General features: G+C 47.1%; 1 protein-coding gene across 1 annotated transcript; it reads left to right on the top strand.

The window, feature by feature from the left end:
* The first annotated feature begins 18,592 nt into the window (after nt 1-18,592).
* Nucleotides 18,593-71,500, top strand: LOC109318976 (corticotropin-releasing factor receptor 1). The gene is made up of 10 exons (XM_019548489.1): nt 18,593-18,706; nt 40,676-40,782; nt 41,373-41,493; nt 43,977-44,130; nt 45,319-45,379; nt 48,103-48,175; nt 57,136-57,221; nt 63,353-63,488; nt 63,954-63,995; nt 68,898-71,500. The coding sequence occupies exons 1-10, from the start codon at nt 18,683-18,685 to the stop codon at nt 69,036-69,038; spliced, it is 945 nt and encodes a 314-aa protein (XP_019404034.1). The 5' UTR covers nt 18,593-18,682; the 3' UTR covers nt 69,039-71,500.
* The last annotated feature ends 589 nt before the right edge of the window (nt 71,501-72,089 follow it).

Here is a 72,089-nt window from a genome sequence, read left to right as displayed (position 1 = left end):
CTGTAATCAAGAAATGAGTGAAATCTAAGAAGGAGCATTTTCTGAGGGCTGTCCTGAGTCTAAAAAAGTTGAGAAGCAGCACTTAATCCCATGTTTATGATACTGTGCTCTGTCAGTACAGGGAAACACTGACTGGCGCATGCCCGGGGACTGGTACACAAGAAATCTCTGAAGCTGGGGACACTAAGACAGCCACTCTTGCAAGAGCTGAGGGAATGGTTTTCCCTCAACATGACAGGAAATCAAGGGTGTCAATTGGAGGACTCAGGTGTTTGTTACCCATGCCAGGAGCATGGGTAACAAACAGGAGGAGCTAGCCCTCCTACTCTCCAGTAGGCATTACAATCTAGTAGGGATTATGGAGACCTGATGGGACTCCTCACACGATTGGAACGTAGCCATAAAGGGCTACACCCTGCACAGAAGGGACCAAGTAGGGAAGAAAGGTGGAGGTGTAGCTACTATGTGAGGGAGCAGTACACCTTGCAGACTGACATCAGCTACAAGAAAGAGCAGCTTGAAACACTCTGAGTCAAACTACAGTGGGGGTTGGGAGGGGGAAGTGAGAGAGACCTAACTGTAGGTATGTAATACAAGACACCAAACCAGGGGGAGGAACTCGATCTAGAGTTCTCTTGAGAACTGGCAGAGGCCACGCATTCACAGGACATGGTCATCATCACAGCGACTTCAATTTACCCAGACATGTCTTGGGAGGAACACTTGGCTGAGTCGGATCAGCCACTTTTTTTTCTGACCCATACTAAAAAGCTCTTCCCGACTCAGGAAGTGTATGGGCCAACCAGAAGTAATGCTGTCCTAGACTTGGTCTTGGCCAAAGGGGACGATCTGGTGAGTGACTTGAATATAGAAGGTAGCCTGGCTGACAGCAACCACAGAACTATCACATTCACTGTTTGTCACAAGGCAGGCAAATCAGCTAGCAGGGTTGAAGTTTTGGAGTTCAAAAAAGTGAATTTCAACAGGCTCAAGGCAATAGTAGGGGAGATGCTGCGGGACCAGGGACCAAAGGTTAAAGGAGTGGATGAAGAGTGTTTGTTCCTCAAGACATGATCCTCAAAGTACAGAAGTCCATTCCCATGTGGAGGAAATGTAGCAGAAAGACTGGGAAGCCCTCTTGGCTTAATAGGGATATTATGGTTCTCTTGAAAAAGAAGAAAGAGGCATACAAACAATGGAAGATTGAGACAGTCGCCAAGGAGAACTATACAACAATGACCCACACTTGTAGGGAGCAGTTTAGAAAGGCTAAGGCAGTGACTGAATTTAAACTAGCAACAGAAATCAAGGACAAGATGTCCTTCTTAGGTATGTAGTGAACAGGAGGAAAACAAATGGAAGTGTGGGACCATTGCTTAACAACTCAGGACAGCTGGTTACCAACACTCAGAAGAAAGCTGAACTCCTGAGTGACTAGTTTGCTTCAGTATTTCACCAGACTAAGGGGGAAATCATACTAGATAAGCTTCAGAATGGGAATGGTAGGAATGACTACCTTCCTATTGTACATGTTGAGCTGGTGTGTGATTAGTTAGAAAAGTTAGACATATATAAGTCAGCAGGACTGGATGAACTTCACCTGAGAGTGCTGAAGGAGCTGGCCAAAGTCATCACAAGGCCTCTGGCGAAACTCTGCCAAAACTCTTGGCACTCAGGGGAGGCCCCTGAAGACTGCAAGAGGGCTAATGTTATGCCCATCTTCAAGAAGGTGAGGAAAGAGGACCCAGGCAACTATAGGCCAATCATTCTAACTTCTATCCCAGGGAAAATCCTGGAAAAATTCATCAAGGAATCTTTGTGTGTGATAGGCTTGCAGAAGGTAGGATTCCGAATGACAGCCAGCATGGCTTTGTCACGGGCAGGTCTTGTCTTAGCAATCTCATCTCCTTCTACAACCAGGTAACTTGCTACCTAGATAAAAGAAGAGCTTGACATTTTATACCTAGACATCCAAAAGGCCTTTGATCTACTATTCCATGATGTTCTCATGGGAAAATTGGAGGATTGAGGGCTTAACTGTGAGACAGGTGGGTAGGAAGCTGGCTGCAGGATATGAACCAGAGAGGTCTAACGAATGGATCTCTGTCATCCTGGCGAGAAGTAGCCAATGGTGTCCCTCAGGGGTCTGTGCTTGGTCCGGTGTCTTTCAACATCTTTATCAATGATTTGGATGTGGGGGTTAAAAGCTCACTGGGCAAGTTTGCAGATGACACCAAGTTATGGGGAAACATGCTCACGCTTGAAGATAGGCTGCAAATACAGGCAGACCTAGACAGGCTGACAAGTTGGGCAGATCAGAATCAAATGAAGTTCAACATTGAGAAGTGTAAAGTGCTAGATCCATCTGGGGATGCACAATCCCCAACATACAGGCTCAGTGGCACCAAACTGACCAGCACCATGACTGAAAGGGACCTGGGGATAATAATAGACCATAGTATGAACATGAGCTGGCAGCATGATGGTGTAGCCAGCAGGGCAAGCAATACTCTGGCATGCATCAATCAATGCATCTCAAGCAAAACCAAGGAAGTGATTCTTCCACCTTACTCAGCATTGGTAAGATCACAGCTGGAGTACTGTATCCAGTTCTGGGCACTGCACTTCAACAACAATGTGGAAAAGCTTGAGAGAGTCCAGAGAAGAGTCACCCACATGATTGGAGCCTTGCACGGCAAGCCATATGAGGAAAGGCTGAGGGACTTGGGTCTCTTCAGCCTAAAAAACAAAAGGCTGACAGGGGACCTTGTAGCAGCTTACTGCTATATCAGGGGAATATGTCAAGGGCTCAGCAAACAACTGTTCACCAGGGCACCCTTGGGGAAAACTAGGAGTAATGGCCACAAACTCCTGGAAGACTGTTTCAGACTTAACACTAGGAAAAACTCCTTTACAGTTAGGGTGTCCAAACTGTGGAATAAGCTCCCTCCAATAACCTACCCTGGAAATCTTCAAGAAGAAACTGGACGGTCACCTCACTGGGGTCACCTGACCCCAGTTGTCTTTCCTGCCTAGTACAGGGGCACTGGACCTGATGATCTTGCAAGGTCCCGTCCAGCCCCTAACAATCTATAAAGCTATGAATACTACAATTGATTCTGCTTTATAGAATCCCTGGTTAATAGAATCATCTGCTTATTTGACTCAATATAGGAAAACCAAAACCACCTGTATATTATCATATGTAAAAATCGCTCATATTAGAATCACAATTTTCATTTTTTGGTATCATTTTACCAAAGAAGCCCGGGAATTTTGCAGTTTTGTGAGAAGCCCTCTGCAGGCAGGCAGAATTCCAGCCTGCAGGGGGCTGGGAGGGAGCGGGAGGAGGGCAGTCAGGCAGGGGGCACCATGTGCATGTATTGTGCCCCAGGCAGCCTGGAGAGCTGCTCCTGCAGGTAAGTAGGTGGGTGGGACTGGGAAATTGAGCCACTGTAGGGAGGGAGTTGGGCAGGGCTGGGGCCCCAATGGGGAGGGGAGCGAGGCTGCAAGTGCTTATGGCGGGGGTGGAAAAATTGGAGGCCAGGCTCCCTGGCAATGCGCCCCGTGCATGTGGGGTACCTTTGAGAGGTGCAACCCTGCCCCACTGCCCACACCTGCCCCCAACACCACCTTGTGCACAGATCTTAGAGGCATGGGTCCTCCCCTGCCCCTCCAGGAGTGCACTCCACACTGGGGAGCTGGCTCCACGCCTGAGCCCATAGCAGGCAGCAGCAGGTGGGGAGCCAGGCTCCACTCCACTGCAGCAACCACCAACTCCTGTCAGAGGAAGGAGGCTGTGGACCTGGATCCCTGGCCCCATAGCCCTGGCAGCTGGCGGGGGGATGTGGATGGGGGTGAGGGGCACCAGCAGGGCAGAGAGGGCTGGGGCAGGAGATGGGCCAGGGGCTGTGGGGGAGGAGCGAGTATCTACGTTCCCTAAAAAACGGGTCTCTTTTAATGGAATCAGCTGGTTAATAGAATCAAATCACCATTTCCCAAAGTGATTCCAATAAGAGGAATCCACTGTAGTGTATTTTACTGGCATAAAGGTGCACTAATAAAGCTGCATTTTACACCACCATATTAAAACCATCTCCATGAACGAAACAACCTACATGGGGACGAAAACAAAGGAGATAAGTTTTAACATTTGCCCCAAAATGCCTTCAAGCTGGAATAGGAAGGAGGACTTCCTTTAACAAAAGAAATTCACCTGGACCTGCTCAGGTGAAGTATCAGTGCAAGTGTCATTGAACCCCTCACATGGACATATTTATAGTGGAGTAAAAGTGACATACACTGGGGGGTTTATTCCACTTCCCTTCCAAGTATAGCTGGTAACTGCCCTTCTTGTATCAAAGTGTGTCTACACTAGAAGGGGTTGTAACGATATCCTGATTATACTGATACTGTAAAAGCAATACAAGCTGCTAGTGTGGACAAGACTTGAGCTATGAAAGTGTAAAAAACGCTTTGCTAGGCTCAAACAAGACAGGCACCAAGAAAAATGAAAAACACTGAAAAATGCAAGGTTCTTCACCTTGGGAGGGAAAACCTGCAGCATCCTTATAGGCTCGGCAATGCTACACTAGCTAGCACTGTGGATGAAAAGAACTTGGGGGTCATAGTTGACCACAAGATGAACATGAGCCTTCAATGTGATGCTGCAGCTAGTAAAGCGAGCAAAACGCTGGCTTGCATGCATAGATGCTTCTCAAGCAAATCCCGGGACGTCATTCTTCCCTTGTACTTGGCCTTGGTGAGGCCGCAGCTGGAGTACTGCGTCCAGTTTTGGGCTCCACAATTCAAAAAGGATGTGGAGAAGCTTGACAGAGTCCAGAGAAGAGCCACGCACATGATCAGAGGTCAGGACAATAGACTTTACGATGACAGGCTGAGAGCTATGGGACTCTTCAGCCTGGAAAAGCGCAGGCTCAGGGGTGATCAGGGGTGTTCACCGGGATCTGGATGAACAATTGTTCACCAGAGAGCCCCAAGGGATGACAAGGTCAAACGGTTATAAACTCCTGCAAGACCGTTTCAGGCTTGACATAAGGAAGAATTTCTTTACTGTCCAAGCCCCCAAGGTCTGGAATAGCCTGCCATCAGAGGTTGTTCAAACACCTACATAGAACACCTTCAAGAGGAAATTGGATGCTTATCTTGCTGGGATCCTATGACCCCAGCTGACTTCCTGGCCTTTGGGCGGGGGCTGGAAGCAATGAACTTCCAAGGTCCCTTCCAGCCCTAATGTCCATGGAATCTATGAAGAGGAGTTTCCTTGTATGGAGGAATTTACCTACCAAGTTAGGAAGCTGAAATTGTAGGTGAATTAGCATTCCTAAGGACTGTCTCTGAATAGTACTGGTTTACAGAGTTCTATTATATGATATTGCCTTCAAAGACTGCTAAGGGTTTAAGATGAGACAGAGGAGTAAGAATTGCCTACAGTGGTTTTCAACCTGTGGTCCTCAGACCCCTTGAGGTCGGCCGGCTATGTCAAATGGGTCTGTGAAAGATGACTATGAACAATCGAAAGTATGTGAATACCCACGCTTACAGTTTAGAGGGGTCCACACCTCCATTCAACATTTCCAAAGGGGTCTGCATCTCCATTCAAAAAATTTTAAGGTTCCACAAATAAAAAGAGGTTGAAAACCACTGGTCTAGTATCGTGAAAAGCACAGAACAAGGGTCAGCACTTATGTCTGGCTATGGTGATAGATGTATCCATGATCTGGGTCTTGAAAAGGAAGTGCTGAGTGACTGGATGGGGGTGATAACAGTAAACTCATGAGTCTGCTCTGTCCTTCCCCGTCCCATGAAAAACAGCAGCTAACAGATTTAGAGCAAATGAAAGAAAATATTTCATGCAGCCAAATGGTCAGTCTCCCTGCCTCTGGAGAGTGCCAAGTCCGATACCAGCACTGAATTAGGGTAAATATATGGACAGTACAAACACTTGCAGTTTGGCATGTTCCTTTTTGGGCTCATCCTCACAGGAATATAAAGCCTGAGTTCATTAAAGGAGTTCAATGTCTGCCTTTGATGTGTCAGGGGCAGCCATGGGTAGAGTGAGTATGGACAGTTAGTCTGAACTGGTGTAGGAAATCATTCCTACTCCACCTTGAGCTATAATAGATTCATAGATTCCAGATTCATAGATTCCAGGGTTAGAGGGGACCTCAGTGGGCCATCTAGTTCAACCTCCTGCCCTAGCAGGCAAGAAAAGGGTCACCAAACCTGGGATCATGTGACCCCAGCCAGGTGCCTGTCCAGTCTCCTCTTGAAGACCCCCAAGGATGGGGCAAGCACCACCTCCCTTGGAAGCCCATTCCAGATCCTGACAACCCTGACCATGAAGAACTTTTTTCTAATGTCCAGTGTAAACCTACTCTCCAATAGCTTATGGCCGTTGTTCCTTGTTGTTCCAGGGGGTCCCTGATAAACAAATCATCGCCTACTTCGTGTTGTTCCCCCCTGATGAATTTGTATGCCACCACAAGGTCCCTCTCAATCGTCTCTTGGAGAGGCTGAAAAGGTTACGGTCCCCTAGCCTTTCCTCGTAGGGTCTTCCCTGCAGGCCTCCAGTCAGACGAGTGGCTCTTCTTTGGACCCTCTCCAGGTTGTCCGTATCCCACTTGAACTGCGGCATCCAGAACTGGACACAGTACGCCAGCTGTGGCCCAACCAGTGCCGCGTAGAGAGGGAGAATCACCTCCCTGGACCTGTTTGTGAAGCACCTAGGGATGTACAACAAGGTGTGATTGGCTCTGCCCACTACTTCATCACATTGACAACTCGTGTTCATCCTGGAGTCAACAGAGACCAAGATCTCTTTCTGCCTCAGTGGTGCTGAGAAGGTTGCCCCCAGGCTATAGGTATGATGGCAGTTTTTCCTCCCTAGGTGCAGTACCTTGCACTTGTCCTTATTGAATTGCATGCTGTTGTTCTCTTCCCCAACCTGTTGAGGTCAGCTTGGATCTGGATCCTCCTTTCCAGGGTGTTAGCTTCACTCCATATTTTAGTGTCATCCACAAATTTGGACAGGGTGCTTCCCACCCCCTCATCCAGATCACTGATGAAGATGTTTAATACCAGTGGCCCCATAACTGAGCCCTGAGGGACTCCACTGCACACATCTTTCCAGGTTGACACTAACCCATCCATCACCACCCTCTGAGTGCGACCTCTGAGCCAGTTTGCTACCCAGTCTACCATGTAATCATCCAAGGCAAATCTCCTCAGTTTATTAATAAGGATGGTATGGGATACTGTGTCAAAAGCCTTCTTAAAGTCCAGATACATAACATCTATTTTGACTCCTGCATCTAAACATCTGATGGCCTTGTCATAAAAAGAAACTAGGTTAGTCAGGCAGGACCTGCCTGCTATAAACCCATGTTGGTTGCCCCTCCGTATCACATTAGCCAGCGGGCTCCCACAGATGTGTTCCTTGATAATTTTTTCCTAGGATTTTCCCTGGGATAGACCAGTCAGCCTTACCTCTATAGTTCCCTGGATCCTCCTTCCTTCCCTTCTTACAGATTGGGATGACATTGACCCTCTTCCAATCCTCCGGGACCTGACCCGAGCACCACGAGTGCTCATATGTACTTGCTAGTGATTCAGCTATTACACTCACTAATTCCTTCATTACCCTTGGGTGAAATCCCTCCAGTCCCAGTGATTTAAACACATCTGGTCCCTCCAAGTGTCCTTTTACCATATTGGCACTGACTGTTGGTCAGCTGATGTTCCCCTTGTTGATGTCTGTGATGCATATTGAGGGTTCATCTAGATTCCTATTTAAGAAGACAGAGGCAAAAAAAACTCATTGAAGAGCTCTACCTTGTCCCTGCTATCCATCACTAAGCCCCCCTGCCCATCCTGTAGGGGTTCTATGCTACCCTGCACCCTCTTTTTGCTCCCAACATATCTAAAGAAGGACTTTTTATTGTCCTTAATCCCTGTCACTAGCCTGAGTTGTAGAGCTGCCTTGGCCTTCCTGACTGACTCCCTGCAGGTGCAGGCCAAGGAAGTGTACTCCTCCTTGCTAGCTACTCCCCTCCCCCCCTTCCACTTCCTTTATGCTACTTTTTTTGCCCTTAAGGTATCCTGGATGACCCTGGTTAGCCTAAGGGGCTTCCTGACCCCTTTGCCCCCTTTTCTCTGCCATGGAATTGTCTCACTCTGAGTCCAAAGAATGGTATCCTTAAGGAATGACCAACCCCAAAGCATCCAGGCACTTGGTTCCTAGTACCCTGCTAACCAATCCCCTGAGCCTATTACAGTCGGCCTTTTTAAAGTTTAGCACCTGCGTCCTGCTCGCTTTAGTGCCCGCCCTTCTCTGGATAGTGAATTTTATCATTTGGTGATTGCTGTTCCCCAAGTTGCCTTGAATCTGCAGGTCCCCCACCAGGTCATCCCCTGTGGCCAACACCAAGTTGCGCAAGGCATTACCCCTGATAGGACTCCTTACCTCCTGTGTTAGGTGGAGGTCCTGAATGCAGGTTAAGAACCTGCATGAGTGGTTAGATCTAGCTGACTGTTCCTCCCAGCATGTCTGGGTAGTTAAAGTCCCCCATGACTACCATGTACCTAGACTGCACAGCCTCTGAGACCTGCCTGGAAAATCTCCTATCTAGCTCATCTCCCTGGTGCAGAGGCCTGTAGTAGACCCCCACCACCAGGTCCCTTTCCCCCTGACCACTTTGGATCCTAACCCACAGAGTATCTGCTTGTCCATCCTCTAATCACAATTTGATTAGGGAAGATGCGTACTGTTCTTTGACATAAAGAGCAACACCTGCTCCTTTTTTCCCTTCTCTCTCTCTCTCTCTCCTGTACAACCTATAGCCCTCTATTCCTACTACGTGGTCATGAATAGAGTCTCACCAGGTTTCCATTAGACCCACTAGGTAAAAGTTATTGCTTGCAAGCAAGGGTTCTAGCTCCTCTTTCTTGTTTCCCATGCTCCTAGCATTTTTATTTATACAATTAATTCCCCTGGTGTCTATCCCTAGATCACCCCTATACTCCTGTCTAATAGGTTCTTTGATACTTACCTGGGCTGATCTAGTGGGTCTCTCATGATTTAGTGTTCCGTCGATCCCTCCATCCTTGTCCTCCCCTTCCCCCAACGAACCTAGTTTAAAGCCCACCAGAGGAGATCAGTCAACCTGAAAGAGAACACACACTTACCTTTGGGGGAGAGATGTAGTCCATCCTGCCCGATAATGTCAGGCAAGACATGCCCCATGGATGAAGCTAGCAGCTATGGCGGGTAAGGGTATACTGACTGGTTACATCAGTCACCTTGTCAGATCTCCTACCAGCAAAGCATGGCAGCCTACAGAGCTGAGGAGGATTCAGCAATTCTCCTGGCCCTCGTTCCCACTGAGGTCACTGGCAATGTTCCCACTGCAGAAAGGTTTGGTTTCTTTGCATTCCCCAGAAAGTACCATCTTCTCATTGTGTATTGTTCACAGCATGATGACGGTGGTCAAAAAGGGGCATTTTTATGGGATACCTAGTAAATTTGCTGAGGTTTACAGTCTGCTGACCCCACTCTGTGACTGTTGTCACCTGGGGAATCTTAGAAAACAGTCCTCCCCACAGCACCAGTCAAAGGGACCAGTAAAACCCTCATGCAACATTTGAGTCCTATTAAACCTAGTAGTGGCCTTCTGTAATCCGTCTGCACAGGCAAGAGCACAGAAGCCAAACTCATCATTTCATTCTATTCTATACAGACATTTATATCTTCTTCCACTTATGAACATCTTCCAGCCACATACTAAAAAAGTTCACTAGCATATCACAGGGTGAGTTGTTTTCTCTCCCAACCTCTCAGCTTGGGGAGCATGAATTGTGCATGGAGAGGAGGGTTTGCTTATAATGTTATGAAGGTCGCCAGTCCTTAGCTCACCCACTTGCACTAGCATACTATAGCCATCCAGTGGATGGGTGCAATTTCCCCATACTAAAATCCCATTATCTTTAAGGAGAGGTTTTTTTGGCAAGACTGGAGGAGTCATTTCAGAGATTGCCCTCCTGTCACTCCTGAGGTGATGCTGATCTTTTGAAGGCCGAGACCAAGAGGCATGAAAATGCTGGACTGGTATATAATATTTACCCCATGTAATCACATTTTAGCCATCCTCTGGGCTGCATAAAGGAAGAACAAAAAAAAATTAACAGGCTGTCATCTCCTTGAGCAAACCTTCTTCCTTGCTAGATACCTGGATTATTTACATCTCACAGATACACACACTGCAGAGTCCTTTGCTCCTATTAAAATACCAGATCTTTGAGCGACTCAAGAGACAAGGAGAAGAAAAAAACCTGAACAGGTTTTCGGCGTGCCCTCCGACATGCAAGATATTCAGCCCCATACTTTAATACGTTCAGTGAGATCTTTTCCCAAGTCACTGTGATGTGACGGAAGTGGTAAGATTTCCACCACTTACCTAGAGAGCGGAGGGCAAGCCTGAATTTCTCTGTGCTTGCTCTCTGAGTATTATTCACGTTGCTGTGAGGAGGTATAGGCTGAACCCATTATCTCTTTCTTCCAAGGCAACCACCCTATTCTCCACTTAAGACCTGGTCCAGCTGTAGGTGCCCTTGTTTCACTACACACAATTATAAGCTGATTGAGTTAAGCCCATGCAAAATGCAAAGTGGATGCTCTTAGGTATCCAGGTTGTAGCCTTGTTGGTCTAGCAGCAAAAGGAATCAAAACTCAGGGTACAGGGGATATCTTTTATTTGACCAACTAGATGTTTGCAAAACAAAAATATTTTTTGCAACCTTTTGGGCACAAGCCTGAAAGCTTTCAGGCACAAGGTTTCAGGTACAAGCACCAGAACCCTGAGACCCTGCTGCTACCTTTGTTAGAGGTAATTTGCATCATCACAGAGCCCAGAGACACCTTGCCACCTAAGAAATGGCTGCCCATAAGAGCATTTCATCTTTTTACTCCTCTTTGAAATATGAAACACCATAACCAAGAGGAAATATGACTACATCCTGTTTACCACCGAACAACTTCAAGGTAAGCAGACTATTCCAACTTTTCTCTGAGCCTAATCTGCATATAAAATGAACTGTTCCAAACAGAAGATTTTACCACACCTTCAACTCTCCTATGAAATATGAACTTTCATTTCTACCCAAGAGAACTTTTACAAACTTTTCTCCTATGCCTGAAAAAGGGTGCTTGTGCCCAAAAGCTTGCAATGAAATTTTTTTTTTTTTTTTGCAAAAATCTAGTTGGTCTAATAAAAGATATCCCCCTACTATGAGTTCTGAGTCCATGTGGATGCTCTTGCTTTCATTTAAATTGGGCATGCTTTGGCTTAGCTTAAACTATTTAGGAAAGGTTTACAGTAAAGTGAAATAACTTATCCACGTGTGAAAATGTACCGCCAGTTATACCAAATCAATTAGATGAAAAAAAATAGCTATATTGATGTAACTTCCAAAATAAGAGCACCTTTTTCCATGTAGTTTATATTGCTCAGTAGTGTAAGGATAGTTGGGTGAGCAGCGTATGAGGGAAATGAGGCACCAGAATGGACTGGGCACTTTACACCCCCATTCCCCTCTCCACCTGCACTTTCTGGCTTTGGACTCTACAACAAGCAGCAGCAGGGGTGTATGTCAGTGAGTGCAGGGCTCTGGAAAATGTAGTTCTACAGAGAAGCAGTAGAGTTCCCTGCCACTGGGAGGAGATAGCACCCCATTTTTGCCACCAAAACTTAAAAGTTTTTTGCCCATTCCACATGGCATCTGCAGCAAAAAAAATGAACTGACATCTCTTAGCAGCAGCAAACTTCAACTGCCACTCCTGTGTGCTGCTTGCTTCCAAAGCCTTCAGAGCTAAAAAGTACAGGGGGAACGGGAGGGAGGACTGCCCCAGGCATGGTCTGCCCCAGTTACACCTCTGAGAGTGCTTTCAAAGTGACATATACTGAAGCAGGAAAAAGACATTAGAAACTCACAACCTGCAGGTTCCTGCAAGTTGTAGCTCAAGCTGTAGTGGGGATGATTTGAAGGGTGACAGGAGGAAGCTCCATGTGCTTCAAGTATTTTGCTCTGAGCACACAGGGCACCTCATGCCTGTAAGCAGCAGCACTGGGCATACAGGTCTTGGGATACAGCACCCCTTACTGCACAGTACTCTAAGCATGAAACACATGAGGGGGGGAACCGATAAGAACCAGAGTAAAGAGCAAGTGATTTAAATCAGCCACAAAGTGAAGAAAGGAAACATGGTGGGACTTGGACCTCCTGCACATTTGGATGTCCATGCAAAGAACCTGGCAGCAGCATGGAAGCAATGGAAGGAAGAACTGACTGTACACAGTTTACCATGGTGGGCAAAGATGGGAAAATAAAGGTAAACCTTTTCCATTACCTCATCAGGACAAAGGAAAGAGAAGTGAGTGCACCGGTTTTACTTGCAGGACCCAATACAGTAGAGCGACTGATGAAGACTTTTTTCATAAGTACTGTGACTCCAGAAAAAATAAGAGCATGGAAAGGTTTGGGGGGGGGTTTTGTTTGCTTGTTTGCTTGTGTAACCTGAAACCAGAATCCAGAAAAAGGAATAGATAGTTATGTTACTGAGCTGCAAACACTGCCATCCACATGCAATCTTGAGAACATAACAGACTCCCTTACAAGAGATGGAATTATTTGTGCGACATCTGATCCAAAGCAGAGGAAGAGATTGTTGAGAGAGGCTCATCTGACTCTGAATAAGTCTGTTCAAATTTTATGAGCAGCTGAACTATCTAAAGAATTAAAACAGTTGCTGATGTGGAACAAATGCACAGGATCAATGTAAAGGAAAAACGTCAGGTCAACTGAAAATGTAGTCCCCAGGCTCCAGTGTCAGTACTGCAGGAAACTATGCAAGACAGAAAAGGTTTCCAGATTCTAGGCAAGATGCCTGGGCTTTGGGAAAAACCGTTTTGTGTTCCAGTGCTGTGACAACCCCAAGAGAAATCAAACTGCAATACATGCAGTAGAGGAGGACACCGACATTTTTTTATAAGGAAGATGAAGTCTTCTCCATCATTTTAGCAGACCCAAATACTCTGAACATACAAGAGAAAGCTGTTAAACAGCTATCTGCCATATTTGCAACATAGTGGAGCAGGAACCAGTCAGATTGCAGCTTGATTGTGGCACCAGCTGCAATGTAATTAATGCAGAACTACACAGCAATGATATCAAATTGGAGAGATGTGAGCAGATACTGATGATGTACAATAAAACAGCTATACAACCAGTGGGTAAATACAGATTATCAATACAAACTCTAGAAAACAGTACCACCTGAAGTTCATAGTGATTGACACTGAAGAAAGCTGTCCACTGTTAGGCAGCCAAGCAGTGCAAGCCATGGACTTACTGCAAGAGCAGAATATCCTCCACATGATAGGAGGGCAGAAACACAGTGTGATCCTTGGTAGATGTTTTACAGGAGTACAAAGATGTATTTCAGGAAAACAGGCACCTAGAGGGAAAGCTCAAATTTGGACTTGACCTGCAAGCACAGCCTATACTACTGCTGAAATGAAGAGTACTAGCCGTGGTGGAACCACTCAAAGAGGAACTAACAAGCCTAACAAGAACGGACATTGTAAAACTATTGGAAATTAGTACCGACTGGATCAGCAGCCTGGCAGTAGTAAGAAAACTATCTTGGAAACTGAGGATCTGTATAGATCCAGAACCTCTGAACAGGGTATTGAACAGACGCCATTATCTGTTGCACTCTTTCAAGGACATACTGCCTATGTATGAACTGTCAAGGACAAAGTATTCATGATTTGTGATGTAAAAAGTAGGTTTTGGCATATTGAGTTAAGTGAATCCTCAAGCCATCTGACAATTTTTGCAGCCCCCTGTGGCAGACACCACTGGGTATGAATGTCTGTGGACATTTGTCCCACTCCAGAGGTGTTCCAGCATAGACTGAATCAGGCACTGTAGGGACTTCCAGGAATCAGGATTGTAGCAGATAGCAAGGAAGAGGCTCTCCATGACCATGTTGCTAAGCTGAGAGAGCTCCTAAACAGGTAGAGGCAGAATGTTAAGTTAAACACAGACAAGCTAAAGCTGAGGAGGACTGAGGTCCTCTACGCTGAATACATCCAACTTCAGCAGGACTCTGATCTACCCTGTGAAACCATTAAGGAGATGCCCAGACCACTGGATCTGAAGGGAGTGCAGATTTATAGGCCTGGCTAGCTATCCAGATTCTGTGCACACTTGTCAGAGGCTTGCATACCTTTGAGATAACTAATGCACATGGGCTAGGAACATACATTCAAAAAGCCTGAGCCTGAATCGATTCAATCTTTGCAGGTTAGTCTAATCTGGCTAGGCTAAACCAGTTTGTAACCACACAGACATCCCCTCTGGACTGAAAAAAATTAAGGCACATGCCTGCAGTGGCTCAAGCTAGAAGCCGGGGGGCACGACAGCAGCCCTCTCTTCCCTTCCACAATGCTGAGCTGAGGGGGGCGTGGCCAGGCCCCCACAGGGCACTCTGATTAGGGTTCCCCACTTTGTTATCAGCATTTAACATCCCATCAGAAAACAAAGCCCCTCTCATTATTTCAAGCTCTTCTTAAGCAACTTTTTCCAAGGAAGGGAACATTTCAAGGAGGGACATTGCCAGCTGCCTGTTGATTACCTCCAAAAAGGACACAGTCCCTCTGCCTTTTCCCCATCTGTCACAGCATGGACTGTAGCCAGCATGTGGTATACTAGCTAATGCTGAGAGGTGTCTGTGAAAGGCAGAGGAGAGGGGGGAATCCCTGCTTAGCAGGAAGTGGTGAGGGGCCAGGGGGAAGCCAGGCAGATGCCTGCAGTCTACCGGAGCTCCAGCCAGGGAGCAGACAGCAGGGGCCAGCTCTTCTGTGGAGCAGACAGCCCAGCCCACACAGCATGCCAGGATGCTGGGGGTGTCTGGTTTATCTTAAACCAGCAAGGGGTCTGAGACAGACATTGCATAAATCAGTTTGACCCAAATCAGTTAAGTCTGATGCTACATTCAACCAGGTTTATCTCAAACCAGTTTCAGCCATTTTCAGACTGGTTTTATATATACTGAGCATCTCTTCTATTACAAGTTTAAACCAGTTTTTAATCTCCTAAACTGGTTTGTGTGTAATGTCTGTCCCTAGCCCTGAAGGCAGCATGGGGCTGGGCAGAAGCCCAGGAGCAGGTATTTGAAAAGATAAAGGAACTCATAAGTGAGGCAGCAGTCCTGAAGTATTACAGTCTAGCACAGCAACTACAGCTATAATGTGGTGCCTCAGAAGGAGGCCTTGTAGCAGCATTAATACAGAACCAACAACCCACAGCATTTGCCATTGAGGCCCTGACCAATACAGAAAGAGGGTATGCTTAAATATAAAAGGAATTCCTGGCAGTCATCTTTGGAATGGAGGGATTCCACCTGTTCACCTTTGGACATAAGTTGGTTGTGCAGTCTAATCACAAGCTGTTGGAAAGCATTATGAAGAAGCCACTCCTCAGCACACCGAGGAACTCCAACGCATGCTCTTAAGACTGCAGTGCTATGATGTGAGCATCAGTTACTGTCCAGAAAAGGCAGGGCTAGTGGCAGATACTCTGAGCAGGGCCAGCCTTCCAGAGTACATCACATTTGGCTTTGTGAAACACTAGACTGAATCTGTCAGTGCACTGCAGTATGTATTTGGGAGAGCACAGAATTGGATGAACAGCTAGATACTGTGATGTGAGTTGTACTACAGGAGTAACCAAATCGCTAGGAGCAGGTGCCCCAGGAAATCATTCCTTACTGGCAGGTTAGGGATGAGCTATACTTAAGATGTAATCTGGTGTGAAGATAATAATCCCTGCCAATTTGAGGCAGGATTTCATTAAAAGAAGGCTAGATATCAGGAGGTGCTACTTCACTGTCAGGGCGGCTAGGATCTGGAACCAACTTCCAAGCGAAGTGGTGCTGGCTCCTACCCTGGGGGTCTTTAAGAGGAGGCTGGATGATCACCTTGCCGGGGTCGTTTGACCCCAGTACTCTTTTCTGCCATGGCAGGGGTTCGGACTTGATGATCTGCTCAGGTCCCTTCCGACCCTACAAACTATGAAACTATGAATGCATGCTTTGTATCTGGTAATAGAGGCATACCTATGGCATGCTCAGGAGTATGTCTACTGGTCACACACCTACTACTGTACAGACTCACAGCCTGATGAAGGGTTTGAAAACTTGCTAATTTTTTTTTTTGTTCCAACTACTTAAGTTAGTCTAATAAAATGTCAGATTCACCCAAAGAGCAGGTTCAGGCTTGATATCAGGAGGTATTACTTGACAGTTAGGGCTGCCATGCTCTGGAATGGGCTCCCAAGGGAGGTGGTGCTCTCCCCTACCTTGGAGATCTTCAAGAGGAGGTTGGATAGTTATCTGGCTAGGGTATTATGATCCCAGCACTCATTCCTGCCCAGAAATGATGATCTGTTCAGGTCCCTTCCAACCTTAGAAACTATGAAACCCTATCTACTGGTCAGGCATGAATTCCCAAATGAGGACATATGTGGAGCTTCCTGGTGTCTTCCTCCAAATCATCCCCACTTCAGCTTGTGTTACAAATTGCAGAGCTTGCATGTTGTTAAAGAAACCAAATGCAATGAGTCCAGATAGGGTGTGAATCACTTGCTAAACTAGTGCAAAGCCACACAGAAGAAACCCCTCAGAACCTTTTTGGTGTAACTGTGCAGAACCTTAGTATGACCATGTTACACTGAGTTCTGCTAGTGCTGGAAGAGGTGTTTTCAGAAAACAGGCTGGGAGAGAATTCGAAACTGTGGGTGGATTTGAAAAGAATGCATTAATGCATTTAGCATCTGATGCATCTAATTTCCACGCTAAACAGCCTGGTAAAATCTGGAAGCAAAGGACAGCCACTGAGCAGATAACCCTGATAGGCAAATGAGGCTAAGCCATAACTATACACTTTTCTCTCCTTTTTTTTTGCTTAAACTAAACCCTTTGTGGCAGGAGATATTTTTCTCCTTTCTCTCCTCAGCAGAAAGGAGGAAGCATCAAGGACAGAAACTAGCACTTTCAGTGGAGTGTTGTCCACACACTTTTGGTACAGCAGTGTTCAGAAACTGTGTTACAGACTACCGGGACATGTCAAGACAGACTGTGCAGTCCAGAAACAGAGACAACCAGTAAGCATTCCTATAACACCCTTAGCTTTCCACTATGAATCGTGACTACCACAGAACACTGGAAAGCAAGTTTTGCTTGGTAATGTCTTACTGGACCAAATGTCTAACTGAGAATGATGGTAAACATGATTTTGGGCACAGGAAAGAAACAGATACAGCCTCAGGTGGAACAAACACTCTTGTTTAATTCCATTATAAAAATGAAAATGGTGACTTTAAATGGGAAGAGGATAATAAACCTATGGATTTCTAATAAGTAGGGACTACTGAAATTGCAGCCCAAGTGCACTTCCCTAATCTTGCAGGTTCCCAGGCTCGCCCCCTCCCCACACCCATGCCTGATTGGCAGAGGGGCCTCACCATTTACTTCTGAGCAGCAGAGAGGCAAAAACCACAGTTTTAAATGTAGGGCAGTTTTTGCCTCCCAGCCAGTCAGCAGCAGAAGCCAAAATCCACACCATATTTAAAACTAGAGTTTTTGCCTTCCCACTGATCAGGAGTGAGCGGTGAGTGGTGGGGCCTCTCCTTCAATTGGGGGTGGGAGCAGACAGGGGAAACTTAAAATTAAAGGAGCCACTGTGCTGTGCACTTCTGCCATTATTCTGGTAGGTATCTACTAATAAGTTATTGGAAATACGCAGAGACAGAGGACACACAGTTCAACAAGATGAACCAAATCTTGAAAAAGGATAAGGTCCCTATTGCATGTGGAATACAGAGAGATTGAAATAGAAGAAAGGGAAGAACAAGAAACACCAAGTATTTCTGCTGCTCTTACATCAGCAAAAAAATCAGGCCCCACTCCATTGATGTCCTGCGTAGAACTGAAATAACTGAGCTCAAAATCTTACTGATGATTCCATGGTACTTGCAGTTTTCAATAACTGAAAGGCAGGGGAAAAGAAAGAAAGCACTTGTTTCAGCACTAATGTCTTCAGTAAGTATAAATGCTTTGCAATAAACTAAATCTCTTTCAAGTTCTATTGAACACGCATTTTCTAACTGTAGAACATTAATGATCAAATTATGTTGCCATTAAACAGGAATGCTGCTTCATATCTATTCCTGAGATGTAAATAAGATATTTTGCTGTTGTACATGTTGTATTCCATGCACGTGCGCGCGTTATCTATATAAAAACTGCAATCTGGCCTGAATGATGCCTACACTAACACAGTATATTTCAATTTTCCATATTATCTGTTACGTTTATAGGGGGAATTTCTTATAGAACACCCTAATTTAAACAAGTTATTGGTCAGCTCACTCCAGCAAAGTGCCATGAGATTGACCCCAGGGTCTCTATTAATGTTGTCTCCTTTTTTCCTTCTCTCCCCCTCAGGACTCCAGTGCAATGCCTCAATAGATTTGATTGGTACATGCTGGCCCCAGAGTGCTGTGGGGCAGCTGGTGGCTCGCCCCTGCCCTGAATACTTCTATGGAGTGCGGTACAACACTACAAGTAAGGCAGAGGGGACTGACCAGGGGAAAGGTGGGGAGCAGCCACACCAGTGGCATTGACATTGCAAATGAGTTTGGAATCAGTTGCACAAAGGCAGGAGATAGGGGGGTGGAATGGTCACAAATCACTGATGGAAAAAGAAAAGCCCAACTCCTGGCACTGAGGAGCTGGTATCGCCTATGAAGTGAGCACCCACGACGGTGTGTGAATGTATAAGAGGGGTCACCCACCATGCCCCTGGACTAAGCCAAGTGATAGCTAGTAAGGGAGATGTTTCAGGCCATAAGCTGACAAAGAAATAGCTTTTCTCACTGCATAGCCCAGTCATTCACATCCAAGGACTGAGCAGAGTGATATCCTGTCTCTGATAGTTACATCAAAGGAAGGGTTGAAAACCCACGGTAACAGATTAAACTGCCCCTTCCACTAAGTCTCATCCTGATCTTTCGTAATCAGGAACCAACTTAAGTTCCAAGCATGCATTTTAATTTCCTTTCCAAATTATTTTTAGAAATACCTGTGATTACCCTGGATATTCCTGTCACTCCTATAAACATCGCATTCCTTTTTATAATTCATGCTGATGTGTTGGCCTTAGTGGCATCCTGCAGCCAGGAGTTGCACAGATGGATTGTGGATCATGTGAAAGGGCATTTGTCTCCTTTCAATTACACTGGTCATTTTGTTGCTCTCATATTATGGGGCAGGAAGCACCAAAGCTGATTTCCCTTTTGTAGACTGTTTATCGCTTTTCTTTGTGCTCAGGGTCTCTATCTTCCAACAGTTGCCTATCAGCACTGCCCAGCCCTTGAACTACCCTTGGCTTCCAGTAGTTTTAACTTCACAGACCATTCTTGATGAACATACTACTGCTGCTACTAATAGTACCTTATAGCACTTATGTAGCACTATTGCCAAAATGCTTTCCTGGGGAGGTCACCGCCACTATCTCCATTTTACAGGTGGGGAAACTAAGTCACTTCTGTTACTTCACCCCTGTCTGGACCCCTACTCCCCAACATGTCACTCAGTAAGCTATAGAGCAGTGGTCCCCAACCTTTTTCAGTAGGAGATCACTTTGGGAATTTAAAAGCAAACAAATATCCACCCCCTCCCACCACCCAGCAGGTAAGTTTGTAGGGAGGGAAAAGGGGGTGCAGATTGAGGTAGAGGGAGAAAAAAATATTTGAGGGTGCACCCCCCCCCCAGCAGGTAGTTTGTGAAGGAATGGGTGAGGTGCAGGAAAAGGGCCATGGTGGTGGGGCAGGGCAGATCAAGGTCCCAGCCCTAGCCCCACTCCCTCTCTCACCACTGGGGTCTCAATATGCCACCTTCCCAGCTGTGGTGAGGAAGAGAGTTGGGCTGGAACAAGGGTAGGCCCTGCAGCTGGGGAGGGATGGAGCCGCAAGCGGTTCATCTGGGGGTGCGGGGAAGTGAGGGGGCACACACCCCAGCAGGACACGGGGAGCGCATGCACCGGATCTGCAAGTGGGGCGGGCTGCAGCTGTGGGCTGGGGCCAGGCTCTTACTGGTGGGGGGGCTGGACCACCAAGAAGAGCCTGGCCCATGGTGGCGGCACTGGGAGCGGGGCTATGGGTGGGGGGCTGTAGTTTCCCCCAACCCTCCAACCCAGCCTAAATGCAGCGCAGCCTCCCAGCCCACACAGGCAGCCATCCTGCCCCATGCAGATCCCAGCCATGCAGCCCCCATGCCCTCAAGTGGGAGGAGGGGCGGGGGAGAGGAAGGCTGTGCCAGGGTGTTCCCGGCTACACTGCAACCAGGGCGGGCAGTGGTGGCACTGGGCTGGGGGTCTACAGTGAATTTTCAAGTGGTGCAGGCCCATGACCCCCTTCCTAGCACTGCCACTGCCACAGGCTGGCCTCTTGGTGGCTCAGCATCCCTGCCAGGAAGAGCCTGGCTCCACCCCGCCCCACATGCAGATCTGGGGGCAGGTGCCCCTCCCCCCCAGTTTGTGCACAGGGCAAGGCGGCTGCCGCTGTGCCCCAGACTTTGTGCCCTGAGCTTTATACTCAGAGCTCCAAACTGCAGTGGAGCTCAGGGTGCAAAGCCCGGCATGCAGCAGCAGCCACTTTGCCTCACACATGGATCAGGAGGGCATGTTGCCCCCTGGGCCTCCATCAGGGTGTGTGCAGCGGCAGGATCCCTGCTTTCCCCTGTGTGCCTGGATGAGCCACCTGGGGTCCAACCCTGCTCCGGGCTCGCCTAGCTGGGACCCCACTCACCTGGTGGCAGGGGGCATGCAGGGCGATTGTCCCACTCACCCAGCCTGGCCCCAGCAGCAGGGGGCACAGCTCAGCCCAGCAGGGGGCACAGTGATACCCAGCCACTCCCCACATGCGTCCTGCTGCTCCCAATCATCAGACTGAGATTGACTGTCAGGGGCTCCCCAATCATCCAGTCGATCGCAGTTTCATAGATGTAGGGTTGGAAGGGACCTGAGTAGATCATCAAGTCCGATCCCCTACCTGGGGAGGAGTGAATATTGGGCTCATATGACCCTGGCTAGGTAATCGTCAAGCCTCCTCTTAGAGACCCCCAATGGTAGGAGCCAGCACCACTTCCCTTGGAAGTTGGTTCCAGATCCTAGCTGCCCTGACCGTGAAGTAGCGCCTTCTAATGTCCGGCCTGAACCTACTCTCAAACAACTTATGGCCGTTGTTCCTCCTTACTCTGGGAGGTGCTTGGGGGAACAGGGTCTCTCCCATTCCCTGCTGCTCCCCTCTGGTAAGTTTATAGACGGCCACCAGGTCCCCTCTCAGCCTTCTCTTGTGAAGGCTAAACAGGTTCAGGTCCTGTAGCCTCTCCTCGTAGGGTCTACCCCTGTGCTGTCCCTGGATCATCCAAGTGGCCCTCCTCTAGACCCTCTCGATGCTGTCCACATCCCTCCTGAAATGCGATGCCCAGAACTGGACGCAGTACTCCAACTGCGGCCTGACCAGTGTTACATAGAGGGGGAGGATCACCTCCTTGGCCCTGCTCCTGATGCATCTGTGATGACAAGGTACAGTTAGCCTTACTGACCGCATCCTCACATTGGCGGCCCATGTTCATTTTGGAACCGATAATGACTCCAAGATCCTTTCTGTCACTGTGCTTACAAGAAGGGAGTTCCCGAGTATATAGGTATGCTGCTGATTCTTACTGCCCAAGCGCAGTACCCTACACTTGTCAGTATTGAATCCCATCCTGACTTTGGAAAAGCTAACTTTGACAAGCTAAGGAGGCTTGTCAGAGAGGCCCAAAAAGGCCACAACCCGAAGGAGAGGGGAGTTCAGAATGAGTGGTTGCTCCTCAAGGGAGCAATCCTGGATGCGCAACCAAAGTCCATCCCATCTTGGAGGAAAGGCAGCAAAAGAGCACAGCAGCCCCCTTAACTCTCCAGGGAACTGGCAGACCTCCAGCATCTTAAAATGAAGACCTACAAAAGGATGGAGGACTGGAACCACCACCAAGGAGGAATACCCTGCTCTGGTCTGGACCTGCAGAGAGCAAACCAGGAAAGTTAAGGCTAACTCCAGTTAGCTACAACTATGAAGGACAATAAAAAGTCCTTTTTTAGATATGTGGGGAGCCGGAGGAAAAGCAAGGGCAACATTGGACCCCTGCAAAACCAGATGGGACAACTGACAACTGATGCCCAGGAAAAAGCAAACTTGCTAAATGGGTACTTTGCATCAGTTTTTCACCAGTCCCATGGGATGGCCCTGCCCACTGTGGGTCAGAAAGGCCGGGGTAAGGGAGATTCCTTGCCCTCCAACAAAGCTGACCTCGTGAAGGAACACCTTGACAGGCTGGATACCTTCAAGTCAGCTGGCCCTGATGGCTTACACCCAAGGGTACTTAAGGAGCTGGCAAGCATCATAGCTCAGCCCCTGACACAGATCTTTGAGAGCTCTTGGCACTCTGCCCAAAGATTGGAGGAGGGCCAACATGGGGCCTATCTTCAAGGAAGGGAAGAAAGTAGATCTGGCAAACTACAGGCCCATTAGCCTGACCTCTAACCTGGGGAAGGTCTTGGAAAAGATTATCAAAGAGGCCGTCCTTAACAGACTAGCTGACAGCAGTATCCTTAGGGATACCCAGCATGGGTTTGTTGTGGGTAGGTCTGGCTTGACCAATCTCATTTCCTTTTATGACCAGGTGACTTATCACCTGGACAAGGGGGAAGAGATTGATGTCATATATCTTGATTTTAAAAAAAGCCTTCGATCTGGTATCCCATTATCACCTCTTGGCTAAACTGACTAGCCGCAGCCTCGACCTCACCACAATCCACTGGCTGGGGAATTGGCTCTGTGGTAGGACCCAGAGGGTGGTGGTTGACAGGAGCCAATCATCTTGGTGCGTAGTCACCAGTGGGGTCCCTCAAAGCTCTCTTCTAGGGCCTATACTATTTAACATCTTCCTCAATGACGTGGACATTGGTGTCAGAAGCAGACTGGCCAAGTTTGCCAATGACACCAAACTCTGGGGTAAAGCATCCACACCTGAGGACAGGAGGGTGATCCAGGCAGATCTCGACAGGCTCATGAAATGTGTGGTTGTGAACCTGATGATGTTCAACACCGAAAAATGCAAGGTTCTCCACCTTGGGAGGAAAAACCTGCACCATGCTTCTAACTTCTCTATGTCCTTTTTAAAATGTGGAGCACCAAACTGCACATTGTACTCTAGATGAGGCCTAACTAGTGCCAAGTAAAGGCACTATCACTTCCCATGTCTTGTACCTCATACTCCTACTGATGCAACTCAAAATCACATTTACCTTTTGTACAGTTATGCCACATTGCAGACTCAGATTAAGCCTGATCCACCGAGACTACCAGATCCTTTTCCACAGTCCTGCCATCCAGCCAGGTGTCATACTTTTTATAGCTGTGTTTTTTATTATGCTTTGCAAGACGCAGCACCTTGCATTTGTCAGCATTGAACTTCATCCTGTTAGCTCCATGAAATCATAGAACATTAGGGTTGGAAGGGACCTCAGGAGGTCATCTAGTCCAACCCCCAGCTCAAAGCAGGACCATCTCCAACTAGATCAGCCCAGCCAAAGCTTTGTCTAGCTAGGTCTTGGAAAACCTCCAAGGACAGAGATTCCACCACCTCTCTGGATAACCTGTTCCAGTGTTTTACTACCCTCCTAGTGGAAAAATTCTTCCTAATATCTAACCTAAACTTCCATTACTGCAACTTGAGACTGTTGCACTTTGTCCTGTCATCTGCCACCACTGACAACAGTCTAGCTCCCTCCTCTTTCAAACCTCCCTTCAGGTAGTTGGAAGCTGCTATTAAATCCCCCCTCAGTCTTCTCTTTTCTAAACTAAATAAGCCCAGTTCTCTCAGTCTGTCTTCATAAGTCATGTGCCCCAATCCCCTCACCATTTTCACTGCCTAACACTGGACTCTCTCCAATTTGTCCACATCCTTTCTATAGTGGGGGCCCCAAAATTGACCACAGTACTCCACATGTGGCCTCACCAGCGCAGAATAGAAGGGAAGAATCTCTTGCCATTCTGATATGGATCCATTTTTAATTACTTTTTGCTTGTGGCAAAAGCTTGTGGTAGCAAGTGATACAAGTGTTATTTGCAATAGCTCAAAACTACCCAGGTTTTAAGAGCCTCTGTTTTTCTCACTGCTGATCCCAGGCACCTGTTCCCTAAAGTGAGAGGACCCTGAAGAAATTATTTTCTTTTTATTCTTTTTCATGTCATTTAAATTAAAATTGCTTGAAAAGGAGTGATGAAGTTCTTCTGAGTACTAGAGATTTAGGGGAGACAAGCCCCGCATTGAGTGTGGTTAGTAGTAAAGGGTAGCACGTGGAGAAGAATATAATTTTTTTCTTTAAAAATATGATGATAATTGTCAACCAAAAAAAATCCATCAGAAAAATGAATTACCCCTTGTTCTGCCCAGGGAAAAGGAAAATGGACTTTTTTTTCATTTTATGCTTTTTAAAGTTCTTAGGCTGCTGATTTTCATGACTGTATATAAGGTATTATATTTAATGATGTTAAAGAGACTTCATTTGTGATGTAGGTTTGTTGTCATAGGGACTTTCCAATAAAGCTCCTTCTCAAGACCTCTTAGATTCGTTTGTTTGATCTAAAGGGTGATTTCATTGCTTGCAAGGTTTGTTTGCTCAATGAAATAGAATAGTTTTCTTTTCTTCCACTTTGATGTTTTCTTTGTCTGGGAAAGATTTTTACAGTGCTTTGATGATTTTATAACCTTATCCCTCAGCCATCATCTTCAATTTGTCAGGAGGGAAGATGGACAGAGATGCAGAAAAAAAGGAATGTGCAAATAAAAATAAAAAATTCTGGTCACATTTTCATATCCCTTTCATATTACCATCTCTTTTCACTTGCATGAGCTGTGCTTATATTAGGTGAGAAAGAGGGAGCAGCTGGAAAATTTCAGTGCTAAGTATTGTGAGGACTTATCAGACATTCATAACCAGAGCATCTGAGTACTCCACAATCTCTGAAATCACTCTTTATGCATTGTACAGGCAGGACAGTAAGATTAGGCTATGTCTGCACTGCAGTTGAAGGTGTGATGGCAGCCTGGTCAGTTGTAGCCACACTAACTTTAATCATGTTATCTTTGGTGCTAGTAGTGTGACTGGGTAGGAGGTGAGGCGGGGACAGTGGATGGGAGAGGTAAATAAGACAGCAGTCCTGCATACTAGTTTAGAGGGACTGCCAGAATAGTATCACCTGCAGGAGTCTTTTCCAACGCAGGCATAACCCTATGCCCAACAGTGTGTCTGGAGTGAGTGGTGAATGGACTGCCCTCCCCCCCAGGAAGCTTTGCCATGGGAGATGCAGCCCCATGTCCAGCAAATCTAAGCTTGCACTGGAGCAAACAGGGTACCAGAGGGAACTCACAGGAAGCCCATAGCCAGGGCTGCTGCAGCTGGTGTCCATCAAGCCTGTTCTCCAGCTGCAGCAGCCTGAGCTTATGCTACTACAGCTCCAGTCATAACAGTAGCAGCTGCTACCAGAGTGCAAAGAGCTGGGGAAGTAAGACTATACTTCCCTTCCTCAGTGGTCTGCATAATGCCTCCCCCACCAGCCCTGGGTGCTTAAGGAGCTTGCTATGCCTCTGTTGGATACCAGTAGCAAAGAACCACAGCTACATCCAGGGGCTCTGGAAGGCTTGCTAGATTACAGAAAACCTTGTGAAATCCTTACACGATGGCACTTCTCATTCCTGCTTCAACATGTGTTCCATGATGTTCAAGAGGGTTTGTCTCACACTAGGCATGATGGAAGACTGTTTAATATTACAAGGTTCAGACCTAAGACAAAGGTGAAGAAGATCATCATAAGGTACCAATTGTTTGCAGCCCTTGCAGATGATGCAGTACCAGTGTCAACGCCCTGCAGCAGTGGTTGTCAACTGGGGTACGGGTACCCCTAGGGGTACTTTAAAAGGCTGAAGAAGCTTCAGGGGGGCTCCTGCCACTGCACACACCCTGGCAGAGGTCTGGGGGGCACATAACCCCCAATCTCTTTGCAAGGCAGAGGCGGCTGCCACTGCACATTGGGCTTCGCACACCAACTGCCCGAGGAGTGGTGCAACGCCATGTGCTTCCTGCTGTTGGGCAGGCAGAGGGTGCAGTGCAGCCCAGCAGCAGCAAGCACATGGTGTAGCACCGCTCTTGGGATAGCTGCAGCAATGCACAAAGCCCTGCGCACAGATTGGGGAGGCAGATGCCCCCTGGACATCTATTGGGTGTGCACAGTAGTGGGAACTTCTGCCCCCCACACTTCAGGATGAACCACCTGGGCTCTGACTGTCCCATGACCCAGCCTGGCTGGGGCCCCATTCACTCCAGCCCCTCCCCCTGTCTGTGCCCCACTCCCTCCTTTGCCATGGGGGCCTTGATCTGCCCCCCCCCATGGCCCTTTCCCCTCCCACACAGACGTACCTGCTGGGGGGGGGCAGTGGGGGCACATGCATGCACATGCTCAGCCCCCCCTCCAAATAATTTTAATATAAAGGGGTACATGAGCTTAAACTTTGAGACAGAAGGGGTACACTTTTTAAAAAATGTTGAAAACCCCTGCCCTACAGCAGCTCATTACCAAGTTCTGTAACTCATGCAAAATCTTTTGGCTAGCATTAAGCTTGAAGAAAACTGTTGTTATAACCAAGGCTCTTCAGAACCATTTCCAGATATCACCTTAGAAAGTACTCATGTTGTTGACCAATTTTTCTACGTTAGCTGTACTGTTACCAGCAATGTAAATCTTAATGCTGAGCTTGCTAATAGAATCAGCAAAGCAGCCACAAACTTTGGTCTTTTGCAAGACAGCGCCTGGAACAATAACAAACTGTCAACTAAAGTGAAAATCCATATTTATGAGACATGCGTTTTATCCATTCTTCGATATGCCTTAGAAACATGAACGACCTACGCCAAGCATACCAAAAGACTAAACAGCTTTCATATTAGACGCCTGCGTAAAATGCTTCAAGTAAGGTGGCAAGACAGGGTGACAAATGTAAAAGTGTTAAATCAGGCTGGTATGTCAGCCATGGGGATGTTAATTAGGAAGAAAAGACTCAGGTGGCTTAGTCATGCCAGGCGAATGCCAGATCGCAAGATCCCAAAGAATGTGATTGCAAAGGGTCTGGAAAGAGGCACGCCACTGTGCAGATTTCGGGATGTTTGCAAAGACGACTTAGCATCCTTTGGAATCTGTGGATGGTTAGGAAAGGAGTGCAGAATTTTACTCTGGTTGGTGGAGTCAGTCTGCAGATGGAGGAAGGCACTGCAAGGCCACCTGCATCAAGTTTTTTGATGACTGGCATCAGAAGAGGAAAGAATCTGCTGCTCTGGTTCAGAGCATTACTTGTGTTTTGGTGTGCCCTACCTGTGGGCAGGACTGTCACTTGCTCATCGGACTTAGCAGATGTCAAAGAACTCACTGGCTCATACACCATGACCTGTGAAGAATAACAGTGCTTAACTGAGTTGTGTTTGCCTCTTCTGTAATCACACTTTCCACTAGAGTGCCAGTGTACTCACAGAAAGGCCAAGTGGCCTATTCAAGGTCTATGGGGCATCAGTGAGATGGCAGAGAGTGAAACTCAGGCACCCTGAGCCCATGGGTGGCATGCTAATCACTGGACCATATTGCCAAACACCTGACCTCCACATGAGCATTGGGCAGTTATACATTCCACCCAAACTCTTAGCATCCTGAATCTTCAGAGCAGAACTCTGAATAGCACCTCTGCTCAGGCAAAGCCACAGAATCTCCTTACCCTAGAGTTCCTGACAGCATCCAGACATATTAAGAAATATGATCTGCTTTACACACACACACACACACACACACACACACACACAGAAACATCAACATTTTTTCATATGTTTTTTTTGAACCAGTTGATAATGTCCTTTTTCCATGAACAGTCAAAGTTCTCTGGGATACTAGTAGATCATTTCTTTTTGTGAGTGCTTAAGCTAGGAATTGCAGCTTCCTTTGCATTGTATGCACCGCTGACAATGCAACAGAACTCCATCTCCTATTGAAGAGGACTAACAATGGACTACATTGAACCATGAACTTCAACAACCACCTACCACAGCTATGAACAGTTGCCTTTAAGGGGGCAACTGAATTTTAACCAGTGAACTACTTCAGCTGCAGTGAAATGCTCTACTACAGAGCTATACCCCCTTGGTTTTGGGTGTGGGGAATGCTAATTTTTTTTTTTTAATAGGACAATGAATGTATTGGTTCAGACCCTTCTCTTAATTTCCTAACTAGATGCAACACTGCTGAGTTAATTTAGCTCTTACTGTTGCTATTAATAATACTGCTTGGTCACTTTTGAAGCCCACTTATTGACCAACATCCCTCTGTGCTAGGTGCTGTACAAACACAGCTTTAAAATGGTCTCTGCCATGTGTTTATGTGCAGTGTGTTTATAATCCAAGCCTTTTGTGTGCCTTCTTTTTGCCTTGTTGAGGATGCTGAAGCATTCTGAGTTCCATTCTGGGTGTGCCCCTGGGAAGCAGAGCCCTTTGTAGGGCTGTGAGTGCCAGTTCTAACTACCAATGCCCACATCCATGTTCCTTGCTCTCTCTCTCCTGTTCACTTGCCTCTCCACATAGTACCTGCTCAATAGCTTTGTCCTCCATCATGTCCCTACACCCAGTCCCCTCAGAACGAGTTTGTTCTTCTGTCAGGGCTTTGCAAGCAAATATATTAAACTAATTGGGTTCATGGAGAGAACCAGTTTTTGCAAGACCTGAGCTCAACTTTCAACTTAGCTGCTCTGTGACCCTGAGCAAGAGACTTTGCCCTGAATCATTTTACAGATGCCTGAATAGGTACATGTGTGTGTGCTTATAAGAAAAACTTCAGTCCACCCAGAAGAATCAGAGTTCATCAGCTGTGTCATAGACCCAATACTGCTGAATGTTAATGGAGAGTCTCCTTTAGCTCAAAGGACAATTCTGTTATCCTTTGTGCAATTAAATGGCAGTTTTCTAGCTGTCTGCCTGGTTTTTGTTTTTGGCTCTAGCTTAATGGTGCAGATGCATAAACACATGCATGTAGATTCAGCATGAACAGTAGACTGTGCTAGCCAGATACATAGGTAGCTTTGTGCACGTCCACCCAAAAAATGATGGTACAGGAAGAAGGGTCCTCCTATACTTTAGCCCTTACAGCTTTATGCTGAGAGCACCTACTCCTGGAAGCTGGAAACCTGTATTCTAGGCCCTCTTCCCTCACCCAGGGTGGGGTTGAATACACCAGCACGGCAGCCTGTTCACCACACCACAAGTCATGCATTCTCAAGCACTGCTCTTGAAGTTGAGCCATTGCCCTCTGTATTTAAAATTCCTGAAATAAAATGGATGGATGGTAGTGGAGTGGAGAGATTTCTGCCTCATTGGGATCAAAAATCCAGCTTAGAACCCGCCTCCTTTCCAGAGCAGCAGCCATCTCACGCACCCTCTGACTTGCCCCCTTCTTTTTATACGTCCATATATCTTCCTCTCTTGGCTGCCTCAGGGGCCAGCTTAAAGCGGAGGACTAGAGAAGGTACTGGATAATGTGTAGTGGTTAGAGCACCATGTTGGGAAGTCAGAGAAATACAGATTCACACCCCTACTGTGTGGGGCCACCTAGAGTGCAGATTTCTGGCTTTGTGGGTGAGTACCCTACCAACTTACTGATTGGGGCTAAAATCTGGGAGGGCCCCACCTTCCTCCATGCTTCCTACACATAGATGTTTGTTCTCTCGCTCTCACTCACCTTGTTGTCAGTTTCCAGGACTCTTTGCTATTCCCACACAGTTGTGTTAGTACAACTCTAATCCAAGCACCTAGGGTGCTGACAGAGTGCAGCCCTTGCTCTAATTTATGGTACATTATATAAAGTGCCATGAGTTACAGCGCTTTCCCCCCCCCGGACTAAACAACATTTGCTTGTTGTTTCAGAGGGGGAGGGGCCAGGGGAAATCAAGCCTGCCTGCAGTGGAGGAACTGCTCCTTTCCCCCCCAGCTCTGCCCACCACCTAGCTCTGGTGCTGTCTGCAGGAAGGGAAGGGAGAGGGGGTGGAGATCAGGAGGTGGGGGAGACTCAAATCCATCCTCCCCATCCAGCTCAGGCTGGGCAAACCCCAGTATACAACTTGCTCTCCCTCCCTTATCTCCCTCCTTTACTGCAGACAGCCCCAGGGGTAGGCTGGGCTGCATCAGCCCAGTCCAGATCACGTGTAACAGATTAACTCTAGGGAACACAAGTTCTCTAAGGCGCTTCAAAGTGAAGTACCTTCATCTGATCCCTTGTTTTGATGAGGGTTAATTTGGCACACAATCAACCGCTTTTAAATCACCCTGCAGCCATGTACATGTGTCATGCCATGGCTGTATAGAGCTTTCAGGGCACCAGTTGCACCACAAATGTAATTTCTGTCTGTGTCCCTAGTTTCACCCGTCCTGGAGATCTTCTGACCTGAAGAGGAAGATTAATACCATGAGTATGACCCAGTATTCAATGGGGCAGCACAGCATGTGGGTCATGAGGACAAGGAGCACAGGCTAGCTGGGTATTATGACTGCTACATTTGAGAACACTGGGGGATAATATTTTAAACTCTGTGGTTTCATCACTAGTCTTAGAACTTGCAAGCCTGGATGTCACATTGGAGCACGTGGATCTGCCTATCCTGTGTGAGGAGTGTAGGGATCAGGATCTGATGAAGATGGAGGAGGAATTTTCTGCATCCATGATTATGTGATGGCCCAAAAAGAATGAGGATGCCAGATGCACACAGAAGCTGAAACTATATGCATAGTTTGGAAAATGCTGTCTCCCATGCTGTCTCTGCACCATTATGAATTCCCATGAGCATGCTGAGATTTCATGGCCCATTAGCTTTCAACCAATGTTCATTAACACTGCTGGCCTTTCTGAGACAGCTGCCATATTTGGACTGACTTGAAACTGCAGGGGCATGGGGAGTGGCAAGTGCAATAATTCCCCCTCCTTTTGGCTTTCTCCTCAGTATTTCACATTCAATCAAAAGTTAATTCTTCAGAGACATTTAAGGGTCAGAAATTGATCCCAGGCAGGACCATGCAAAAGAAAATCCCACAAAATCAGTAGAACACCAATAGATCAACAGTAATCCCTGCAAATTCTCCAGAGCTGTCATTGTAATGCTTGGTCTCTTATACATGTTCACAGGCCTCTAATCTCTTATGTGGCCATCCTGCTGGAAACACTATTAAAATATGCATTAAAAAATAGGTGATACAAGATCTCAACAGCCTGCCTGCTTGTAACTAGAAGTTTCTCGCAGCATGTGCTAGAGATCTGCTATGTCCTGTCAAGACCATTTATTGGCCCCCCGATGTCCTGTTCAGGTCCATCTGGATGTCCTCGGCTACTAAAGGTCTCAGTGCTAGAGACTGTCCTCAGGGTGATGGTAACATGGGGTTCCCAGGAGTTCTGTTCACATCCACTTAACTAAATCCAAGTGTTTGGGGCTTTATCCTACTGAAAGATGGTACTTCACAGGCAGAGGACAGCTGACAGAGCAAGCCAGCCAAGTCATGGGGTGGGAAAAATGTTGGTTTTGCATGCCATTCAAGAGAGCGACCCCAGTACTGGAATTGAGCATTCAAGCCAGCAGTTACACTGAGGAGATTAACCCCTGCTGAGCCACCTACTCCACTCCAGACCCCATAGCACTGAAACCAAAGGAAGAGTGACTCCATGGCCCCACTGGGTTATTCACAGCATTTTCTACCAACAGTGCCTAAGACTGCATGAGAGTCAGTTACTTTTGGAGGTTCCCCCTTATTAACCTACCTGGGGGCATGACTACATGGCTAATCTCCAGATCCGTGTCCACCACTGACAAAATAAGCCCTGCCTGGGGCTGCACTCAGATGCTTTGTCTCAGGAGAGGTTGGGAGTTGTGAAAAGAGAGGGGGCTCAAGTTCTGTCCAAGTCATTCCTGAACCTCTACTCTGACTAATCACAGATCTTAGAGGAACTGGAACAGGAGCAAGCAAGCAGGATTTATTTTATCAGCACCAGCTTGGAGTCAGGAGGAAAGTTTCGTCCATTCACCCAACCTCACCGCAATGCCATTTTTCAGTTGAGGAACGTTTGGCCTTTGGGCTAATAATAGGACGGGTTTGATGTCACCCAAGTTCTTTCATTCTTCTGGTGCTAATCCTAATAGGATGCTGCTTTGAGCCTGTCATAGCAGTTTCTTCTCAATGTTGCCTGCAGTCAGCCCAGTGAAAAACAAGATTTGCCAAAATGGTAAGGAACCCGCTAACATGGAAAGAAAAGTGCAAGAGGCAAGGATTTCTTTAGGTGATAGCTTTTAATAGACCAACTGCATAGTTGGGATAGAGTTAGACATTAGATAAGCTGTTGAATGCAAGACATTTGCCTTCATAAAAGTGCACACTTCACCTGACCACCAATAATGCACTAAACTAGACAACAGTATTGTCTGAGCCAAAAACATGCAAGGGGTGGGGGGAACTGCTGCCAGCACTAGAGGTGCACTGATACATCGGTCCATATCATAGCAGCACCAATAAAAGGAAAATTGACATTATCGACAGTCGGCTTTTTTTGGCCAGCGTGACCAATGATGTCATGCTGAATGGATGTGCACAGCCTGGAATGCAGCGTGGCACCTTGGAGAGCAGCGTTCGGCCAGAGATGTGCTGGCAGGGCCGCAGTACTTGCCCCCATGTGCAGCATTGGCTGGAGTCGTGCACTCCTCCCCATGGTGCATAGCCTCCACTGCTAGCAGCAGCAGCATGTGGCACGCACTGATGACCTGTGCAGGCACTGCCACTTGGCAGTGCATGACTCCAGCCAACACTGCACGTGGGGCAAGGACCGCAGCCCAGCCAGCACACCTCTACTGCACAGGGCTCACTGTGGTACATGTGAAGATCTCGGCACCACACACCATCAGGGCAAGCCCCATGCAATGGAGCTAGCTGCCTTCTCCATCCCTGCCATGCAGATTCTGGGACTCTGCTGCAAGTGGAGGGGAGCCCCACCCCTGCTTCCTGGTGGAGTCCCAGGACCTGCACAGCAGAGGGCAGCGAACGTAGCTGGCCCCAGCACATGGGGCTTACCTCAGTGGTGCATGAGTGCAGAAGCTGCACATGCATCATGTGGAGCCCTGCGCAATAAAGGCAGGCTGGCCTGCCTGCTCTCCTCGTCCCCATGTGCAGCGCTGGGTGGAGCCACACCCCGCCAGGCGGCAGCACCTGTGTGGGCCACAAGCACCCTGAGTGCCTGATGCTACTCATGATGGGGGCTGTTTGCAATGGGTCCCCACACCTCCCCCACCTTCCCTCACACGCACACACTGTCCACCCATGCTCATCCCCCTGGGTGCGGGCTCCGCACTGCTGCCAGCCCTACACTCTGTGCTCCCACCCTGCTGCAGCTCCCCCCATCCTCTGCCTCCATCATTTCCCTACCTGGTGCCTGGAACAAGCAGGATGCCGGGGAAGCTGAGCAGGTCCCCTGGCAGCTGCAGTAGTGCCAACAGCAGGCCTCACCCAGAAGCTACTTGCTGCCTGGGCTGGGCCTTTCCACCCGCAAGGGTGGGAACAAGGCACGTGGGCTGGGTGGGCTACATTTAGTTGGTGAGCGCCCGTGGACCAGATGAAATTGCCTGATGAGCCAGATGCAGCCTGCAGGCTGTATTTTGCTTGCTCCTGATTTACACAGATCTCCGGCAGGCACTTGCACTGATATGGCAGCAAGCTTAGAGCTCTCTGTGCATGCATGGGACAGCCAAAGTGTGGGGCTACCCTTTCCCCCACTTACCCCATTCCTGGATCAGTTACTGCATGGCCCATCACTGCCTTGCCTCTTTTGAACAGAACTAACTTCAACATTGGAGGGGAGCAGCCATGAAACCTAGCAGCAAGGGTGACATAATTTTTCAAGCACATTGTGTCCTTTGGACCAGTGCTGTTTTTCCTTTTAAGGTCATGAGTTTTCCTGACTCGGAGCTGAGAAAGAAACAGCAAATCCTGTAGCTGTGTAGGGGTTTGGACTAGATCAGAGATGTCAAACACATGGCCTGTGGGCTAGATCCAGCCCATAGAGCTGAAGCTGGGAGATCGAATGTCCCAGCTTCAGCTCTGCAGTCATGGAGCCAGTGCTGGAAGATTCTTCTCTCCCAGCACCAGCTCCTCAGTCACAGGGCTTGGGCTGGGAGATAAGGATCTCCCAACCCAGGACCTGTGACCACAGAGCTTGAACTGGCAAATAAGGATCTTCTAGCCTGGGCCCTGTGACTGCTGCTGGGGCAGAGAGACATTGCTCCCACCCAGGCTCCAGTGGCAGAGGTGCCCCTGGCAGCAGGCAACTCCTAGCATCAGAGAGCAGTGTCCAGCCCTGCCAGGAGACAGCTGTCTCCTGGCTCATGCTCCCTGCCAGCCCCTGGGCTAGCACCCAGGAGGAGCCTAGAGGTCCCCCTGGCTCCCCCTGGCTGCTGCAGAGGCATGATGCAGGACCACAGGGAGTGGAAGCAGTGTACTGGTAGGAACAGCAAAGCTGCTTCTCCATCCGTGCATGTGTAGATGCATGCCCAGGAGAGTTTACTTTAGAAAAATTATGTCACCCTTGCTGCTAGGTTTCTTGGCTGCTCCCTTCCTATGTTGAAGTTAGTTCTGTTCAAAAGAGGCAAGGCCTTCCCAAGTACCCCCAGGGGTACGCATACCCCCACTTGAAAACCTCTGCTCTAAGGTGCTGCCCAGCCCTACCTTCTGCTTAAAGCTTTTCTAATGAGATTTCTATCCAGAAGGAAACAGGAACAAGATCAGGGCAGAACACATTCTCTCAGTATTTCCAGTGCAGCTTTGGAGATGTCAGCCTTGGAATGCAGTGACTTCCTCTCATTTTGAGGGTGCTTCTCTGGACCTTGACACCAACCGCCTCTACAAGGCACCTACCTCTTCCTTTCCTGCTCATGTTTTTTTTGCAGGAATAAACATGACATCTACTGAACTAGTAAATGACTGAGCACTATTCAGGGAAATAAGATCCAATTGTTCTAGTGCCATGGCAACCTAAATTAGTCTCATCATAACAATAATATCTTTTTCTAAAAGATTTGTGTCCAGCTTATTTCATCCTGTGCCATTAACCCTCCCCTGTGTTTCTTTCTCTCTTCCAGACAATGGGTACAGAGAATGCCTTGCAAATGGGAGCTGGGCTGCCCGCGTCAATTATTCCCAGTGCCAGGAGATCCTCAATGAGGAGGTACATGCACACTGGCCATTCAAATTGGCCAGGCCTGTTTTGTGGAATTGGAAGAAGGGGAGTAAGGAGGAGGAAGAGGAAGTCAAAGTTTAAAAGAAAATTCAGGGCTTTGTGACAGGCTTAGTTCAAGGAAGTTTGATAAAAGTCATCATTGATAGGACTGGTGTCCTTATGATGAAGCTTAGCAAACTTCAAGTGAGTGTCAGGGGACATTAGTAACGCTTCATCCCATAGTGGGTTCTTAAGAGCAGGACTTGAACCTGAGACTTCTGTATCATAAAGTAGAGATCTCTTCTGCTTGAGCAAAAAAGTCAGCTCTTCTAAGTCGGAGTACAGCAAGCAAATCTACCCCTCTAAGTGGCCCACTTATTCCACTAAGGCAGGGGTATCAAACATAAAGCCCACAGGTTGGATTTGATCCACAGAGCGCTGTCATCTGACCCACAGGGATTCTGGAGGGACCAAGAACTCAGGGGTGGGGTGAGTGGAGAATCCATGGTATGGAGTCCTGCTGGGAGTGCATTTCTGTGGCAGGAGTGAGTGACAGTTGTGTTAACCCCCAGAGATCTCTGATGCCACTGGGCAACTTTGTCTTGAAGTTAAGATAGTTTTAGTCCCCTCAGAATTGCACTTCTTAGAACCAAGATTTTTGCCAAAAATAAAATCCAAAAAATACCGCACCTCCAATTTACTCTCAGTTCCTTGGTAACTAGCATAAGATAATGATAGACGTTACCTGTTGATAGGTGTTGGCTCGTGTAGACTGAGTGAGCTCGTTCTCAGTTCAGGTCCCTCTGGATGTTCTTCCATGACAGATGACGTCAAGCAAATGCCTGTGTTAGTGTCAAAGATGCTGAATGGGGATGTGCAGGTTGACTGGAATGCTGGATGGCACCACGTGTCAGAGGCACTAGCCAAGACCATGCACTATCACTTAATAAAGGGGAAGAAAAAGGTACAAAGAGCAAAATATAACAGTGTCTTATATATGTGCCATCATCCATAAAGCCACAGGCAAAGGTTCCAAGAATTAAGGAGGCAGTCGGAACTATCCAACTTCTCTGCGTCCTCCCAGTTCCACACTGCTGTAGGGGCCCAGGCAGCTTTAAATTACAGCAGCCTGCCCACATCTAACCGTGGCTTGTAACCCCTTCCATCCCATGTCCTGTATACCAGCAGCAGATTCTCTGTGCATTGGGTTGTGGAGGTTCGGAGATGAGGGTGGAGCATGATAGACACTGCAGCCAGGCAGAGGGAGGGGAGTTCCTTCCCAGAATCTCAGGTCCAGAAAGGGCTGTTACACTTCTGTAGGCCACCAATTCTCAAGGTTTTTGGTCAATAGATCACTGTCAGCCATTAACATTTCTTGCAGAACACAATACATGTTTATCATAAAAAACTATAATAGTGTGATGAGTCCCGAGCAGTCTTTGGAGCAGCTGTTGCCCACATATCATGGTCTCACAGGCCACCAGTGGGCCTTTGACCACAGTTTGGGAGCTACTTTTTCAATCTGTCCCCCTGCATAACATAAGCTAGAGAATGTCATCCTCGGTGCCGAGCCCATCCCTGGTGGTTGAGTTTGAACAATATCTCAGCCCCGGTGTGATGTCTCAGCTCCAAGTGTTAGAGAAGCAACTCTGCCCAGGGGTGAACCCTCCTTCTAGCCCATTAACTTCCCTTGTTAAAATGTGTGCCTCTGATTTCCAGTTTGAAATATTCTGACTTATACTCACAGCTGTTGGCTCTTGCCTTGCCTCTCCCTGCTGAATTAAAAAGCCCTTCAGCAGCACAAATCATGTCTTGCTCCTCCTGTTTCTCTTGCTTATTTCTAAAATGAAATAGAGAGTACAAAGCAGGGTGAAAAGGTTCTTCTGTTCCTGGTAGTTGCTGGTGCTGCATGCACATGGGTAACTGGAAAACGGGTGATGGTAGGGAGTGTTTGTGGCAGGGGACATAAAGGGTGAAGAAATGAATTTTGCAGGAACCAAGAGAGTTGTAACTATGCTGACCTTGCCCATGGAAAAGGGAGGGAAAATGCAGGGTGGATATTTGCAGCTTATAACTCCGTCTGGCATTTATGACACTGACATTTCTTGCCAGGAATGGCTTTCTCACCCAGTTAATCACTAATTCACAGATTGGATGAGTGCCTAACAGTAGGAGGAATCAATTAATGTAATTACCATGCATGCCTTCCCAGGATCCCCTGCCCAAACCCACCACCAACCTTCTCTCCTGCCCCCATAGAGAAAATAGGAATTAATTGAGACATCGGATATATTAAGCTTCCAGGTAGCTTCACAATATTCTAATTAAACACGAGACCTCTGGGATTTTCCACATAATGGCTTCACAGAGGTCGCTTCACTGAGGAGAACTACTCTGAGCACTACACAATTATCTAAGCTATTAGTTCCCCTTATTGGAGTGTGCACAGACAAGCCCCATGAAGGGGAGAAGACACTTACCTCTAGACTGCAGAGGCTTGGTTATCAAGGGCATGTCTATACTATAGCAATGGGGTGCTCAGTCATATCACTGGGGAAATAAGCCCTTCCCACCCACCCAGACCCCAGCATGTCAACCCAGAAGGCACATATATATGAGATCTTTACTGCAGAGTAGACTAATTAGCTCTGCAGTAAATGTCTTATGTCTACACATGCAGCCCTCTTAGGCTGCAGGAAATGAACTCCCCAGCAGGGTAGTACTTTTAAATACAAGTACTATCCCGCTACAGAGTTTTTTTACTCCACAGCAGCACACGTGCAGACACTGATGTGGCTTGCTGGGGCACAAGGGTGCTTCAGTGCTGGGGCTGCCTGCCAGCTAGCCCTGCACTGTAGCATCTTCATGCCTCAGTCAGGCCCTCTGCAGCAAGTTTAGCTGAGTCAGAGTGGCCCAGCTCTTGGGTGGTGCTCTAATTAAAATGCCTACAGCATCTCATGTATTCAGTGTCCAACATGTCAAAATGGCAGCAGGGCATCTCTCTTTAACTAAAGCTCATTCAATGGGCTTTAGTTAAAGCATCCCTGTTGCCATTTTGACATGCAGGGCGCTGAATACACAAGATGCTTCAGCACAGTGAAGCATTGATTAGAAAGCTCCAGCAAACTCTAATTAAGTCTGTCCTGACGTGTACTAATCAGAACGTGCTGAAGCACATATAACAGTGCCCTAAGGTTGTGGATAAAGTTTTCAAGAGCAGCAAAAATGCTAGGGTACCTCAAGTTTTGGGGTTCTCAGTTCATATACCTGGAGAAGGCTGGATTTTCAGAATGTGTTGAGGCATACAGCCTCCAAAAATAAGGCTTCTTGCAAGCATCTCAGTCAGAGCACCACAAATTCCAGGTGCTCCAAACTACTACTGATTTTTGAAAATCAAGCTACTATTTTATTTTGTTATTTTAATGTTCCAGGGTGGTAGCAGTAAAACAGGGAAGGAGCTTTTGAAAAAGGCAGTCCTGATTTTCGCTGACAGTCGGGCCACCATACACGCCTTTGGCTTTGGTAAAAGGGTCTTGAAGTGAGAACAAATGCTGTTTACACTATCTTTGGTCCCTTTTATACCACCCCTGTGGAGGGCATTCCTGTGGCTGAGAATTTATTAGGGCCATGGCTGTCTTGAGATTGTCCCTTTTGGGCCCTGTGATGATTCTCTTCATGATGTCCTTGCAGGGAATTTTCTTTTCTTTGTTTTCACTTCTTTCTTAAAGATTTAATAAGAAGACATTAAAAACAAGAACCCTCCAGCAGGGCTGAGATGCTATCAAGCAGAAGCTCATATGCACATTCTGTATGTGCTGCCTCATCTCTCTCCTAAGCCATCATGGTAAACATGTACCATGCAGGAAAGCTTCTTGTCCTCCACCCAAGTTTCCCCCCAGGTGTGGGGTGATCTGCAGGCAGCCAGGAGGACAATGCAAAAGATATGGAACCACTGAATTAAATCTTAAGGAGAGTATCTATGGAAAGAAGAGGCTGAAGGAAACCTAAGCAAGGTGTTCAGAGGAGACAGGGTAGAGAACCCTAGCGTAAAACTCATGTGATACTTGCGGCCCCCATTCTGTTTGTGTGCTGTCTTCCTCTATCCTGCACTGTCTAAGGAGACTGGGAGTCACTGGGGATCGAGACAGTGCCTCAGTAGCAAAATGCCAAGATCTTTCTTTAGGCAACTTCAGCACACTTTAAAAAGGAGGTCAGCAACATTATCCCTGTTTTTTGGAAGAGTCCTGCCACCAGGATCATAACAGAGCCAGGGATGGAGCAGGGTTCACTCTTCTTTTCACCAGCCAGATGTCTAAATGCTGTCCGACCTAAGGGAGCCTTGGTTTTGGAGAAGACTGTAGGTGCTACTGAATAATTACTTACCATTGTAAAAACTAAGCAAGGCTTTGGGAGTTGTACATCCATGTATCTGAGCACTAGCTACTCTCCACATATCACCACCAGCCATTTTGTATAAATAACTTCTGCCTCTGTCTTCTGGTCTCGCATGCTGCATGACCTCTGCTCTTTTGGCAGCAGGACTTTCTCACTGATTTTTTTCCTCATGTCCCTCCCTGTGGCCCTGGAGTTAAGAATTGTCCTAGGTGCCCATGGGAACAAGAAGAATGCTTTCTGAACAGCTGTGGGAAAGAAAGGGTGCTTGTAGTAAGCCATAAATCTGTGGGATGCCCAGCTTCCTGCCCCTGTGACCTAGGATGCTGGCCAGAGAACAGGGCACTGCAGTGGATTCTCCTAGATGGTGAGAGATGCATTTGGGGCTTCAGTAAAATGCCCAGTACCCAGCCCCACTGTAAGGGTTTCAAAAGGGTGTGACATGCAATGACTCCCAGATTTCAAAGGCAGAAGGAAAGAAGGCCATGTGCTCAGCACATGTCCAGATCACCTCCACACTACCCAGAAGTGTTGCCACTCTCAGTTTCCCCAAAGAAGCTGACAAGGCCAAAGTCATCAAGGCTTGAGAAGGTTCTTCGAAGTCTGTAGCTCTAAACCACCGTGGTCCTCCCAGCTGGGGTTTCCCACAAAGCCAGCAAATGCATGTGATACCAGGGAGGACCAATCATTATGGGCTGATGATTCAGCCCAGTGGCCTGACCTTTTGACCACTTCTGATTCCCCACTTGTACCTTCTCTCCCTCAGAAAAAGAGCAAGCTCCATTATCACATCGCTGTCATCATCAACTACCTGGGGCACTGCGTCTCCCTTGGGGCCCTGCTCGTCGCCTTTGTCCTCTTCATGCGCTTGAGGTGAGAAACACCCCTCACCAGCTCCAAGCCCACTTGCTCACCCCTCACCAGCTCCAAGCCCAATGGCTGCTCAATTCAAGAGTTGCTTTTGCAGCCTGGATCTGCGCAGATAGGAAGAAACTGGGAACTGAGCCAAGGCCCCCACACTAGAACCAGGGAGCAGCAGTTTCTTGTGAGGCCCTATGAGTTGCACTTGGTTTTGGTATCTACTGCCTGCCTGTCTGGTCTCCTCATGGCAGGAGGCAAATGATTCAACTCTACTTCCTCCCCTCCCTCTACAGGCTGGAAGCAATTACAAGCCCAGGGGAGAGGGAGTTAATTTCTTCACACCTGTTTTCAGTGTGTTAGGAATATTGAGCCAGAGAAAGCTGCAGCATGTCTCTTACTGCTCCTAAGAGTCAGGTAATGCCACAGTCCTGCCCCCTCCTCACCCAGAAGAAAAGCTCAGCCCCAACACAAAGCTTCACCTAATTTAATACAATCAGGAAGGAGAGAAATGGCAAACTACAGGAGCAGGCCTTTCATAACATGTCTTCCATGTGCAGCCCATGAGATCTAATGATGCCCCCCAACCCTTCCTGTGTCCACAGGAGCATCAGGTGCCTGCGTAACATCATCCACTGGAACCTGATCGCAGCCTTCATCTTACGAAATGCCACGTGGTTCGTGGTACAACTCACCATGAACCCGGAGGTGCATGAGAGCAATGTGGTAGGTATGGCACTGCCAAGGAAGGGCTTCAATACATCTAGTGTAGGGATGACACACAGGTTGCATCCATGTCCGTGGGGAAGACAAAGAAGTTTGGTGGTACAATGGAGGGCTGGTGTCTACCCCCAAAGCTGGTGCCATAACAACAGCTATGGTTTCAGTTTATGTTCTGGGGCAGACAGTGCCCAGTGCAGGAATGAGGTAGTAGTCAGCACTGGGCATGGCTTCTAGTAGTAGTGAATGCCCTAGCTAGCAGGGTGCCCAGTGTAGCCAGTACTAGAAGGTGTGCCACTTTGGCTGATAGATCCTGCTTGCAGGAAAAACACTTTGCTAGTACATCTCACTCCTGGCCTCACTCCATAACTTCCACTGACATACCAGGGCTGGACTCCTCTCCCTTCCCCTAGCTCTGCTCATGCACTTTGCTCTCGACCCATAACACCCCATGCCCCTCCCCAACTGTGATACATGGGCAAAGGTAGCTTACGCCGCTCCTTCTTGCACTCTTTGGCCCAACCCCATTCAGGAGCTGTGAGCCCCTCCCATTCCATGTTGAGAGGAGTGGGGACTGGACTCATTTGGGTTTTTGGTCCTGCCCTCTCATGTCATGCTTCAGCAACTCTCATAGCCCCAGCAGAAGTCAGGGGTTAGTTTGGGAGTGAGAGAGCAGTGTCTGCATATTGCAGACTGTCAGGATGAAACACACTTGTCTTCTCTGTCATTTTCCAGAAACCAAATTAAGCCTTGACCCCATCCCACATAAGCCCCAGTCCAGGAGTCAGTGAGTACAGAACCAATCCCAGTCACCACTGAAATCATTCCCTAGCATTGCTTTCTCCCTCCTGGGGAACACTCTGTCCTGTCATCCCAGGGCTAGCTCCTGCACTCTCCCATCTGGCCTTTCACAATACCAAGGATCTGTGCAGCTGCTGTGTGGAGTTCAAGAGACATTTATATTCTTAATATCCAATAGATCTTGGGAGCTTAAGAATAATGAGGAATTGATTGAATTTGAAGTCTGGTTAATTGGCTGGAGGGGGGGGGTCAGGGACAGGGGGAGGGAGAGGTATCTCAGATGGCAGCTTTGCACAGGCTGCAGAAAGAAATGAAGTGTTCACCTGGCCATGACCATCATTCCCTGGGGCTTGTGGGAAGAGAGAGAATGGGACATGTGCTCTCCTCCTGAGCAAACAGCTCTCTCTGCCTGCTCTGTGTGGTTTCAGCAGAGCTTTGTCAGGTGGCATGAAAGGGGAGTTGCATGCTCTGTACATGGGAAAGGGAAGGAGACATAAAAATATCAGTGAGGAAAGGAATCAAATTTGTCAGTGTCCAGAGTAGCCCAGGAAAATACCTATACTTGAGCTTTCTCTGCAGGGAATTAACCTGGAGAGATGCACTCTAAGGCCACATCCAGACAAGCGTGGATGTGCAGTATGTGGTGCTGCAGACCTCTCTGCAGCACCACACACCACACATGCAGGCACTTCCCACACTGCTACCTTACAGGGGGGCTGGGGTTTGATCCCAGGAGATCCCAGGGTCAAAAAAAAAACCCGCACCAAAAAAAGTGGGAGAGCACATGGCGGCAACATGCACCACTGAAAATTGGAGCCCGACCAGCCGGAGCCACAATCTGGCTGCTAGCCAGACTTTCTGCCATAGCTGCAGCCCTGGGAGGCCCCCAGAACATCAAGTGAGGCTGCTGGGGCCAGCACAGTTGCTGGCCCAAGCCTCCCCTACCCCACCCAGGGTAACCTGCTGCACGCCAGAGCACATATGGCACGAGCGTTCCCTGGGGACAAGTAGCAGCAACACGGGGTGTGCTGCTGCTACTTGTCCTGGGGGAAACAAACATCTGCTCTTGTCTGAATGTGCCCTAAGAGTCAGACCTAGGTTCAGTGTTACCATTGAGCAAGGGTTGCCTGTTACTATCTGTGTGTGGAAGGCAAGAGGTCTGGGCGAAGCCTGGGCAGTAAGAAGACAATTAGATCATCCATGAGGACTGGGAAAACCAGCATTGAACCTCCTGCTCCCCAAGGATCTTTTGTAAGCGAAGCTAGGGGCTCTATGCCTCCACCCCTTCCATGCAATGAGGATATAGCCCACTTCATGGGAAATGTGACCAGTTAAAGCATCTGAATATTAAGGCAAACATACAGCTTAGTGCCTAAAGCAGGGAGCTGGATTGCCACTGAGTCTCTGAGTCACCTTGTGCAAAGCATAATCTCTGTGCATCACTTTCCCCTCTCTGACTTGGTGGTGAGCTTTGAACCTCCCCTGGCTTGCTTTTGTGAAGTACTGAGATGAAAGGTTGTGCATTTCCTGGTACAGCTGCATCACACAGCCAGGAAGGCAGGCCTAAGACCCGATATGAGGGTCCCAGATATGGATGTGTTGTCTCTTTGTGGCACTGCTTTTGACAGTCCTGCCTTCTTCCTCTGTGTTCTTCCCTCCTTCACCCCTGCCAACTGCTGCCATGGCAGGTCTGGTGCCGTCTGGTCACAGCTGCCTACAATTATTTTCATGTCACCAACTTCTTCTGGATGTTTGGCGAGGGCTGCTACCTCCACACGGCCATTGTTCTCACCTACTCTACAGACAAGCTTCGCAAGTGGATGTTCATCTGTATTGGCTGGTGTGAGTATCTGGGAGAAGGGCTGAGGGGGAGGTGGTGCTTCTGGGCCAGTGCCACTCATCATCTGAGCAAGATATTTGCTGACTGGGGTTGGCTGGCAAGCAGCTACCAAGAACATGTTGAACTACAAGTGTACCTTCTCAGCTTCACCTGTTGTTGCTTCATGTTGGAGAAAGATGGTAGGGAATTCATTACAGCTACTAATGCAGCCTGCTGGTGTGTGTGTACTACAGGTGCCCCCTGTGCCAGTTCATCATGCATAGTGTCTGCACAGCTTGAGGAGCTGCCTCTTCAGCATAAGTTGTAGCAGCTGATGCTTCTATCTCTGGAGGGCCCCAATTTAATACTAATTTCATCAGCCAAGACAGCAGGCATCACACCAGCTCAGGACAAGTTTGTCCACATGGGCACCAGCACTATATTCAGGGAGCCCACATAAACCAGCTGCCAACATTCCCCACAGGTTAACCCCCATGAAGAAGTTTTCCCAGCATGGCATATCTGCTTGGTACAGCTCTAGTGAACAGATTCAATGTCAGTCTGGGGCCTTCATCTCTGGTAGGCCAGATGGCTGTACCAAAGAGATAATGGCTTATGGGGCCCCATGCACTTGGCAGTGCCCAGAGGCAGTGAGCCTGTCTGCAACAGGGAGTGGGTAGTCCTGAGCCAGCTCCCTTCCTGGTCTGTGAGCTGGATACTTCTGTGATGTGACTGCCCCAGAATTGGCATTTCACTGGGGAGATCAGAGACAATCAGCTCTTTGTGCACATCTGCACTGCGGAGTAGCTAGAGCCCTAGCTGGGTATGCATAGGACTCAATGTGGATCCCACCAGGAGAGTGGCTGAGGAGGACAGAAGCAGCCCCTCATGCTTCAGTACATTTTATGCTTTTTTTTTTTTTTACCTGATTTCTATTTATTTTTAATTTAAAAAGTTCAAGGCCCCTCCACAATTGGGTGAAAAATGGGGAAATGTAATGGAAACATCAGCAACATGTTCCCCCTCTTCTTTTTAGTTCAAAATTTTTAGTTTGGAAACTTCATCTGAATTAAAAAGAAAAAAAAACTTCCAGCCAGTTTCTGGGGTGTCTCTGGGATATGCACTAATGTTGGGGCTCCCAGGATCTGGGTCAGAAATCCATATATATGCTGCACTGCTGCCATTGAGATCTGCATGTGTGTCCTTCACAGGTATCCCTTTTCCAGTCATTGTTGCCTGGGCAATTGGGAAGCTGTATTATGACAATGAGAAGTAAGCCTGATTTCTGCTACTACTGCTACCACCACCATCATCAAACTGTTCCTATTGCAGAGGCCCCTCTCAGGATATCTGTTGTGCTAGGTGCTGTACAAATATAGACATGGACATGGTTTCTACCCTGAAGAGTTTACAAGGCAAGATGCATACAAAGGGCTGGGGGAAAGACAGCATATTTTCTTTCTTCCTTTCCTGCTTTCTTTCTTTCCGCTGCACAAGTGCAAGTTGCTCTTAGTGGCTGATTGTTGCTGGACCTTTCTCTTAAAACAATAAATGAGACTTTAGATTCAGAGTCCCTACAAAATGTTTGTTAAATGAAGCTGGGATTTAATCTACAGGCAGAGCTATAAACTGCTACCACCTGAGCCATTTTCACAGAGACCTGCTAATGGAGGGCTTAGCGGGAACCTGATGTGTTCATCATCTGTATTGTGGAGTTAAAAGGAGCCTATTTAAGTGAATGGCAGCTTGCCTCTTTTTTCAGCCCCAGCTTTGCCCTGTAATTCTACAGCCCTTCCTACACAAACAGACAATGCACTGGTTTAATATATATAGGTGCAAAGCTCCAGCAGAAACTCTGAAACCTGGCCTTCATAGGATGTTATACTAGCATAAATTAGACAAGAAGAGTTAAACCTCTATAGGTAGATCAGCACAGCTCCCTCTATGGGATCTTCCTAGTTTAGTTTAACTTGCTTCCAAGCTAACCCAGAAAAAAAGCACTCTTACTGGAAGGAGAGTGTCCATAGGAAGAACTGGTCCAGTGTAAGGGCAATGCTTTAGATGCATACCTTACATAGATTCACACCTTATAGTTTAACTTCCTGTACAAAGGAGTTATCTTCCTTCTGGGTGCATCAACATATCACTGTAGAGCGACCTAACAACAAGCTACATTGCTATACGGTACACTACAGTGACATAGCAATCACGCGGGTCTACACATAATCGTTAGCTACATCACCGTAGTGGTGTGCTCCCCGCTTATAGTGTACCAGTATGACAACATAGCGGGAAAATGTAAGCGTGCACCATCTATACGGTGCAGTACAGGTGGTAACATGGCTCATTAACGTCACCATAAAGCGACGTGTAGACACACTGTCTGAGAGAGAGCAACTTGTGCAGGGACACCCCACAAAAGGCTGGTGAATCTCCAGGTAGCACCTGGCTCTCCTTAGTCCCAATGCTCCATCCAGTAGGTAACCACCCTAGTTTAGCTAGAAGAAGTCATCTGCCCACAGATGTGTACCTCTTTATTTGGAGTGACTGCGTCCGATGCTCTTGGCAGCAACGAGTGGATTACAGCAGTACTAAAGGCTGCATAGATGCTCGTGATGTCAGTTTGAAGCAGGCCTACCCCAGTAGTTTGGGAATAAGTTTAAGATAAAAGGCCACTAAGAAACTAAATCAGAGTGGGGGCCCCAGGAGATTTTCAGTCTGTGATCATCTGGAGCCTGATTTTCAAAAAATCCCAGGGCTCTGTGAAAAAGTCTTAGCAGCAAACAATGAGCTGAGGGCCTGATTTGCAGCAGCAGCAATGAGCTGAGGTCCCCTGCAAATCAAAACACTGATCTCAGGGCCTGAATGGATTTTCAGAACAATTTAAGTTATCTCAATTTGTCTTTTTCATGTAGAGTGAGCCTTAAACTATCCTGGCATCAGAGCATTCACACAGCCTTTGGCATTCTTTGGACTGGTTTGGGTTTGCATTCTCCATTCAGTTAAGTTAGTGGGACTTTTCATGAGGATCAACAATAGGCCAGCAGTTCCTATACTCTTTGAATGGATGACCCCATTTCTGGACAGCTTGTGACCCTGCTTCTGATGCAGGGCCAAGTGCTATAAGTGAATGTCCATGTGATTCATGACCCCATTCGTACATGCTATGATACCACTGGTGGGGGGGTGAATATTTTGAGATTGACTGCCATAGGGCTCATCCCCCTGGTGGAGTCAGGACTTCAATGGTCCCCTTTAGGGAAGACAAATAAAGGAGAGTTGTCCAGGAAGATCAGGCGCTTGCATGACCAGTTGTTTTGTTGTGTTGCAAACAAACCCAAGACAGGCAGTAATTAATGTGCTTTGGGCCACTGTAACACCCAGGCCATAGAAATGCATAGCAGCCAAGATGTTTTAACTATCTTTCCCACATCCATGGTGGGTTCCTGGTGCTGTACTTTTGGTAGGCTTTATAATGGTCAGGCCAAATTCCCAAAAGAACTCAGGGCCCACTCCTCCGAATGTCCTCCTGTCCCTTTGGGCCCACTTTATTTAGATCTCCTGCATAGCTGGCCACTGATTTCACAACCTACATGCAAACCAAGGACTGCTGAATATTCTGGCCTTAGTGCCTAGCATATTTCCCACCAGGCACCTGATATGTGTTGCTGGCCAGTGACCTCACTGTGCTAAGATGCAATGTTAATATAGTAAGCTATCTAGTAAATCAATTGGGGATGGCTGCTGATCTGAAATTGGTGTAACCCCCCCTGGTCTCTGCAGTATCTCTGTCTGATTTATACCCATGTCAAGGAGAAGAGGCATGCCCCTGGTGGCAGCAAAGACTGTAAATCATGGGGTGGATCCCCTGGTCAGGGAGGGGTTTGTTCCAGCCACCCACAGTCCCAGTAATAGATGCAAAGGATCATGACTGTTGTGCCTAAACACTCTCTGCATGGCCCTTATTCTGACCATCCCATCTATTTACCTTGCAGATGCTGGTTTGGGAAGCGAGCAGGTGTTTATACTGATTACATCTACCAAGGCCCTATGATCCTGGTGCTCCTGGTAAGAGCAGATACTCTTGCTCCCCTCCTGTCCTCTTCCCAGGGGTTTCACTGTGTCCTGATTCTGATGCGGATGTTAATCCTGGTGCTGCTCAAGCATCTTCAGCCAGAGACCATAGAGCTGCCCTTTGGTATCTTTTGTAAGAGAGTGTCTACCTGGGCAGACATGGCTCTCCAGGGAAATGACCAGTTTTATCATCAAAATTTTCCCACTGAAAATTTACCCAATGAAAAATACCACTGGATTTTTGCAGGGCAAAAAACAAAGTCAGTTTTCTGATGGGCTTGAGTGATGGAAATCACTTTTCAGTGTATCCAATGACTTTGGGCTGCAGACCACCCTGGAGATTACAATAGCCTAGTACTGTACAGACCCAGGGCAAGCCAGAAGGTCTAACATGCTCCACCTCTCTCATGGGACAAAGTGAAGCAACCAAAACTTCTTTTAGGGCATTTATACATGTGCTCCAGGAGTGGAGGTGGGAGAGGGGAAACTTTAATTAGAGTGATTCTGAGCAGCTCTAATAAAAGCACCCAGAGCATCTCATGTATCAGTGCTTAAAAATGGCAACGGGGGCACTAAAGCTCGCTAAGCAAGAGCGCTGATATACAAGATGCTGGAGTCTGCTGGAGCACGGTATTTACCATGCTCCAGCAGACTCAGTTAATCAAGTCTGCTCCAATGTGCTATAATTACAGCATGTTGGAACAGCCTCGCTGCTCATGTGTAGGTGCCCAATGCGATCAGGACAGTTAGTACACGATGCATCTAGAACAATCAGCCTAACCAAGCAAGGCCATCACCAGAATGTTCAACCCTTCCAAGCTAAACCCCAAACCACAATCTGATGCCTTCTGCCTCAGCTGATAACCACTTGGTCTGCTGCTGATAACCAACAGTAGGGGCCTGCTGTCTGCTGAGGACCATGAGTCCCTAGGTACCACCATAGTATGTACAACAGTTAAGTAATGGTATTGACATGTCTTCATCATTACCTGTCACAAATCCCCTTTCACACATCCTTAGCCATCCTGCACCTCCATTTCAGCATTGTCCTTTGTGCACTTTATATAGTTTGTTTTTGACAGAGAATAGAGGAGGGAAGCTGTGGAGGGCTTCTCCAAAGAGAAGGAGCAAAGTGACCATCCAGGAGAAGGGATAGAACTGATCTCACACTGATGCCAGGATGTTTTCAGTTCCTGTAAAGTTGCTTTTTCTTCCTTAAAACTGTAGTAGGGTGAGTGTCTGTTACACTATTTAACAAAGCAGGTCAAACAGTCTTCATCCAAGTAGCCCTGCTTTTAAAGTCAGTTAGGCATTTGAGTCCATTTGACCAAAAATGAACAAGGACCTTGGACGTGAGTTTTTTGCAAAGCCCTGGTGAAGTATTGAAGTTCTGAGGCATCCCGGTCACAGGGTGTGGCTTCTTGGTCCTTCATTGGATGACCTACCCATTATAAACAGGAGACCTGAATTGCCAGGGCTTGGCAGTGCTCAGGGAAAGGCTGGAATCAGGTTGTGTCAAGAGAATTGGCCAGAGAGCAGCAGCCCTAAGTAACCAATTTGGGCTTTCATGGGAAGAGCTATGTAAAGGTCCCCACAGCTTCACCTTCCTTCCTGTGAAACAGGTATAATACCTACAGGTTTTTAATCACCAGCACCAGCCAGCATCCTCTCTATCTCTCTGAATAATACAGCCCTGCTTTTCATTTTTTAGCCCTTAGGTAGTTAGACCATTTTTAATCTTTGTCAATTGTGCTTGGGTTTGTATGCTGCTCTCCCCATGACCTCATTAATGGAACAGCAGTCAGGAAGGCACTGGATTGAACCAGCAGCCTTCAGCCACCAGCTCCTTCTCCTTGCCTGGAGGAGCCCAAAATCCTCTTTGCACTTCTCTTCCTTTTTCATTCGCCTTATCCTGATTTTCTTTCACACCTTTTTCTACCCTTCTTCCCCTCTCATTTTTAACTCTGCTTCTCCAGGTCACTCTGTGTCTCTGCCCTCCTCATCTCTCTCCCTCTTAAACAGCCTAGATTAAACATTTCATTTCACTCCAGTAAAGTGCTTTGAAGATGATCTATGCAAAAGTCTCATTTCCTGAGCCCTCTGTATCCTGTGTGCTGGATAAGACAGCCAGCATGGGAAAAACAGTATAGGTGATCACATCACTAAAGACCGTCTCATAATTAGACTGGATCAGCATTTATCTTCAAAAAGCAGGGTAAGGCTTGTCTATTTTTTAACTGAAAAATAAACACCTACCCCCCAAGCCCTCCCTGCCCATCCCCCCCCACACACTTTTTCCCAGAGCTCTGGAATTTTAATTGAAACAGATTTTGAAAATCAAAATTTTTTAACCAAAGATGCTTGTCTCCCAGTTTTCAATTGTAATTTTTCATTAAAAAAGGAACATTTTGAAAAAAAAGGCAGTTTTGTTTGCCTGCTTTAAGGCTGTATGAGCTACCTTAATGTAGCCACTTTTCCTGCTTTGAGTTGTTCTTTTTGATACCTCTTCTCCTGAACTTTAACATGATCAGTTGAGCGACTATTGTGCTGGGTGTTGTGCACACTCTGAAACAGATGTGGTCCCTGGCTTGCAATCTGAGATGTGCAATGTCCAAAAGGCAGCAAAGACAATTACTGTAGATACAATTTTTATTACAGGGAGCATCAACCATCATAGAATCTTAGAGAAGTAGGGCTAGAAGGGACCTCCAGAGGCAGTATCATCTCTATCCAAACCATCCTATACAATCTGTAATCTAGACTCTGCGTCAGCTCTGATACAACATGGACATAACACCCTAACTTGCCACAGGTAAAGCAGGAGAACTACGGCAACCAATGTCTTGCTTCTGTAAAGGTTGTCAATATATGCTCAGAGGATCCCAGGCAAAGGGCCACACCTCCTGCTACAGAGGAAGGCAAAACCCCCCCATCGTCCATACCAGTCTGACCATGAAATAAAATTCCTTCCTGACAGATACAGCAATCAGTCTAAACCTGAGCAATGGAGCAAGACCCTCTAGCCCAAAACTTCCAGCTTTGGTCCCAGCAGGAGCATTGACATACCCCAGTCAAAATCCCCAGCTTTGGCTGTAGGATCTGAAACTTGGGGCACTCCTGCACCAAGCCCGACACGTGCCCAGAAGAGGCAGTGCTTTACTTGGACCTGCCTTGCCCAACATCTATATAGATTGAGTGCTTTAGTGGGGCTTTTTTGGCACTTTTATCTAATAGCTGATTGACTTAGCTTTAGCTAAAAGTGCAAAAAAGCCCCACGGAAGCGCCCAGTCTATACAGAAACTGCAAAGCTGTGTCAAACTAATGTGTTGCTTCTTCCAGTAAAGTGTGTTTTGGGGGGTGTTTTTTAAAATCTGCAAGCATTCAGGGAAACTTCAGATGAAGCCATACACCAGAATTACCATGTATCAACACAACAGACTTCAGCTGTTCCAGTGAACTTTAGAAGAAGAGACAATTTAGGAAATCACAGGAGACTTTGTCTAACTTCTGAATCAAGTTGGCTGAAGAATATTCCTCCCCGTCACACTTTTCCTTGCGCAGAACAGTGGTGCTTGCAGCATGCCCCTCAACACTCTCACACCCACGCCTGCACATACATGCAAAAGATTTCAACTTTTTGCACAAAAAAATAAAAAAGCTTTGATTTTGACTGAAAGGTACAAACAATGAGGATATTTTCACCTTAAAATTGTTAATTTTCAGGCATTCAGATTTCTAGCAATATTTTAAAAGAAAAGTTGTCACATTTCACAAAGATGTTTGCTAAGTTTAAAAATCTACTTTTCTGTTGAAAACAAGTTTTCACAATGAATTTACAACCTGTGCTTCCTCCAGCCTCAGAAGCTCAATCTGAGATCTAAAAACCCAGCAGGCATCTTCCTGCCCCTCTTTCACTAGCACCAGCCATGCTTCACACCTGGGTCTTAAAAAGCTTTTGGTTTCTGCCAGCAGTACCACCACTAATCTCTTACAAAACCAAAGATTAATAGAACTTATTCCAGTAATTTACAAAGAAAATAAGGTATTTGTAAACAATTCGCTTCTTAGTGCACAGTTTTGTAGGCCTAACGCCAAGAGCATAATTTGACATGTGAAATGGGATGCTGAAGAGCATGACAAAGGAAAGGATCAGGCTTGAGTGTCAGATCCCAGAAGGAGTTGGCATAGCCATTAACCTAAAAAGATACCTTTCTGTTTGTAAACAGAGCCCATCAGATGTGAACACACTGAGTGAGCATCATCATGCAACCCCACAAGGTGTACTGCATACACTTAAGCTTTTCTTTCACTTTCCTCTGAAGCCTCTGGTGACAACAACCTTCAGGCAGGCAACTGAAGTGCCCAGAGCAATTGGCTGCCTCGAAATCGTCTGCAGGGGACCCCCGTTCCCCCTGTCAGCGGGATCAGCTGCAGGGATTTCCCCCGCCCCAGCTGCTGACTGGTCGCTGGTGGGGCATATGCCCCCCCTGACTAAAGCAACACCAGTTGCCCATGGTGTTACGCCACTATTTACAAATGAAGTTTTTCAACTATCAGCCTTGCTTTTAAGGCTTATTTCTCACTGAGTGAATTGTATCAGGTGCTTCCTTATTTTAAAAAGAAGAAAACTTGGCAAACTTGGCTTGATAATTACCTAGCTGGCTTGATGGTTACCTAGCTGGGGTCATATGAGCCCAGTATTCTCTCCTGCCCAGGGCAGGGGTCAGACTTGATGATCTACTTAGGTCCCTTTGAACCCTACATCTATGAATCTATGAAAACTAAATTATTGTAAGGGACTGTCAGCAGCATCTGTCATGAGTCTGTCCCACCCCATCAGGCTGCTGCAACTAGACCAATGGAAGCCATGGGGGCCTTGGGCAGTGGCAACACATAGTGGGTGCATGGTGGTGCACGCAAATCCCCTGAGAGCACTGGTGCACCCCCTGACAGCAGCGTTCCTGTGCAGGAGGGCAAGCAAGAACACTGGTGCCCCCCCACACCTCCGAGAGCGCTGGGTGGGGAGTGTGGGCACCAAGAGAAGCAGTCCCCCTGTGGCCAGTTGCACTCATCCAGAAGTGCCAGTGGCATGCCGCTACCATTTGCAGGTCAGCAGGATCACCCTTGTGGAACACCACCCCCCCCAGTCAGCAGAATCAGCCATGAGAGGGACCCCCCCCCAGGGTTGCTGACTGTCCATGGGGGGGGGGGCAAGTGCCCCCCCTGACTCAGGAGGCACCAGTTGACCATGGCCTTGAGGAATGGTTACATGAGGAGTCAGTTATGGCTTCCAGGAACTTAAGCAGCTGCGGGAGTCACCAAAGGAGGTGGCTACTAGAGTACTTCCCACAGTAGTGACTGGACCTCCTCTACTTGGAACCGTCTCCATCTTTCACAGTCTATCTGCCTCTCTTCTCTGCCCCATCCCCCTCACCCACATCGTATCCATGCCCCCATTCCCTTCCCTCCTCCTTCCATCTAGAGGATCCCCCCCACCAAAATCTCCACCTGAAAAGGAGTGGCCCTTTGCTGCCTTCGCATCTTCACTCAGTTGGTGTGTTCTGCTCTTCCCTCACCCTAAACCTAAATGGTTTTTCTATTTAGACAAGAACCACTTCGCAGGAAAGATTGCCTGCTATATCATGTGTGCACTGCAGTGCCAGCCAGCAGGGCCCTCATCTTGCTTGCTCCTGAGCCAATAGCTTCATAAACAATAGTAATAATAAACAACCCAATAACTGAAGTTGTACCAGTCATAGTAGGTGTTGGGGACTCTGTCAAGATGCTGAAAGGCTGCCTCGGTGACTTTCTGTCAGTGACCAGAGTACCCTAAAAGCATTTCACAGTTTGCTATAGCACCTAGTCCCCTAAGGTTCTGGGTGATCCAGAGCCTGAGATAAAATATCACCATGGGTAGTAATCCTACCCATGAGATGGCAGACAGCATGTGCTTGCAGACACAGCATATGCTTTGCCATTGGATTACAAATCATCCTTCTGTAGTAGTAGAGTATCAGAGATCAAGACTCCAGACTCAAGGAGAGTGAGTGTTCTCTAGTGGTTGGAGTCATGTTTAGTGATGGAATAGCTAAAGCATGCATGTTTTGCCCTACTTGTTCTGAAAGGCAGCATGACTGAGTGGATAAAGTGGGAAGCTGCTGCATGAGATTCCTGTGCTCCTTCCAGAACTCTGCCTAGAAAAGATGCTCCACTGGGACCTGAAGCCTTGGCCAGCAAGAATATCATATAGTTATACAAAAGTAGGGCTTGAGGGGACCTCCATAGGTCATCTTGTCCAGCCTCTCACCAGAGACAGTATCATCATTCCTGTCTAAACGTTCCTATACAAATCCATTGTCCAAATGTTCCTATATGAATCCATTGTCCAACCTATTACTACAACTACACAGTCAATCCAGACACAGCCACAAGACATAGCACCCTAACCTGCCACAGCTTAAGCAAGGGGACACTTTGCTCACTCCATTTTTCTGTTTTGCATGCCAATGTCATGCTGCTACAAGGGTTGTTGAAAATATGCTCAAGAGATCCAAGGAAAAGGTCCATGTCCCCCACTACAGAATAAGGCAACCCCCCTGCCTCCCAGTCTGCATGAATCTGACCATGGAGTAAAATTCCTTCCCGTTCTAAAATATGGTGATTGGTCTGACCCTGAGCTAAAGGGTAAAACCTTCTAGCCAGGAACCTCTGGGTTTAAGTCCAAGCAGGAGCACTGGCACACCCCAGTCAAAATCCCCAGCCTTGGCTGCAGCCAGCCCCCAGTGTTTCTGAGGAAGGCACAATGCAATGCTGTATAGAGATACCCAAAACTGCTCTGAAAGGGCCAGCTCTAGTGCTGGAAACAGTATAACCACATGAACATAGCACCCACCCAACCTAATATACCCTGCTTCAGGAGGACTTGAAGAAGCACCATGCTAATCCTACTGTATTGCTTTTGGTGCTAAAGCTAGCTCAGGTACCACTATGTGGCTCTGCATTATACCATTCAGACATACCCTAAAAAGGCTGGCATCTGCACAAAATTACAACCAGCCTTCAGTAGCAATAACAGTAGAGCTCATGAGCTACCAGTGTGAAGCTCAATCCACCTTCCTCTGACTGTAGAGTATTTGGTGAGGTCCTTGTCCTGCTTTCCTTCCTTTGTCCCATAGTTTAACAACTAGAGAAACCAGTCGTGTGTTGTACTCTACTCTGGTGACTTTCAGAGCACAACCCTGAGATAATAGCACATAATGTTACTAATTTGGGGTTTTGACTGCATGCCCGGGATGTGTCTTCCCTGTAGCTATGAATAATTGCAATGTTTTCAGCTACACTCATTCAGCACATACAGCTTCATGTTGTAGTTGTTCTCTTTTGACCTGGCCTGTGGCCACCACAGTTCACTGAAGAGTGTGGGTGGATTGTTGCTGTTCTTTGTTTATCAATGATGCTTGTGGCTCTCCTGAGCTAGTTTAGGCCGAGGGTCACTGCTCTTCCATTTTGCTGTCTTGCATCCATTAACTGGCTTTAGATCCTTGCCACATCCCTGTGCTTCATCATCTAGCTGCTCCCCTCCATAGTCAGTTCTTTGGCCTGTTGCCCTCTATCCCACCACAGAGCACAGTCTGCAGCAGGTAGCCATCAGACTGGTTGCTTCATCCAAACCGTCAGAATGTTTTCCTCGCTGCTGCTGAAGTGACTCTGTCTTTCAAATGATCTCTTCTGAGTGCCTTTGTTCTGACATAGTCATGACAGCTGACTGCAAGCAGCCTATAGTGATCACTGAACTCAATAAATTCGCAGGCGTGTATGAATGAAAAAAACGTGCTTTAATTGTAGAGAAGTATGCAACATATACAGAACCTTTGTCTGTCTCTCAGTAACTGGGCACATCTACACAAGACGCAACTGCAGTCGTTACTGCGCATTTATTTAGTACTTGTAATAGCAAGTACTAAATGAATGTGCAGTAACCAGAGTTGCTGCACAGTAGTGCTGGCAAATGTCTTTTAAGTGACACTACTGCACAAGCCTAATAATACTGCACAGTAGCATATTAGCACTGTCTGTGCTATGACATGCTATTGTGCTGTATTTTTCAGCCATTGTGCAGTCAATATCTCATGTCGATGTGCCCACTGACTCCTAACTAGCTGCTCCATAAGGGCCTGCCCCCCAAGTCCCAACTCACTCACTCTCCTGTTAGGGAGCATCTATAAATTAGAACTTCTATCACTATACTGCTGTTGGCAACATTTCACTCCAAAGGCCAGCAGTGTGATTGTGCCAGCTTTCCTGAAAGTCGAGTTGCATGCAGTGTCCTGAAAAATCCAGGTTACTAAGAAAATATGGGTCTCAAGCTGACCCTTTTCATGCCAATCCTAGGTGCACTGTGGGTCTGGGTAAACCCTTCCCACTGCTCTGACCATTCTGCCCTATGGATGGATACCTGCTAGGGAATAGAAGGAAACCAAACAGCAAAGTTTACGCAAGACTGAAAACAGGATGTAGGTGTCCAGGGTCTGGGAAGTCAGCAGATACCTTTACTGTTCCACAGAGTCTCCCAAGATCTTTTATGAGCTGTCATCCAGAACAGGACACCTTCTCCCATAGAATCTTCTGGGGATTATTGACAATAGTGTAACTAGGGGTGGGTGAGTGGGGCGCTAGTTCCAGGCAGTGATTTAGAGGATATGCCAGAATGGGAGGAATGGGAGCCCCTGTGCTGCAGCAGCAGCATCCCGTGCTATGCAGCAACAGCAGCCAGGGTCTTTGAGTTTCTAGGATCAGTAAGACACACATACAGCCACATGCACTCCCTAGTATCTCTGCCTAGGGCATAACACATGCAACATAGACCTCTGATTGTTGGCACGACATACGGAGGCATAGATGAGGTGCAGGAGGTGTTTCTGTGTTAATGAGTCTCCTTCCTTTGTCTATTCCAGATCAATTTTATCTTTTTATTCAACATTGTCCGAATACTCATGACGAAGCTCCGGGCCTCAACCACATCAGAGACCATCCAGTACAGGTAGCAGTGAACACTGGGGAATACCATAATAGCACTGTAACAAAGTGCTTGTCCAGAGGGTGACCATGATGCCCCCTGGTGGTCACATGGCCCTAACCTGTTCTGCCCTTGTGGGGAACCCTTCCCTTTGCTCACCCACCATGCCTTGATGTTCTAGTCCTTTAAAGGAAGGGAGGCTGCCCCAGGGCTTTCCAAGGCTGGCCTCACTCATTGATTTGCAGGCTAATCATGTGTCTTGGGGTACCCACATATGCTTGTCAGGGCCCAGCCTTCTCAGCCTCAGCCACCTCTTTCTATTGGCTGGTTCCTATGGCCTTGGCCCACAGCACTGAACCTGGCTTCTGGGTCCCAGCCTTGTCCTGGCCCTCCTTGGGGCTTGTCTCTGCCCAGTTTCTGGGCTCCAGCCTCTCCAGCCTGAAACATTGCCCGGCTCTGGGCTCTCTGGCTCTAAACACTGCCCCGCTCCTGGCTCTGCTTGCTAACTCTGTCCCCAGCAGGGCTCAAGACAACCATGTGCCCCTAGGGCACTACTGAGACCTCCAAAAACCACCCTTCACAGTCCCCCCATTTCCACCTTCATGTCCTAGAGAACAGCCATTCCTCACTTCCAGTAAAACTAGCCAAACTTGCCCAAGGACTGCAGAGATTTCTCTGGCAGTCTGCTTTTCATAGCTGTATTGTCCCCACCAAAGCCTCCTCACAGTAATGCTGTGGGCTCAGTGGATAAATACACCCAGTGGAGTCAAGGGTGTTTGTTGTAGCCATGTTAGTCTAAGCATATAGGCAGACAAGGTTATTTGGGTAAATGTTATCTCTTTTATTAGACCAAATGAATAGTCGGAAAAAACTTTCCTTGCAAGCTTTCAGGAACAGCAGACTATCCCTATGCCTGAAGAAGTGTGCCTGTGTCTGAAAGCTTGCAAAGAACAATTTTTCCAACTATTCAGTTAGTCTAAAGAAGATATCACATTTACCCGAATAAACTTGCCTGACCTCTGCAGTCAAGCATTTTGACTCAGTCCTTCCTCCTCTGTTGTAAAAAAGACCCAAGCAGCTCACCACAGGAATCAAGCCAACAAAGTCTGTGTGAGCTTCAAAGACCACAGGCAACTGGCTGTGAGAGAGTTCATCATTAGTCTTAGTGTTACCAGCAAAATGCTTTCCATTCCTCCCACATACCCTGGCTCTCCTCATCTCAGAGATGACTGTGTTTCAGCAGTGCCTTCTCTGAAATACTTTGGAGCACTCCTTAATGCAGGGGCAGGCAGTTATTTTGGGTGGAGGGACACTTACTGAGTTTTGGCAAGCCATAAAGGGCTGCATGACAGGCAGCCAGGGGCAGATAAATATTAATTTTCTAAATTGTTTAGGGGCCCCACGGGACGGATAGAATGGCCTGGTGGACCACATCTGGCCCACAGGCTGCATTTTGCCCACCCCTGCTTTAATGAATGTTGTCCACCAGTTCCTAGCTGTTGTCAGCACAGCTGGGCAGAAAAAGGATATCCAACCCTTCTAGCCAAGAAAGAAGTATCATGGGATGGAAAGGGCCAGGACTGCGGTGTGATAGGCTTTCCAAAGGACCTGTCTTAGGACCACAGGCCCGGTTGACTACGATTTTAAGAAGTCAAAATGACTACCCATTTTAGGAGCAGGGGTCTCAGAAGTTCCAGCCAGAAAGTCTGTGTTTGAGATCGTCTAAAGGGAGCATAGTAGCTGAATAACTGTCTTTGCAAAAGCCTTCCCCAAAGGGTCTGACCTTCTGCTCTCCGAAGCTGGCCATACAAATCCTGGCACAGAGGTGAGAATTAAATTGCTGCTTGGGAGCAAAACAAAGGACAAGCTAAGATAAATGAATCAATGCAGCCCAAACACCTGCTGTCCCATCTCAGGGGAGAAAACAGAGGGTGTCTTTATACATGCTCCAGGGATTGTGGGAAGGAGGTTTCTTTAATTAGAGAGGCTCCTGGGAGCTGCTCTAATTAAAGTGCCTGCAGCATCTTCTGTATTCGATGTCCTGCACTTCAAAATGGCGGTGGGGGGAGCTTTAACTAAAGCTCATTCAACAAACCTTAGTTAAAGCACCCCTGCTGCCATTTTGAAGCGCAGGGATGCTGAGTACACAAGAAACCAAGGCTGCTGGAACATGTTAATTAGCACTCACCAGCAGCCTCAATTCAGCAAGTCTGCTCCAACACGAACTAACTAGCACACATCAGAGCAGGCATCAGGCATATGTGTAGATGCCCAGAGCTTTCTTGGGTACATGGTAGAGCTGATTTACCCTCCCCTTTCCAGATAGCATTTTGCAAAAAAAGAGTGAATCTCTGAATCCTAAAATGCCAGCTGTCCTGCAGGAAGGAAAGGTCTTTCTGTCCTTCAGTGAAGTGGACTCTTCCTGTAGAGGCAGAAGGAGACTTCCCGAATGTACATAGTGTATGCTTGAGAAGATGGTTTTGCACTGCTAGAACTAGTTTAATTGAACCTCTTTGCAAATAACGAATAAACATACTTTATTAGTATTGTTAGTACAGGTGGTTGGGAATGTTTCAGCGTTCCTTCACCTGCAAAGGACAGCTTTTCAGAAATGAAACGTTTTGTCAGAGTTCAGTTTTGAATAAATTTTCAACTTGGAAAATAACTGACGGAAAATGTAAAACAGTCAAAAGAAAACATTTTGAGTCACCCAGACTGAATGCTTCTGAATTTTTAGGTCAGGAAAATTGTCAAGATTTCTACCTGTTTCAGGACAGGGAAAAACTGTGATTTCCAGAAAATATTTGTGGGTTTTGAAAACTTTGTAATAGTTTCATAGATCAGGGCAATTCAATCGCTAAACATCCAGGGGCTGCACATCCCACTGGCCACATCGGTAGAGGCTGCACACTGTATGGGCCACCCCAATGGGAGCCATGGGCCTAGGGCTGGACACCATGTGGACACCTGCCCTCCCACCCCTGCACCCCACACTCACAAAGCTCCAGCCTCACCCCTGGTCCCCACATTGTGTCATACTACACCACACCACCCCTTGGGGTGGGCACAGAAAGCAGAAACCAAAAGAGGCAGGGAAGACTTGGCTCTAGCTGCTATGGCAGCTGGATTGATGTGGGGGAGCAGCAGCTGGGTGGGAGCCGGGGGGGGCCATAATTTAACTTCCTCCAGGCTACATGTGGCCCACAGGCTGCAACCGGACATCCATGTCATAGATTATAAGCCTAAAGGGACCATTGTAATGTTCCAGTCTGACCTTTGTATAGCACTGGTCTTAGGACTTCCTCAAATTCATTGCTGTTTGGATTAGAGCAGATATTTTACCAAAAAAAAATTAGCTTTTCACTTGTAAATTTCCCAGGATGGAGATTAGTAAAACCGTTGGTAAATTGCTCTACCAGTTGATGTCTTTCAATGTGTGCCTTATTTCTAGGCTGAATTTGTATAGCTTCAGTTTTCAGTCATTGATTCTTGTTATACCTTTATCTCCTGGACTGAAATGTGTTCTACCGTTCAAGTGTCTACAGAAGCACTTATGCACTGTGATGGAGCTCAACGGATTGAGCTCATTGGGCTACACAAGACACTGACTGTCTAGTAGCTGAATAATACTGAGCAGTAGCACATCACAGCACAGACACTGCTAATACACTACTGTGCAGTATTATTAGGCTACTGTACAATAGCATCACTTAGAAGACGTTTGCCAGTGCTACTGTGCAGTAACTCCAGTTATTGCACATTTATTTAGTACTTGCTAATACAAGTACTAAGTAAATGTGCAGTACTGACTGCACAGTAGCATCTTTTATAGATGTGCTCAGTGAGTCTTTCACTATGAAGCATGTGCTTCTTGCTCTCCAATTTACCAGTGATTTTCTTGAGCTGTGGACGCCAGAAGTGGATGCAGTTGTCCCACTGTCAGGTACATAAAATCAGAGAAAGGTAGGACTGGAAAGGATTACAGAAGGTCACCTAGTTCAGCCTGCTTTTCAAGGCAGGATCTTCTAAACCACCTATCTAAACCATCCTAGACAAGTGCTCATCTAACCTATTACTAAAACTGTACAAACTCCCCTGTCACACAGCCACTAGGCACAATGCCCCAAAACACCAAAAGTGCTCTAATTTACGATTGGTAAAGCAGGGGGATGAGGGCACTGCCAGTATACTTCCACTGCAAGAACAAAAAGTATTTGTTAAAATACATTTGAAAGATTCAAAGAAGAGTGCCAGGCCCCCCCAGCTATAGAGAAAGGCAAAGATCCCCACACTCCATGCGTATCTTACTGTGGGGGTAAAATTCCTTCCTGATAACAAATGTGATGATTGGTCTGACTGAGTAAAGGAACAAGACCATCTAGTCTGGAACCTCTGGGTTTTTTAAATGATGCCACCTCTATACTCCTCCCCTGTAGTCCCCTTTTTTTACTTCCAAAGGTTGTATTTGCCCAGCTGGCCACAGCATCACACCAAAAGCTCTTACGCAACTGATTGTCCACTTTGAGCCCTTTAGTCTGGTTCTCCAGGATTAAGTCCCACATGCTGCAAATGTAGCAGGTATGCCTGGTGCCTCAGTATAGGACATTGCATTTGACTGTGCTGAAATGCCTATTGCTTCCTTGCCAACTGTTCCAGATTGCTCTGTCAGTGGGCTGACCTCTTTGCTATTTGCTGCTCCTCTAATTTGCGTGTCTGCAAATTTCATCAGCAATGATTTTGTGTTTTCTTCTAGGTCAGTGGTAAAAATATGAAATAGCTTAGGGCCAAGAAGTGTGGATCCCTACAGGAAAGAGACTGACTTCAGGTCCTTTCCCCAATTACAGTTACACTTCAGACCCATCAGTTGATTTTTAATCCATTTAATGCTGTGTTGATGCAGTGTTGTTCTGGTTTCCAAATCAAAATACACATGGTACAAATTCAAAGGCCTTACAGAAGTCTAGATCCATTATGTCAGCCTATTACCTTTATCAACCAAATTTCTAATCTCATCAAAAACAAACATCAGATTAATTTGACACAGTTTATTTTCTGAAAGTCCAAATTGATTGGTGTTAATAATTCTATCTGCTTTTAATTCTTTATTAATCAACTCCCCCACTATCTGTTCTTTAATTTCACCTGGGTTCATTGTCATGTATCCTGCCCAGTCCTAATTATCATGTTCAATTTACACGTGGAGAAACTGGACCACAGAGAGTCATAGGGTGCGTGTAGATGAAACGGGAGTTTACTTCATTCTAAATTGAAGCAGTGGGTTTTTTAAAACACTACTTCAGTTTAGGGAGAAGTAAACCCCATGTAGTGTACACCTGCGTCTTACCTTTCTCGTCTCCGGCGGCAGGGAGGGGAGGGCGAGCTGCCAGTGGGCGGAGTGGTCCCTAGGCTGTGGGGAGGAGGCTGGTGCTTCCCTCCACAGCAGCAGCACCCCCTTCCCTCCCCCCAGGTGGCACCCACGCACAGGCACCCTATTTGGGCAGTCCAGGGTGGCACCACAGCCACAGAGGGAAGGACCAGGTCCTCACACAGCTCATGCAGGCAGGCAGACTCCGGGGGGGGGAAAAAAGATCAGGTGCAAAAGCATTTAACCCACTTCAAAGTGTCATGTACACATGCCCCTCGTTTCATCTACACACACCCATAGTGTCAAACATGATGACTTAAGTTTACGTGCTTGCAATCCACAGTTCTACACTATGGTAACTGGCCTGATTTTCAGATGCACTAAACATACAGTGTGCCAACAACTTCAGAGGGCATCCTGGGTGGTCAGGACTTGTATCTGTCAGGACATTTCTTTTGGGGCTGTCAGACCCTCACCATGTGCTCACGTTTGAACCTTCTGGCCTAAATGAGTGACATAATACCAGTAGTCCTGGCACTGCTGCCTCCATCCACTTCCCACCAATAATTCTAGCATCATACAGAAGAAATAAATCCTTTCTAATAGGATGAGACAAGCTCCTTCTCACCCCACCTGCCATTTATGCTAATCTGATTGCTTCTTCTTTATCCATTAGGAGGGGCTAAACTCAGACTCACATGCCTCCAATCTGCCAGTGGGTGGGAGCAGGGGAGGTCTGCTGAGGTCTGCTGCTGTGCTGATGCAGCTCACCTCTGTACTTTTTCCTCAGGAAAGCTGTGAAGGCCACACTGGTCCTGCTGCCATTGCTGGGTATCACCTACATGCTGTTCTTTGTGAACCCCGGGGAGGACGAGATCTCCCGCATTGTCTTCATCTACTTCAACTCTTTCCTGGAATCCTTCCAGGTATGAGCTGTGGCAGCTGCATCACCCCATTGGCCAGACCCACGACATATGTACAGCCTACCAGCACCTCTCAGGCCACACCAGGGTTCCAAGAGATGTGCCACATGTGTGAAAAAGGGGCCCAGAGCTGTACTGGAGTCAAGAGCCTTGGGCTGTGTGGCAGTGATATGCAGCTTCATCCCACCCCAGTCCTCTGGAATCACTGCTAAATTCCATGAGAAACATCTGAAATTGCAAAGTTAAAAATAACTCTGATTTAGCTAGGTGTAAATTGACTCTGCTTTCTCCATGCCCAGGGACATCCTCCAACTGAAGCCACACCCAGAGCCTTCCAGGCTGGAGCCAATCCATTGCCCTACCCCTAAGGCTGGAGCTATGCCCCCTGTCCACCTTGGGCTGACTCCACGCCAAGGATTTCCCTCAAAGTTTGTAATAATTGTGGTTCTTATGTTTCCTCCCCACCAGGGCTTCTTCGTCTCTGTCTTTTACTGCTTCCTGAACAGTGAGGTGAGTGTCTTCTCGGGGATCTGTGTCTTTCATTTCTGCAAGTTCCAGGCAAAGTTCTCCCAGTGCCCCTCAATTTGTCTGACAAGCCAAAAAATATAGTAACAGGTAGATATCAGAGCAAGGGAGTTATGAGTGACCGGTCACCAGGGGATGCTGAGGCTCTCCTCAAATGTGAAGAAGCAATGACACAAATTTGGCGGATTTAACCTTGTCCCCCATAGGAAGTTATAGTCTCCATCAAAATCAGCACATCCTCTCTCTTGCCAGACCAGAGTCGGATGCCCACCAGCAAAGGCCAGTAGGGTCCCGGGACTGGAAGGGCAGAAGGCAACTCATTAAGAGGAAGCTTCTAGTTCCAGCAACACCAGATTTGTTTCTGAAGAGCTTGCAATTGGTTTATTTACCAATGCACCCAATCCCTGTTTGCCCTTGCAGAGCCAGGAGAGAAAATCCAGTTATAGTATATACTTCATAGACTTGAACAAATTCACGCTGGACCAGCTGAGGCCTGACAGCCAGCCGCAATGATACTCAGTAGCAGCATCCCCTGCCTACACTAAATATGGTCCAGAACCATTGCCTGCTTCAGCAGTGCCAGCTTGTGTCTGGTGTAAACATTCACTGGCACATCCATCCCAATCCCTCCATACTTTACCTCTAAGCAGAGCAGCTGGGGAAATGATCATTAGTTTTCATGGGAAATTTAGAATAAATTTTAGCCTTTTTTAATCAAAATTCACCATAAGAATGTGATTTTTTTTAATAGAAAATATTGTAAATATGGATTGAAACCTATTTTCTGGAGTTTTTTTGTTTCAGTGTTCAAAAACCAAAAATTTTCCCCAAGCCTGATATTTTTCACCAGATATGATGAAAAATGATTGGTTTTATTGAGAAATTTCAGCAAAACAGACACTCCTATTTCCCTGCCCCATGCTATTGTTTGCAAACCATTTTTCATTGCCATTGATTTTCATTGTTCAACCAGCTCTTAAATACATCGGAGCAGTGGGTTGTTTTGGTCAATGCACCAGTGAAATGTTATGATACTTCAGCCTAGGGCTGTCCAACTCACAGTCTAAGGGCTGCCTGCAGCCCACAAGGGGTTAAATTGCAGGGTGTGGCCTCCTACCCTGGTGCCATTCCCCCCACCACTCAGGTGGTCTTTGAACTTTGGGTGGGAAGCATGGAGGGGTGGGGCAGGCTGTGCAATATACTGCAGTGTACCTAGGGAACACCTGTGCAGCATGGCACAATGCAGTGGTGGGGTAGGGGGTGCGCTGGTGGCACAGGACAGTAAAGAAGGAGTGCCAGCAGCTCGATGAGGAGTCCATAGGCCACACTGGTGCAGCCCCCAGCTGCTCATCAGTTAGATAGTCCTGCTTTAGTCCATCGTTGTGATGTCACAACAAGATTGTCTGATGTCCCCACAGCATATTTTAGCCTAATAGGCAAAGCCCCTGGATGAACTTCATGCACACATCCGAATGAGTTGCACACATCTGTTTGAAGACAGGGGTCACTTCACCAGACCTTGTGAGTTCTGACCCCAGACACTAAGCTATTAGGAGCAAAGAGTAAAGGAACATGCATAGCATAGCCTAGAGGCATCTCTGGACTGATCATTTATGCTTCTCTTTTTCATACATTTCCCTGTGAATGCTCTCACACCTTTGCTGGCTGTAAGGATTGATAGCTGGGTACAAACAGAAAGAGCAAAGCCCAGGGGATAAGGAACATAAAAAGCCTTTTACAACATTGAGGACCGTGACATCTCTTAAGTTTATTCTTCACTAACTTTTCTTCAGGGAAACATGGATTCCAAGCCCATGACCTAACAGTCTTGTGTATGCTAAATAATTCAGCCATCACTGCTGCTTCCAGTTCTTACTTAAATCTCCCTTTATGGATTTTTTTAACTATGTTATTATTCTTTCCAAAAACTTTCTTTGAAAAAAAAATGGTTCCAGCCTTGCTACAAAGGAGCAAGATGGCCTGGTCAGTAAATCAGGGAATCTGTTTGTGTTCACCCACTCCATCCAGGTGTCATGGATTTTTGTTCAGGCATGAAGGAAGATTGATGATTTCATTTCCACAGCAGCCAATTTCCTATGGTCAGCCATAAAAAGGCTCGCAGAGTAGCAATCAGAGAACAAATAATGTGTGGCGTGTAAAAAGAGCTTCCCTTCTGCAGAGGTGGGCTATTTACCCCCTACTCCTTCTAGCACACCTGCAAAGATTTATTATGACCTCATTCTACAAACGGGGAAACTGGACCAGAAGAAAAAGTGACTTGACCAAGATTACACAGTGAGCACAGTGGCAGACACCTGTAAATGTGACATAACAATGTGGAATTAATGAGAAAACCAAAAGGGCTTGCTGGGAATACTACAAGCCAAAGCTTGTTCACCTCCATGCACCTACATGCTGATTATGTGTGCAAATGTAGCTAAATGTTAACTATGGCACTGATGCAACTTTTAGATCCTGTTTCCTTCTGAATAGCTGCACGTACTCTACTGAGCATGCCCAGAAGGCTCCACTGTGGCAATATAGAATCCCCTGGATAGGCATGTAACTGTGTGTAAGTTCCTGCAGATGTGGTCAGAGAAAAATCATAACTAGCAACTGTTTGATGCTGTCCCATCACGTAGCGAAATAGCCTAGTGGTCATGGCACTTGTGCAAAGAGTGGAGATAACTCAATTCTATGCCTCTCTCACCCAGAGGGGGCTTACATCTGCACTTGCCAGCAAAATGCTCTAACAGACAGGCATGCAATTACATAGCTACCCAGGTGATCTTATTCCTTCTCAGTATGGTCAACAGGGCAAGCACCGCTGTGCAGGTAGAAATAGAATCTAAATAGAAATAGAGTATGAGGAAGTATCAGAAATAGTCATGTGGCTCTAAATTCAGCAATGGAGCTGAAAAGGATGGAGGTCTTGATGGCAGGACATGTTGGCTCAGTTGAGAGAAGAGAGGGGAGTAGGGGAGAGGAGGAAACCAAATGTTCCAGAACAGCTGGAATGGGAACAGATCAGAATTTATTCTGAGACCACAAAGGAGAGGCAAAAGGGAAGTAGGTTCTCTGAAAGGTTTTGAAGATGGCTGGTTAGAAATTAGCAAGCCTGTTACATATCTTCTCAGCAAATTAGTCTGTAATCTTGAGGCAGGGCCCAGACTAGTCTAAATTCAAATCTTAGGTAAGGCTGGAAGGGACTTCTGCAAGTCATCTAACCCAACCCCCTGCTCAAGGCAGGATCATCACTATCCAAACCATCCCATACAAGTTTTCAACCTGTTCCTAAAATTGTACAATCAACCCTGCTGCACAACTACAAGGCTGATTGCCCAAGGACACTGAAAGCACCGTAACCTGCCACAGGTAAAGCAGAGAGATGACAACTGTCAGTTTCTCCATCTCTCATCAGGCTTGTGGCAGGATTGTAGTGCATAAAGATGGGTGGCTGGCACTTGTTTCAGTATAAAATAACAGGCAACCAGGGAATAGAAAACCCAGGGAGCCAATAAACTTCTATGCAGTCAGCATGGAGTTGAGAAGCATTGAGATGCAGAAGCTCCCTATGTCCATTGTACTGATCAGGCTTTTAGATCTTGCCCCTGAACTTCCTTTCCTCTGCAAGCATCTGGTCTGTTCAGTGCATGTGTCATGCTTCTGTTGCACAGAGTACAGGTACTCAATGCCAAAACACAATGTATTGGCCTAGCTTGCTGGATGGATGTGAAGGGTTTTAGCTGGAAACCACTATCCAGCAGTACTCCTGATTGCAGCAGACACAGGTGAGAGCCAGGGACATGGAAGGGAGCAGCGCCAGCTAACCAGCAGCCTAACTTCTCCAGGTGTTAAATATTTTGCAGGGTAATGAAGAGCATGAAGAAATTTGTCCCACCACAGCCATTTCATCTTGCCCTCACTCTTTTTCCCTCTTAGTAGGATTCACACTTTGCAGTCAATAAAAAGCACATCTTCAATGTTTTCCAGCCACAGGAGACTTTGGCACAGTAGTTGGTTTGAATTGATGTTGCTGAGATGCAATGTGTGTGGACCATGTCAATAATAAACCCTTTCAAATCATCATTCACCTCCCTTCCAGCCCACTAGACAGCTTTAGATTTGGTGTCTGAGCCACTAACTTTTTTATATAACTCAAGGCCAGATTTATTTCTCAGTATTTCTTTCCTTCTATGCTGAGAGCTTCCTCTTGCACTTCCATTTCTGTTTTTTCACTTCACGATGTTGCATGCAGAATTTATTAGGCTGAATTGTCAAGCAGGCTAGTCATGGTGGCTGGTGACCACTAGGGCACTGAGAATCAGGGCTCCTGGGACTTCTGCTTTTTATAATTGGTTAGAGTAGAGGCATGGGAGTCAGAAATCCTGGGTTCTTATCTCAAGTGTACTACTGACCTGTTAGGCAACCTTTTTTCAAATCCTATGCTGTCTTATCTTAGCATGACGGTCCTTTTCCTGGATCTGGAGGGTTTCAAAATCAGAAGAGTCTACTATGTTCATCCAGTTCAACCTGCGCTGAGGCAAACCATAAAATCCCTGGAATTTGCTTCCATCTTTACTACAAATTGACTGTGTGAGCCTATTACTCTGTGGCCCTAAGTCAGTCCCCTCCCACTCTCTGCCTCAGTTTCCCATCTGTAAAACAGGGATTCATGATACCAACTGTCCCTTCCTCATGGGCAGTTGAGAAGCCTAATTAATTGATGTCTGGAAAGTTCTTGAAGCCATTTGGTTAGAAAGTACCCTGCAGTATTATGCTGATGGGAGACTGAAAGTTGGCATGAGTTCTTTCCAAGTCCTTCGGAGACTGTGGTCCAGCCACACAATTAGTAAATTTCCTCTCTGTCCTTCACTGTGTCCCCAGGTTCGTTCCGCTGTACGGAAGAGGTGGCATCGGTGGCAGGACAAGCACTCCATCCGCGCCCGTGTGGCCAGAGCCATGTCTATCCCCACATCCCCAACACGTGTTAGCTTCCACAGCATCAAGCAGTCAACAGCCGTCTGAGACAGGAAGAAGTTATCACTCACAAGGGAGGCAGAGGCTTGCCATAGCTTCTCCTCTGCCATTTGCACTTCAGATTGAGTGTGATGTGTTAGCTGGGACCTTACAGGACAGCAGGAGGCCACAAGCTTGTGAGCCATGGCTCAGCAGAGCCCACTGGAGGAGTGTGGTGCTCCAAAGAAATCCTCTGCTAAACTCTCCAGTGGTTGACCTGGGAAACGAGACATCAGAGCAGCTTCTGCTTATTGTGGCTGGCCAGTGGGAGGCCAAGGCATCCATGGCTGTGGGTTTGGGCAGTATCCAGTGGCTCTGAAACAAGAAGGCAGCTGAAGGCATCAGCCTATTTTGGGATCCATACTTTCCCCAGATCTGTGGAGTGACAGTGATTCCCAGAACGGTGACTGCCTTACTGAAGGTATGGAAGGGTCCAGCAGATGCCACACTGCACTGCATCAATCCCACTGCTGGGGGATTTGAGACACCTTATGAGTACAGGAAGAGCCCTGATCCAGAGCCTGGGTCCTGATGTGCCATGGTCTGAGATCTTTCCTTCCTCCATGTTTGCACACACTGCACTGCTCCCTCTCAGATCTCATGTCCTGCATACCAAAGTGCTGTAAAAGCCCTGTCTGCAGCACGTGCTAAGTGCATCATATGGGGTTGGGTGACCCTATCAGAAGCTGCTGCGTGCCAGTGGCATTGCTAACCGTGTGACATTAGGGAAGTTGGTACATTTTACCTCCTCAATATTGTCAACCTAAATGCCCTGCAGAACCTCTGCAGGCCCTGGCAACAGGTACATCGCTCTAGGGTATTTTAACCTCTAATCAAGAACTGCCACTTGGGACGGGAATAGAGTTTGCTTGGTGCCATTTCAGTGTTGCACCTTATACAGCACTAAGGTTACTGATGCTCCCACACTGACCCTGCTTCTGCCTCCATGGAGCAGGATGCCTGTGGGCTACATGCCAGCACCTGCCATGCTGCCTGTTCCAGTGCCAGGGCATGATGCCATGAGGCATGATGTTTGCTAAGCTCTCAGGGCAGCCACTCCTGGTTTGGAGAGCTGATACTAGGACTCCTACATTGCTGCTTAAATTGCCCATTTTGGGGTGAAAGTTGCTTGTTCGATCTCAAGCACAAAGTTGTGTGGGACCAGTCCCTCGCAGCAGCATTGCTGAGTTACTTGTACTCAGGTTCACATCTCCTGAGTTAGCCTCTCTCAAGTGAGCATGGTCACACTTTGGAATAAGACTTGTGATTGTACTAGCGATACTGGGTGGTCAGGATTGCAGCTCATGTGTTGTGGTAGCTCCAGCTGCAGGCCCTTACTCTCAGGACAAGTATAAAGCATCAGTGCACTCAGATGAATACGGGGCTTGTTTGTGGTCAGGACTTTAGCTGGGAGCAATATTCATGTTATAACTGGAGTTAACTCTGAAGCTAAGGCAAGTCCTGGGAGAACCAGAGAACAAGGAGGTATGGAGAGTGGTCACAGCAAGCTGCTGCTGCAGGAAAGACATAGACATGAAGGGGGCAGGGAGATCAGATTCTAGCAATGGGAGCAAGTTATTGTAACTCAGTACATGTGCCCTCTATGACCTCTGTCAGCTGCAAGCAGGAGAGGCAGAATGGAGGTAACTGAAAGGGAAAAGGATTGTTCAGCCCAGAGCCAAAGACATGGTGCAACAGGGGGTGGATCGGGCAGAGCTAGCCATGACAGATCTGGCCAGGGTTAACACTGATTCTAGGGCAGAGGGGGCAAGAGTCCCCAACTGTCTTGGGGAACCCCTTCCCCCTTAGCCCCTCACTCACACATGTGATGAAGCACCTTAGTTTTTCTGTGTCATTAGACAACACAGATTTTAGATACCATATTTTTCACACATATAACATACACCCTTTTTCCCAAAACTCAGCTGCTGAAAATAGCAGTAAGAGCTTTAAGTGAGGGATGAAATACAGTAATAGCCTCTTTTGCAGCTTGAGCCTCTGCTGGGAGAAAAAGACACTTCACATGATGCACAGGGGACCAGCACAGTGAGTACATAGGGCTTTCTAGCAGCTGAATGTGGACCCCTTCTCTTCCACCCTCTCCTTCCTGCCCCAGTAGAAGCTTGTGCTTCAGAATCTGGCTACCCACCCAAGTAGTAAAAGGCTATGTACCCAGCTCAATTCAAGAAGATGGGGCAGTTTGGTGGTTTGACTGTAGTTGCCTGTTTTCCCTGAAAAAGCACTGTATTTCTCTGTATTTTCGAAAAAAGATTGTTTTTTCCCATCACTCTGCCTTTCAAAAACAAGCAGGTCTTATTCAGGAGTGTGTTGCATGTGTGGAAATGAGGTATTCCTAAATAAAAACTTGTCCAAATTTGTTGCATGTGGTATGGGCCAAAGTTTCCCCATGAAAGGTGTCCAGATGCCATAAGGAATAAAGGCTGAACTGCCCTCTGGTGTCTAGTAACCTCCTTAAGGCTTCCAGGTCATTTGTGTGGCCTCTTGGTCTTGCAAGGGAAAATCCCAGAAGCATGCACAGTTGAGGTAGTGATGGCAAACATAGCTTGGCATGGTTTGGCATGTTCTGGACACTGCTACTTTATTGCCTGGTTACTTCCTGCCATTTATTTGTCAAATATGTAAATTAGGACCATGCATCATTTACATGAAGCCTGCACACTTGCACATCTTTGGCCTTGCTAGTGAACCTCTCTTGTTAGTCACACAGTATGGCAAACATTCCCAGATTTGTTGTGTAGCTTGACCTGAGACCCACGTAACAGATAACAGAGGGATATAGATTGGCAGGGAATGTCCACAGCTTCTTATCTGCAAATGAATTGCAGATGATTTACAAGAAAAATTTAGTGGCTGAAAAGTGAAATCGGCCAGTTTCAGAACAGTGATATGGTATGTTTTTAAAAGGGGAGTTATTAACTGCTACAGCAGGCAGACGTGGCAAATTTACCATCATGCGCTGCCCTTTCAGACAAGCTTTGATGTCTCAGCGCAAGAATCACAGGATGAACATCTCAGGTCTGGGTTGTGCAGGCTAGGATC

Source organism: Crocodylus porosus, unplaced genomic scaffold (genome assembly GCF_001723895.1).
Source record: "Crocodylus porosus isolate Cpor-Errol unplaced genomic scaffold, CroPor_comp1, whole genome shotgun sequence".
Classification (NCBI taxonomy): domain Eukaryota; kingdom Metazoa; phylum Chordata; order Crocodylia; family Crocodylidae; genus Crocodylus; species Crocodylus porosus.
This window is presented reverse-complemented; position numbering and strand designations above follow the sequence as displayed.

Coding starts and splice junctions, on each gene's coding strand:
- LOC109318976 (XM_019548489.1), top strand. CDS start 18,683: ATGGAGTGCGGTACAACACTACAA. Junction 18,707..40,675: donor AGTGCGGTACAACACTACAA/GTAAGGCAGAGG, acceptor TCTCTCCCTCAG/AAAAAGAGCAAGCTCCATTA. Junction 57,222..63,352: donor TCAGAGACCATCCAGTACAG/GTAGCAGTGAAC, acceptor CTTTTTCCTCAG/GAAAGCTGTGAAGGCCACAC.